The following is a 72,089-nucleotide window of genomic DNA, read 5'->3' as shown; positions in this document are numbered from 1 at the left end:
CATCTTGCTTTTGTTTACAGGCTGTGATTGCACCCCAATCTTCCTTTTTTGTAGTTAATAAACGTGGCAGTACCTGTACTAGTAAACCTGGTAATAGTTTAACTTTATCCCCGAGCCCTGAACCTGCAGCTCGGCCCCTTTCTTCCTCTGCTAATGCTGTCCAGTCTATCTTTTGGTCTCCCACTTCCCACTCTTTTTCTTTCAGTTTTTCATATATGCCAGCAGGCAAAAGCACCTTTAATATCGTCATAATATCAGGAAAGGTGTACTCTCCCATCAGTAACATGTCTTTAATTTCTCGGTGGAAACCCGCTGGGTCTTTGTCATGACTAGGTACTACTTTCTTCATTTCTAATAATTCCATTTTTGATATGGGTGTGTAAACAAATACACGGTGAAACTCATTGTCTTCGCCTTTTATTGGGTGCACTTCCCGTAAAGGATTTTGTCTATCCATGTAGTACGGTGCTCTTTCTCTGGGGGGCAAGGAGAGAGAATCTGGATTTACAAAAAGGACGTACTGCTTACGTGACACTAATATCTCTTTAATTAGCTTGTTACTAGAACCTCTCCATCTGTACGTGAGTAGTTCCGTTAATATATCAGGTAAAGGACCAGGGTCAGCATGTTGGCTCTTATATAATATGAGGAGTTGCTGAATCATATAGATTCCAGCTAAACGTTGTTCATCTGTACTGAGGTTGAGAAACGTGTGTGCTACGGTCTCATCACCGTATTTTTCAGGACTGTCAATCCAGTGAACGGCTGATCTGGCTAATTCTTGCTCATCCATGGAATCGAGGAGGTGGTAACCTCTTCGTTCTCGTAGTATTTTATCTGCGGCTTGAAACGAATGTTCAGGAGATTTCAGATTCATTACAGGCGTCGGATACGTTCTGCTATTATTTGGACATACAGAGTGTATTGGATCAGAAAAACATCTAGTATTTTCACAAGATCTTCCTCTGCCTACATAGGCTATGGTCTCTGACTGTCTTGCGGAATTCCCTGATTCGGACACTTCATCTTGCTCAAACTCGTCTGTTCCCAATCTCTCTTCATGAATACGCTCTATTTCTTTACGTATTTTTCGGCACATGGCTATTATACAATTTTGCTTATCGTGTCTCCCTTCTGATATATTCTGACTCCATCTTGTAAGAATAAGCATTGCATTCGGGTCTACCCCCGGACGATCTTGATTTCTGATTACACAGTTTATGAGGAAACGTAACAGTTCCCCCTGTATCTCTACTTTCTGGAATTCCATAGCTCTGTTAATACATCCTGGATCTCGTCCTGTTTGAACAAAATGATATATGTTATCTAGATGCGTAGTCATCCCTGGTAACCTTGCTAAATACTCTGCGGCTCGCCTGATACGTAATGATGCCAGGACCATTTCGTCCTCTTTACCAACCACTGGGTCATATCTACAATTTACAAGGAGTTCCTTAAGCGTACGTTCATTTACGAATTTAGGTGTACGTGAATGCGCTGACTCTTGAAAAACAAGTTTATTTATTCTGGGTGGTGTAAAGGTACTGCTAGCACCTCCCGTGGCCCCATCTGGGGCGTCGGGTGTGAATGGATTCGTTGAACGTGACACAGCAACTATGGGTGTTGATACCCCTGTAGAGTCGACTGCGGAGACAGATGCGGAAACAGATGTGCTTGCCGATGCTTGTGTCGGAACTTGCTGTTGCACGGGGACAGATACCTGATCCTGACGTTGAACCCCTCCGCCAGACGGTCTATGTGGTGTGGCGTTAGCATACTCGGGAGCTGCATCGTCTAGATATGAGGAAAGAAAAACATCTTCTGCGGTTCTGGGATGCCCCTTTGGATGTACCTTAATTGGAAATAATGGGGGTGGCAAGTCTTTTGGCACCTCCGTAACAGCCTTAGGTAGTCCTTCGGCTAGAAGGGGATACATACCATTCATAAGAGCATTTCTTTGTCTATTCACTTGTTCTGATTTCACTCGGATACCTTCCTTAATTAATAGATTTTCTTGAACTTTATTTGAACTTTCTTTACTCCTCTCTTCTTGTCTACGTGCTTTTTCTGTTCGTCTATGAGATTCTTTACGCCATAACTCAACAGCGTCTTTCTGTGACTGTCTGACCTTTCTTTTCCATAACTCTTCCTCCACTTTCATGATGCACTCTGCATCCCAGGTTCCCGCTATGGGCCACCTTTGACTTTCCGGTAATCCTTTGGTATAATCTACCCATAGATCAAGAAACAATATGGCATCTAAGCCATGTTTATGGTACATGAAATGTCCTGGAGTGTCTCTAGGAGGAATAGGAACTGCTTCTTCAAGCACCCCTTTTCTGGTAGTAATCTGTCTTAACTTCGAGAAGAGCGGCATATTGACAACTGATCTGATACTTACTTTTGAACTTGCTTAATACGAGAAACACAATAATGAACAGTGAACAATGAACAGTCATTCATACCACAATATGCAAGACATTTCTGAATACTTTAAACATTAAACATTAAACATTATAACAATGATCGACAATGATGACAGTCTGCCTAACTAATCACCACGCTGAATTCTTGACAATAACTGAATACTTCGGAATACTTGATATACTGCTAAACAGTACATATACACTGCTAAACAGTGCAGACCGGATTTGTGTACCCAAATCCGTCTTGACCGGCACAACCTATGTGCGCGTCAACACGCCTCCCCGGCGATGGTACTCACCGAGTAGCTCCTTGAAACGGAAGGCCTCAGAGAATGGACAGGACTCGATAACTGCGGACATCGGACCCTCTGGACGTCGGGATTTCGGAAAACCTGGTGGGCCTCTGTATACCTCGGATCTTGCTCTCTCAGCTAGGCTCTGGTCGGGATACTTCGCACTTCTCACCGCCTCGTCTGGGTTGATCGCAGCCTCAGTCGCCCCCGCTTGACCGGAGGGATCTTACAGGAAATCCTGCTGGTACGCGTTTATGGTCCGTCCAGCTGTGGCAGGAGACCGGGCCTGCAACGCACCGCCGGCGCGTGAGATGAGAAAGTGTCCCTGTTCGGGCGCCATTATGTGGTAAATAAAATAAATATTACCGGACTGAATTTCATACGGAATCTTAAAATAAAGTAAAATAGCTCAAAATAACAAGAGGCAGAATCCGTGGTATAAGAGGTTTTCTAATGGGCTTTATTCCATTCAAAATGGCCGACTCGAGTCACGGCCTTCAGGTTCCGTCACCACGAGGGTTCAGGAAGTGAAGTACAATAATTCATTAACAGACATGTATTTTTATAATAAGTACATTACAATGAAACGAATGTAGAAGGCGTAACATTTGATAAGAAAAGTGACAAAACAGTGACATAATCGAAACTAGGCGTATAAGGAATAAAAGAAACATGATTGGTTAGAATTATCAGACATAGGTGGATCTATAAGATAATACTTGGCACAGATGCGCGCGCGGCAGCATGACGTGTAATTGACGTGCAACTAGGGGGTGAAGGGGACTTGACATTTAGCTCTACATGTGGAGACGAGAAGTCTGGGGTCAAGTCAACCTAATCCCAAATCATATCTAACATCCTATGTTTAAAGAACTATGTTATCCACAAGGAAGAGACTCTCGGACAGAATCTATTCTATACTGACTGTGTGCGTGTACAAGCGTCTAAGTGTCCATATGAGATGCGAGGGATAGAAAACTTTCCATGGCAACAGGGCTATGAATCACTTGCAGGAGGACGGAAAGGCTGAGTTCCTTGCTTGTGAGCTAAAGGAAATGTTTACCTAAATCACTGGACAGGAATGCATCGGCTGAAGAGCAAAATAGATAATTCGAAGGTGAAATACAACTTCTTGGCAGACAGGCGAAAACTGGCCGAGGCAGGCACCGTTAGCTGCACAGGGAGTAGGACAAAGTTCATGGATACAGATGCGAGCTCAAGCTGAAGCTGTCAGAGACAGAGAGCAGGGAAAGGCTTTGAGGACAGAATCGGGCCTACTCGCCTGAACTGTAAAAATGGAGTAACTTAGCCATATAAAGTCGGTGGCCTTTCATACTTAGGAACCAAATATCCAGCCCATTGATGGCGGATCTGACAGAGAACATGTTGACGGTAGACACTCATATGTTTGCGTCTTAGAAACTGGAACTGGAGGGAACATACATGTACTTGTAACATGCATATAGAACCGTTGGGGTCCAAGATAGGGGACATAACTGATCGGGAAAATCCACATTTCCACACCAAGCCTCCCATATCTAAGGACAATGTAGATTTTGCATTCGTGCACCTACACAGGTCCTCACTTGCACTCACAAGAGGCCCGTAGGGACATAATTCTCGAAGTGGATATTGCTTCTTAAAGTAAGTGGTCACATATATATATTCTGGTTATAACAGAAGGTAATCAGGTGTCAGCACGACAGCGGTGGATGAGGCAGTCAAGCCGCACTGTGCGAGATGTCGTGGAAAGTCTGAGGCCCTCTAGGGACACTGGGTGAAATCATTTTGCAAAATATATTGGGAAACTTTGAAAAATTGTGTCTGTCTCACAAAAGGCACTGCTAGTGACAATAAAGAAATAGAACGTTTTCCTCCAGAAACATCTTAACGTTTTTGCCGACGATGTTCATCAAAATCAGATTGGAAAACAGGTGGATGTGACACAAAACTAAAAACTTGGGGGCAGATTTACAAGCCCCTTGCGCCACTTTTGCGTCACATTTAACATGGGAAAAGTGACGCAACAGTGGCGCAAGGGGCTTGTAAATCTGCCCCTTGGTAACCAAGGACGCTGACACGATCGACGTCGATATTGTTTTTACCAACACTGAAACAAACTTTTCCTTTCAAAACGGTAACACTTGATCGTTGCACAGAATACAGGAAATTGAGGAAACGTGACAACTCCAGTTACGATATACATGCAGTCCCCACTCAAAATCGGCACCAAAGTGAATTGTGCTTTTATCCAAAATGGGCATCAATGAACGTGCAGCTGAGCAAGCAGTTTAAACCCTATCGTCTGCCTTTTCAAGAGGGAGAAAATGGATTAATGTGTCATCTATGTCATCCAAGCGCAGCGTGAAGAAGTAGCAGAATAACAATCGGATAATTTCTAAGCACACATAAGGATTCCTTTTAAATACATGGGGGCAGATTTACAAGCCCCTTGCGACACTTTTATGCCTCCGTTGCTTCACTTTTGTGACGCAGCGGCGGCGTAAACAATGCGCCACAATGTGACATATTTACAATGCGTCACGTTGTAAAGCCCTGCGTTACATTATACCTGCGTCAGGTATAATGTGTGCAGGGTGGGCGTTCCGTCGCAAGAAAGCCCCGCAAAAGTGACGCAGTGAAATCTACAAGATTTCACTAAGTCACTTTTACGTCCCCGCTGTGTCAAATCCTTACGCCTGCTTGAAGCAGGCGTAAGGAGTGACGCAGCATATTAGGTATAGGGCACCCTTGAGCAGTGCTGGAGTTGCATCACTCATGCGACACAACTCCAGCACTGCGTCACCCTTCGCTGACAGATGCGTCACGCATCTGTCTATCCTTGCACCACGGTGCGCCGCATTGTAAATGCGGCGCATCCATGGTGGCGCAAGGGGTTACTTGAGTCACTTAAAATAACTGGCGCATCCCTGCTAATATGCAGGGATGCGCCAGTTATTGTAAATCCGCCCCACAGACTTCTGCTTATGAAAAGTGTGGCTAAGTGACACTTTAATGCCACAAATTCCAAACCCCAAATGTACTTAACTTCACCTTGCATGTTAAAGTACTCTCCATGAAAGACAGTATTGAACTGATCAAGTCAATCACCATGATATCTCTGTCTGCCACACATTTTGCAAGGCGTCCTCCCTGCATCACCTGCTCTCATCATAGCCAGATTGATCATTAACTCATCAAACTTAACTGGAGAGCAGCCTTCAACACGGTTTCCCACACCACACCACTAACCAGATTGGCTAAATTTGGCTTAAGAAATTCAACCTTATAATAGTTTTGCTCTTTACTTGAGCGTGAGGGTCAAGTTGCCATCTGTTCTCCTTCTCAATCTTCTGACTTCGCCATAAATTGCAGAGTGCCTTTGACTCCTGCATTGCTTAATGTTCAAGTCTCCCCACTAGCTGCCCTTGTAAAATCACATGAATTCCACATAACATCTTAGGCTGATGACTCTCAAATTGTCATCTTCATTACAGAAAACATTTCTTCCATACAAATTATTTTTACACCTTTGTGACTGACGCAGTGCTGTGTCTTGCTTTCCATGTGCTCCATATGTCTTTGAGAGTTTCCCATTTTGTGATTCATTTGATTGTTTGTGCCTGGTTGATTAGGTGATGTGTTAAGTTCTTGGTAGGAATTTGCTTGATACAGATGTTGTTATGTTGTTCTGACTCTGTATGTTTCTGAGGGAGTGTAGTGTGCTCTATGTGGTCTATTCTGATTAACAAAATCTTGTTAATATTTTTGTACAAAAATACCTTGCATTGGCTCCTATGATTAGTTTCATGTGTATCTGAAGGAGGGAGGTGTGTTGTGTCTTACTTTACATGCGCCCTATGTGTCCCTGCTCCATTGGGTGTATGGTGCTCCACTGAATTTTGCTATGTCACTTGGAGTGTTATTATGACTGTTACACCAGCTGAAACCAGAGGCTGAGCAGGGAAGTCCCATGTTCCTGGTGGAGTATCCTGAAATATATACTTGTAACTTACAACTTCAACTGATGTACTTAAGTGTATCCTGATCTGTGTATAAAGAAACTAACTGTTTGTACTGCTGCATCTAGACTGATTACTGCACATAAGGGACTTTGCAACACATAGCCATCTGGATGAGGCCTAACTGACTCAAGTTAAATGGGTACAAATCAGAGAGCCTAGATTATGATAAGCAATCTCCTTTTTGGTCTCCTGCTTGCTGGCCCTCATATCTAGGACCTATTCTGGTGCCTCTCAGATATTTGAATTGCATCATTCATTCATTATTTTTTCTTAGATTTGCTTTTGTGTTTGGATCTTCAATGAAACTATTTCTTCATACCCGGCCAATTCTCATCTCGCCCATCCTGCCCTTGTAGTTGAGCTATATGTTTTAATCTTATTTGAACAAAGAGGCAGAGTTGAGTGAAGCATTCAGCTTCGAACTACATCAGCACAATGTTAGTGGACCGATTGAATATTTAAGCATTTGCTTTAACTACCATTCTGCCGAATGAAGCATTGTATTGCCTACAAAATGTCCCACTCTTATTTAACAAAATCAATGTGTGTGGACATTATGGACTTGGACAGTAGACTGAAATAATTGACAGAAATGAAAACAACGTGTTCATTCTAAGAGATGCAAAGTATGTCAGAACAGACAGTATCTAATGAAGGATCGTGCTAAAATTCTCTCTCCAGAGGCATGACAACCCTTTCTCCTCAGGCGAAAAAATGGGAATTTTCACAACCTTTGGTATGTGTGCAGAGTGGGACAAAATTGGCAGTTTTGTTAGGAGAAGCTTTTTTATGAAGCAAACATATATTTTCAGCCAGCCAAACATGGTTTATAATAACTCAGAAATGATCATGTCCAGTGATGTGTGGGGGAGGGGGTGGCATACCACACCTCTTTGTACAACTTGCCTTCGTGAAAGAACAATGTCACATTTACAGCATTCTTAAAACATGGTTTTATGTCCACCTTACCCATGTAGACTATACAGGATTGCCTGTAAAGGAACTGCTGGAGAAGGTTGGTCATTAAAAAATACAGTGGCTCACTAGAACACACATCATGTTTTTATTGATACTGAGTTGAATGCAAAGATCAAATTTCTGTGATTTATACAGGGAATCTTGACAATATTGCTGGAAATCAATATGGGATGCTGATATTGTTACTGGGGTTTGCTTTAAGAATCTAGTACTAACACAAAATGAAACTATACGATTCAGACACTGAATCATGGGTCATTAGGAAAAAGAATTGCTATTTTGTGAATCATGAGAACCTTGCACTGGTATGGAAAGTTACTATCATAATGTAGAGGCATAAACTCTAATGATTAGTAAGTCTTCATGTAAATGATACGAGTGGTAACTATGAGATAGCTCTATTCTAATGGAGAGGACCATTGTCATTCCCATCTCCTTAAAATGGAAAGAGTCTGTTATAGACACCAACCATTCCTTTTGATGCTCCCATTATGAAGCATAGCAAATGATAAAATTGCAATTTTCATACAGTAAGCCAAAGACTTTGCTGGCCCTAGCACATCATCCTTCCTTGGCTTTATCATTTATTAACACTAATTCTAAGCGTTGTATTTGAGGATATTACTAGGTAAATGCAACAGTGTATTTAGGCCTCACACAACATACACCTAAGTGGACAAAAGCTTCACCTATTATTGTTCTCATAAAACATTGAAATAGTCAACAGGACCTTTAACAAGAAGACACCATTTTGATTAACAGCAGCAATTAATAATTGAACACGAAATACAAAGCAGATTATCTCCACTGATGTGCAAATTTACTTCAAAGACACCCTGCCTGTTTTGGTGCACTCCAATGATCGCACTGGTACATTTATCTATAAAGTAAGAAGTATCAGCAATGAATGCTCAACCATAGTTCTACATTGGAGAAAATATTGCATACAAAATATATGCCTGTACTTAATATATGCATAGAATATTTCTGCAGCACAAACCTAACTAAAAGGCAGTGGAGCACTGTATATGGTTAAAGGTATGCTTAAAGTCAACGGGTAATAGGAAAGGAAGTTAAGTTGTGGACGGTGAATGCATTGTGATGCGTTCTTTAAAGAGGTGAGTCTTCAACTCTTTTCTACATTGAAGCAGCGTTGGGGTGGTCCTGATGGATATGTGAATGTTGTTCCAAATCCTTGATGCACAGATGGAAAAGGCCTGATACCTTGTTTTTTCTTTCTTGACTTCTTAGTCTGTAGTTGATGGTGACCTGGCTGCAGGTATGCCACGAACCACAAAAGATCTTGATCTTGTCTGCAAGTTTGAGTGCTGGTTGTGATGGCTTTGTAAATGAGGCCGCTGGTTTTGAAGAAGTTGCCGACTGGCAATGCGAGCCTAAGGAGTTCCATCAGGGTGGGAGTGATGTGATCATCTTCAGGCCCTGGGTGAGTCATTCTGTGGTGTGTAGGATGCTACTAAGCAGTGCCAGTGTGAAGTCTGGGAGGTCACGGAGTAGGGCACTACCACCATCCAAATGTGAGAGCACAAGGGCTTGAACAGCAGTTCTTAAGTTGCTTTCTGGAGGAACTGGTTTGACAATCTTTAGACGAGAAAATTGGTACCAGGCGATCTTAGTTTTTATTTGGCTGTGTGTTCCTTGAGCAAGAGGGTGGTGTCCAGGGTGAATCCAAGGGGCATTCGGTGGGGGTTGGGGTTCGTAGCTGTCTAGGTTCATGTCATTTCATGTCATGTCACTTTTTGTTCTTTGCAAATAATAGGAATTCGTTGTGGTTGGGTTGAATGTCAGGCACTGGACATCCAGGTCTAGATGATATGGAAGCAATGCTTTAGCTTCGGATGGCTGAAGCAGAGGAGGCTTTCATGCAGAGTTGTGTATCATCGGCATGTTGGTGAATCTTGATGCTGTTATCTGTAAATAGAGCACCCAATGGCCTCAATTCAAAGCTGAAAATGACTGGAGGCAATATGGAACCCTGGGGGACTCTACATGTGATAGGGATCTTTTGTGACCTGGAGGTGCCCATGTGAACAAACTGGCATCAGTTGGAAAGGTAGGAGGTGAATCCCTTTTGCGATTCAAGTGTGCATATGAGAGTGGGATGGTCGACTATTTCAAAGGCAGCTGAGAGATCCAGCAATATAAGGAGGCTGGGGTCATCACAAAATATGAGTCGGTAATGTCAGAGATTACTGACAATGCATTGATTGCACAAACAAAATATATTTTATGGTTATTTAGGCACCTCACAGATCAATGGCAGAAAGAAAAACCCTCTCCTTTTCATCACAGACTCTTGCCAAGAACATTGAGGGCTTTTTCATCAAGAAAATTGCAGGCATAAGAAAGACCTTTTTCACTGTCCCTCAAAAGGACCTAAATGTTCTGATATCCTCAACATTTGCTTTTTAGCAACAATTCTAGACTTTTGAGTAAATATGGTTAACACAACATGAGGTTTCTCTAAGTCCATTCAAGGTTTTTGAATTCTCAGCCAGGACTTCAATTACCAAGCTAACCTTTGGATCATAACAACTGATATATTCCTTTTCATCATAGACAGCTTCCCAATTAACTAAACCATGCCAGTGTTCCTGACAAAATAAGAATTTAATTTTTTTAATCTGACCTCAAATATTCTAGTTATTGAAAAAATAATGCAAATATAGCCTCACGTTACCTATAACCTCAAGTAGAAACGTACTCAATATCACAGTACACGATAATGTTTCTGTTCCAATCAAGGTATCTCTAGTGTCCCTAGTCCTCTCTAAAATTGGCTATGGATATGCCATCTTCACAGGGACGTCGAAAATGTACCTAGCCTCGATAAGATCAGTCCCACCACTGGCTTCCCATTGAAGGAAGATCTATTAACAAGACCGCCTGCATAACACACAAAGCCATCCACACACATACCCCAAACTATCTAGACAACAAACTTATGACAGCTGGAAGGACCAGAACTCTGAGATGCTCCAACTCACTTCTTCTTGTTCCTCTGAAACTGAAAAGGAAAACCACCAAGACTCACTTTTTCTGGTAAATCATCCAGGATATGGAATGCTCTCTTCCGTTGCAACCCCTCATTCTCCTGCTTTAAAAGTGACCTGAAACTCCTTCTTGTCAACTAATACCCTACCACGCACTCCAACCGAACTACGTTCCTATAGCTCACTCTCGCCAAGACTCAACCGTTTGTGACAGTTGGTTACTTGACTGTTTCAGCTGTATAATATGTTAGTCACTTCTTTAATTTAGCCCGTTCTAAACTAATCCACATACTGTAATCACACCTTTCCTGCTTACCAACTCCCTTAATCTCTATTTTAGGATTGCTCTTAAATCTGTGTCGAGCATCATACGCAAACCTACGTTAGTCGATTTCTCATTTTATGCATTCTATGTAAAGCTACGTTATGCTATTTCTTTTTTATGTAAAGCATTCTGATACCTTTGGGTCTAGCTAGTGCTATATAAAACGTATAAATAAATAGATAAATAAATAAGGTATTGAGTCCACTATTATGCATTTCAGAAAAGAATTGAGCTTTGCGCTTAGGACATCTTGTAGCCCACATCCCTCAGAAATGGTTAACGGTTTAATTATAATTAAACATGTGACAGATCAGTACATGCCTCAGCACACAGGTGGACATTCATTCTGATCCTTTAAATGCCTAGCCTTTTTTAACAGGTCAAAGTGGGTAAGCTTACTAGTTTTTTGATCAATTTCATGAAGACCTACAGAGACTGGCCTTCTTGTTCCTCTTGTTCAACATTAAGGGCCCGATTCCGACCTCGCTCGGAAGGGCTCCGAACGGGATCCATAGCGAGCGAGTTCGATTCGTTACCCCAGTTTCCGAACGACTCGTATGTCTGTACGTATGAGCAAGTACGATGTGAATATCGCCTCGCGCTCTGAGCGACTCGTACCCGTCAGCGTAGCCCTCCGGACGACTACAACATGGTTGCACGTGCAGCGCAATGGGTCCGTTTTCCGAGCGCACAAGTACGATGCACACGTCGATCAGCCGGATGAAGCTCCGGCAAGCGTACTTCAGGGGGCTGTAGCAGGCCCCCTTCACCCGGGGCCCTCTGACTCGGTCATGGTGGGGTGCCCATGGGTCCCCCAATCCAAGCATGCACCGTGTGGCGGGCACCATTGAGTGCCCGATACAGGGTGTATGCTTTTCCCCACCCAAGCGTATGGAGTCCGTATGCTTAATGATGCATCGTACTCGCTCGCTAGGCTGCCCGGGGCACGTTTCGTCCAAAAAGCCCTCCGGATCCAAGCCGTACGCAGGGCTTTCCGGATGGGATCGGAATTATGCCCTAAGTGTGCTTGCTTTCTAGTGCTTACAAGAGCATAGATTACCAAATCAGATATATGTCAAAAGCACCCCAGCAACCTTATAATTCATTAGAAGGCAAGGAATAAGTTGGAACTAAATGGAGCTGCAACAGCTGGTCATTTAAATAACCACTGAGGTGATATACAGCAGATGCTTTTAGGCAGCTTGCCCAAGACTAAAAGGATTGTTATAGGCTGCAGCTGCTTCCTTCCAATAATAATTTAGCGTCTGATTCTACTAATGCACCTGTCACAGGACAGTGCAACCTGGGTGTATCATTTGCTCACAAATCACCTTTGATTCTGTTTGAGCGGAGGAGCATCACCCCACTAACCAAAATGCCCCAAAAAAGCCACAGAGATAAAAACAAATGGTAATTAAGTTAATTTATTACCATTTTATTTTTCATCCACCTGTCCCGAACCGAGCATTAGGGCGGGGCCTGCTGAGTGACAGGAGCAGGATGAAGGTGGGCTACCTGAGCAGTTCAAAGTGTACAGGTCCCATTGGCTGGACATTTTGCGATAGCCAGCCAGACATGCGCACTTTGACACCTCTAACCCAGCTGTCTTAAGACAGCTGGGTTAGACCAAGCCCAGGCCACCAGCGCCCTCGGGGACACCGAGAACGTCCATTCCCTCCAATCCTGGCACTGCTCTCATGCTGGTTAACAGCACAAGAGCAGCACCAGGATTGGTTAGGTGAGTTGTTGAAGGTCCCGCGCCAGAGGAAGAGCCGAGAAGAAGAAACCAGACCGGAGCAAAAAGGACATTCGTAAGGTAAGTGCCTATTTATTTCTTTTATTTGTTTAATGTGTGCAGTCACCCACCCACCCACCCACCACCCGTTTGCCCGACCTACCACTAACTAGTACTGCCAACCACGACTGCTTAGATTGCTTAATCAGTCAAGTAGTTGAACAAGAGAACCCATTGGACTACTGTTCTGTGAGTTTGTTGTTCTTTTGTGGCTTCTTAATTTGCTGCATTTGCAGTTGATGTGACAGTGGATCTGGGAGATAGTTTTTCTTCACCCTGTTCTCTGAGTTATTGCTCTATATTGTCTCTTTGCTACAGTGTAGTTTGAAGGGTAGTTCGCTGTTGCCTTTCATGCATTTTCCACAGTTATAAATTGTTCTATACTGGCAGTACGCTTCAATATGAGCCTGCAACTCTGTCATTATAACCTGTTGAAATCATCCTCCTGACAGCCCATTATAAAGGAACTGCTGGTCACTTTCAAAACACTGTTGCTGGCTTTGAGGCTTGTAGTTTTGCACTTAAAAATTACTCAAACGGTCCACTCAGGTAAAAAATCTATCCGAAATGCCACTTGTGGTCAATCAACGTTAAAAAAGTACCAGAATGGTGCCTCTTGTGTTAAAATTTCACTCCAAAATTACATGATGTGGTATAATCTCAGTAATTTCACATAAATTCTGTTACCCAAAATTGCACCAATTATGCTGGTGTAATTAAAATGTTGCCCGAGGCTATTCAAATCACATCATGTGATGCCTTCTCAGTGCTCCAAATCCCTAACACAAGCCACGTTAAAGCAAGGTCCACACTACAAAATAGTAAAATTCAATGGGATCCCATGTCAGGCATGTCCAAACTAGGTCCTAGAGAGTGTAATGCACTTCATGGTTTTTGAATAACCAGATATATTTTTAATGATTCTTATTTAAATATGTGTTTATACATTCATCTCAGGTGTATAACCTACAAATATGCCATGGCTCCGGTGTTCTTGAACATACGTTCTTCATAGATAGATGCATCTGGATGACAGAAACATAATCTCAGAAAGGACATCAAACTTCTTCAACATCACCAACTCAACCTCCTAACATGAAGTGCTTAAATCAATTCCACAGGATCAATACTGGATTCGCCCACCAGGAGCCCCAGAAACACATGCTTTCCAAATTTCCACTGACCCCTTTTTCCATGTTTTTTCCACATTTAGAGGTTGTGGCTCCTCTATTGTGGCTCTGCAGTTGTACATATCACCTTCTTCTTGCCTAGAACTAGCTGCTTGCTGAAACCTGCTGTTTATTCGGTGTAGACTTGAATGTAGGTGGATGGTGTTGGGATCATCTGGAGTCATATATGAATAACAGAGACCCCGTGTTTTACTATGCAGTGGAATGTCTGTATTTTACTACTAGTAAAACACTAGGGGTTTCATTTAGTGGTTACTGAGATGGAACACATAATCCAAAATTGTCAGATGTCCCGTCTGTACATCTTTCCCATTTCCGACCTCATTTAGAGGATGGAAGGCTGTCCAATATTAGAACTGCTGTCTGTTCTGTCAAAAGAAAAACCCTCGAATGTAAGGAGATGCCAGTCAACAGGGCGTGTGCTTGTCTGCCTTATTTAGGTCAGCCTTTCTTATGTCATGATCAGTCCCTTTTTCCCTATAGGTGTCTTCCACTTACACCCTTGCTGTCCTGGAGAAGAATGGAACACAAACGTCCCCCAAAGGCTTAAACTCATGGCAAGCCGAATTACCTAATTAATATTTTCTTGTCTTTATGATTTGCCATTATCAACACTTTCCTTTTTTAGGTTGAGCCTGGGCAGCAGATGAGCTGCTCTGCGAGGCATGCTGTATTCAGGTAGGGACTTAAAGCTCCACCCACTCTCCGCCCATATTTTTCATTGGCTTGTGTCATTGTCCACTGTAAACTGTGTCTGTTCATTGGACAATAGGCTTAGTAGTCATTCCTTAGTACAGCCTTGTCTCATTTTGTAACCTCCCATGGCAGCACCCCCTCTTACATGTGACGTAACTCGGTAGGCTTTAATTACACCCTCCGAGCACTATTTTCTCAAATAGCTTTGTCAGACACTCTCTCGCCTAATGGTTTAAAAAAAATATTTATAGCACAGGTGCCAAAAGCATTTGCAATTCAATAGGTGTCGCATTTACGAGAGTTTAAGGTATTGGCATTGTAAATGACAATGCCTTTTATTTACCTCTTTTAAGAACAACACATAAATAAAAGGCATTGTCATTTACCAGGCCAATAGCTCAAACTCTCGTAAATGCGAGACCTATTGCATTGCAAATGCTTGTTCTACATTGCAAACAGGCACTAGATGGAAAACTATGAGTGTTGTCATGTTTAGATATCCTTAATATTAAATGGTACCTATTCGCTGTCTCCCAACCGCCAATAGCGGACAATATTCTAGGCCTGACGATTGCAGACTACCAGCTAGTAAAGAATAATAACACCTTTTTTCTGTGGGTACTGTGTGCCTGCTCTGTTGAATTACATATATTAAATGTACTTTATTTGCAGATAAGATGGAGACTTCAACCATTTCATGATCTCGTAGCGGGATTTGCAAGTCCTGGCTTGCATTCAAGTTTTATTTTTATTTTCAGCTCGCTGAGGGGAAGTCTTGCACCTACATAGCAATGTGGCTTTTTCTTTTAAAAGATTTGTAGAGGGGAGCACTCTTTTGTAGGACAGTGTAGGGAATATTTTTAATGAAATGCCCTATCTTTGGTAAAGGGTGCAGGACAGTGTTTCTCTTCTCCACATATATGTAATAGACAGACTATTCTACTTATAGAGTGGTTTCTACACAATTCTTAATAATTCGTCTTTTATGTATACGAAGGGGGAGGCAATGAACAGCTGACAGCTCAGATGTAGTAGAAACATACTACTAAGTCTAAAGTGGGTGCCTACATACACATAATAGTCTGTCCTTTGTTTCTAGGAAATGTGGTGGGTGGGGGTGGGGGGGAGGTACTACAGCCAATTGCAAGCAGTGCTCTATGGTACTGTGGCAGCCCCGACAGAACATTTAAAAAAACAGACCCACAAACTCACTCAGTGGAATTTCGTAAAACTTTGAATTAATGAAAATTAAAGTAAATTGGAGTTTCAGCTATCTGTTTGCCTGAGATTTCTCATATTCTATGACAGTTATTCATCTTTAGAAAAATAAACTTAGCCCTAGATTGGAGAATTGTACACTTCAATAAATAGAGCTGTAGTTACCCAACAACCTTCTCAGCATATTTTGATGACATAAATTTAAAATCTAATGATATATGGAATTAAACGGTACAAACACACTGCTCTATAACTATCTAGATACAACATAGAACAACTGATTGAACACAAGGAGATATTGGACTAAAAATGCTTTTGATTTGCTTAAGTGGGCCATAGAGCATGCTTTAACCCTTATGTTAATTCTCTCACTGGTAGATTTGATATGACAAAATAAAAAACGACTAACAATAAAACAAAACATACCATTTCTTGGAGGTCAGCAGAATAATATACCAAAATATATCTACTTTGGAGTCATGAATTACTGTTATCCAGTCTCCTGGAGGGACAACCAAGGGGCATATGCATCAACATTAGCATTTGCGATTCCTTATTAGCGAAAAATAAGGAATCGCTAATAAGGAATAGCAAAAGGCTATGCATGTAGGAATCGCTATTCAAATAGCGATTCCTTAACATTCCTTATTACCGAATCGGTAATACCGAATCGGTAATAAGGAATACCTACCCATTCATTCCTATGGGCTTGGAGGCCCATAGGAATGAATGTAAAGCCATTCTGTATTAGCGATTCGGTATTACCGAATCGCTAATAGCTGGAGCACTTTCAAGGGTGCCAGGGTGTCAAAAGGACACCCTGTTGCACCCCTGAAAATGATATGTGCACATATGTTGCACACACACATGCTCTAAGGGCATATGTGTGCGCAACATGACACTTTGAAAAATGCACAAAAGTGCATTTTTCAAAGTTTTTGCAAATTACCATGCAGTTCATCTTCATGGTAATTTGCTCCCCTTATTAGCGAAATCGCTAATTTTTTAACTTTGATGCATTGCATTTAAGGAATCTCACTTTGGGATTCCTTAAATGCAATCGCTATTTAAGGAATCGGTATTTAAGGAATCCCTATTTAAAGAATCGCTATTTAAGGATTCCTTAAATACCGATTTCTGCTTTTGGGTTGATGCATTGGGATTGGGTATTTTTTACTTAATACCGGGAGCTAATAAGGAATCGGTATTTTACCGACTGGATTTTGGCTTGATGCATAAGGGTGCAAGACACGTAGTCTTTGCACTTCTCAGGAAATAAAGGGGAACGTCCTTCTCCTGGACCACTCTGGGGCATAGCGATCAGGCCTCTGTGGATTACCCTTTATACAAGATATAAGGTAAAGTAACTTAATAGTGTTATGCATGGCTCTCTCAGCAGGTCCTCTCAGAGCATTGTTACTACAGTTTTTCATTTGTGAAACAAGTGCTGGTAAACAAACCACTGCTTAGAAGCCCGAAACCGGAGCTCTTAAATGTTGGTGCGCCGAATACTACGGTTGCATACCGTGGCATGAAGCAAAATGATGGGGTTCCCTGCAGAATGTAATGTTGTGCCCCTGAGTCTCCCATTTCTTACAGAAATACATTGGCCTTGGGCTAAATTGAGGCCCCTTGAAGATTGAGGTGCCCCTTGAAGGTTTGAGTGCCCCCCTGCTCTGCAGTGGCTGCAGGGGCCTGTGTCACACCCCTGGCTGTGTAGTTTTACACCCACCTCATGCCTCTTTTATCCACCACCAGACAGTACCTGTACCTTTATCTCACTCTTGCAGGTTCCTGCTTTCTCCCTGACGGTTTCCCATTTTTTTCTCTTCCTCCTTCTTTGCCCTTTGTGTATTTGTTCCTCTCCTGCTCTCAGAAAATGTCTGATGAGGAGAAATAAGTGCCGGTCCCCAGAAAATTAGTGTCGTTGGCCTCCACCGGCAACCACCAGCTCAAATCAAGTAAGGATTGAAGGTAAGAAATCCGGACTGATCAGAGGGATCCTTAATCAGGTTATGCTGGGCCTCTATTTGTTCCCGTTCTGAGAATAAGATTCTGTAACAGGCCATCTCTTTCCAACCTGGAACTACTGGAGGTTGCTGTAGCTACACTGGAAATGAGATCTAATGTTTGGGTGAGTTGGCCCAAGAGACTAATGGTTGTGGGTTGAAGCCTTTGGTCATGAGGCGCAATTAAGAAAAAAGTTCCCATGTCTCCGTGTAAGTCATGTTTTAGTGGCACACTGACCTACTAAAATGGAAAACATGACAAAATCCAATGACAGGTTTGAAAAAAATCCAAAACAAAACATGTTCAATTCTGTCAAATCCTGTGTCTTCAGTCTAACAGCCTTTAGTAATGCTGCCTTTTAAAATGTGTTCATTATTTTTTGTTGGTAAGGGTCAAAAATTGTGAATAAGATATCACTCCATTCAAATTGTCAGGCGTCAATTTGCTGAAGTGAACCCGGGCGCTCAACTTGCCAATCAGCTTCCAGAACTACCAAGAAAATATAATAGAAAATGTGTGCAGACAGTATGTGTCAGAAAGGGGTGGAAGAGGCATTCAGCCAGAGCAAGCTGAGCAGTCAGTGGAATGGAGACTGTCACCTTACAGTGTGCTTTGTTTTTCAAATTTGTTTTCTGATTGCTTACCATGTGTCTCGATATTTTCTTTTGGGATGAGAAATGCAGCATGATGCACTAGTTATGCAGTGGGTGGTTTATCACTGGATTGCTTATGTTGGAAATGTGACTGTAAACTTACTTATTATTGGGTTTTATGTTTTATTGACGTACATATAAAATGTGGATGGTCATAGAGAACTAAAGCACTGCATGTGAAAGAAATAAGGAAGTTGTCGTTTTCACACCTTTTTAAAACATCAGAAAAGTGCAAACATGGCACATTTTCCAAGGGGTGATCAAAGACGTGGCTAAAAGTCACAGGATAGCCTGATAACCAAATCTGGTAATTGCGCCTTTTAAAAATGTTTACAGTCATTTACCATACAATAGCGTTCTGCATAGCTTATGTTCAGGTTCCTATTGAAAACTGGGTTCTTCCAAGGCAAAAGGCATGTCAAAGGCAGAAATAGGATTCCAGTGGATTTTAGATCCACTACAGCCGGAAAAACAATATTCGCGCCACATCTCTGCTACTTGCTTTAATGTGGCGTTGAAAAGGGATAACATTTGAACTGTAACACCCATTAAGATATAGCGTTAAGTTAATTTAAAATAAAAAGGAGGCTTAATTTGAAGACCATAATTATTCTGGAAATCCCAGTAAACTGACTGTTGAGTGTCTTTATGAACTATGAGGCGTATTCTACAGTTTAGAGACTCTTCCACCCAGGGAAGGCTCCTCCATGTGTGCGAAAGATCGTCGCCCCATTGCTTTCTCGCGGTGCAAGAAGCAGAAACATAAAATGGTATTATAAATACCATTTTATGTTTCTGCTTCTCGCACTGTGAGAAAGCAGAAGTGCTTAGTTGGGGGCTGGCGGGTGGGCGGTCCTGCTCTAGGGAAGGGGAGGAGTGGCTTGGCCCCTGCTGAGGGTGCTAACCGTTTGGTCGGCCCTCTGGGGCCGACCAAACCAGTCATGCACACTCTGCCTTATATCCATGTAGGCTGCATGCAGCCAACATGGAGAAAATAGCCTCCCCATAGACGCCTGGCTGGTCGGCATCCTGACTAATCACAACCCTGGTATTGCAGCATTGTGATTTGCTTAGGGGAGGGAGGCTTCCTACTTCCTGCTTCCAGGAATGAGTCGCAGGTAGGGGGGCGGGGAGTCACATGGGGCAGGGAGTCGCGCGGGGAGGGGGGAAGGTTTAATTTAAAATTAAAATACAAAATAAAAAAACATTAACTTACTTTCGCTGGCCCGGTCCCGCGTCGTGTCTGCTCCTCTATTGGAAGCAGGAAGCCTCCCTCTTCTCCCCTAAGCCAATCACAACGCTGCAATGACAGCGTTGTATTTGGTCGGGACGCCGACCAGCCAGGCGTCTATGGGGAGGACATTTTCTCCATGTAGGCTGCCTGCAGCCTACATGGAGAAAAGGCAGAGTGTGCATGACTGGTTTGGTCGGCCCCAGAGGGCCGACCAAACAGTCAGCGCCCTCAGCAGTAGCCAAGACACTCCTTCTCTGCCCTAGAGCAGGACCGCCCACCTGACCGCCCCCAACCAAACACTTCTGCTTTCTCGCAGTGCGAGAAGCAGAAACATAAAATGGTATTTATAATACCATTTTATGTTTCTGCTTCTCGCACTGCGAGAAAGCAGTGGGGCGACGCTCCTCCACTGCCCCTGAATAAAATGCTCAAATCATGTTCTGTACTCACCTGTAAACCATCGTCTTTGAGGCAGTGTTACCACTTTCACTGTCTCGCTTTTCATTTGCACTGTAAACGTCACCGTAAGTACCTTGTGTACAGAGCTCTCTAGCTTTGTTGTTTAGGGTTCCCCATATAAATCACGTGCATGCATACCAGTAGTGGCTCATGGAGGGAGTGCTGCGGGGCGGTGGTGGGGCCCCTCCCCACCGCCCGCAGCACTCCCTCCAGGAGCCGTTACTGATGCATACATAACCACGACATGCATTTAATAAAAACTTTCAATAATTCCGCGTACTTTTACACTTTAGCTAGTGCATGTGGCTATTTGAGCACAGATGTGGAGTTTCACAAATAGTAGAGCGTAACAGATTTTTTAAGATTCGCTATTACCAAAATGTCACTCTTGTCGCCGTCGGTGCTGTTTTGGCGTCACAGTTATCCCTTATAAAGGTCTGCTGTTGCTCAGTAAAATAGCATTATCTATGAACCCAAACTTGTTGCTCTTGACAAACCATTTGTGAGTGAGTACAAACATGGGCCACAGCATCGCTCTGGCACACGAGTGTGTGACCGAGAATAGAAATAAACAAGCAATGGCAAAGGCATTATAACTGGCGTTAATGTGTAAAGCAGACAACCAGCATTTGTGCATGCATACATTGGCATATTAAAGACAGAGCTATTGCCAATGCTTTTTATCAGAGTATATGAACCGCCCCAGTAGTCAAACTGCAAATCCTGACTAAAACGTTTTTTTAAAAACCTGCATCAGCGAAAGAAACTAAGTGGAATCTGATATAATTCAGTGTAGATTTGAGATATAAAATAGTTCTTTATGCATTTAATGCAAGCAGGAGGTGGAATGATACACAAAAACAGCCCATAGAATGATACAAGTGAGAAAAACGAATCTGGGGAAGACCACACCCATCGTATCTATAGTTGAAAGAATTGGTAACCATCAGTTTTGCAGAATTCTGGACTGTCAAGAGAGATGTAAAAATCAATAATGTGGACCGGAATTTCTTGGTGGTGGTTGTGCCTATGAAGCCTCTCAAGTTCCTTGGAAAAAGGCTGCAAGTATGTTTGAAACCACTCAGGCCACTTGCCAACACACAGCTCATAAATGCAATTTTGCCATTTTCACTCAATGTACTGTTAATGAAACACTATAAATGTGGTTTCACATATACATAAATCTTCAACTACGCTATCCAAACAGCTTAACCTCGGACAGAAATACTTGCTAAGAGCCTGTAGGTGTGTAAACACGTACACAGATCGGGATAATGAGTTGTGGGAACTCTATCTCCCTTATTAATTGCCTTGTTTGATAAAGTCTACCCTCTGGTAAATTTAGACGGTGGAAACCTGCTGGAGTTTACCAAGTGTAAAATGACCCATAATTATAAGCCCCAAAATCCTCATGCTATTCTCCATTATTGGTGAAAACTTGGTAAAGGCGCTTGAAACATAGTCGTCAAAGAGGAGGCACACGCATGGAGCTAAGTAGCGTGCTCCTTATTAGGACATCATCCACCAAAACTGCTCCATCTGTGAGTTCCGGAAACCTCCTGTAGAGAAGCTATTGGATTCCAGAAGAACAGCATGAGGTAAGGGAACAAACAGTGCACAAAATACCACTTATCTTCTCCTTTGCAAAACAATAAAGCAAACCACCTGGCAAATAAGGTAAGTTTGAAACACTAGTCACCCCACCCCAGAACACTCATAAAATATATGCTATATAACTCTTATTGTAAGAAAGTGGGTCTCTAGTTGGAAAAAGGTTTGCACCCTGTCCAAGTAGGGACCACAATCCTGGTCTAGGTAAGTCAGATACACACGTGTATTGCTTAGAACAAAGACTGCTTTGCAGTGAAAGGTAGATGGATAAATAAATGAACGCGGCAAAGTGCAGCGTCTGTTTTGTTTTCTGTGTTGCCTCTTGGCACATTCAACCGCTGTGGCGGTGGGGCCCAAGAGGGTGCCAGCACAAATAGAGCTGGGTGCCTTTTAGTCCCCCGTCTACTGATGCTACTGATAGCATGTGGCTTGATGATATGGCATTTTTACGTTACATGTGTGGCAAGATGGGTATGATTTCATGACTGTTATCCATGCCAATTAATAGGATTGTTGAAATTGTTGTTCAGCAATACATAAGTCATGCACTCGCATCCTAAGTAACCCTCTTACCGAAACGGTATCCTGGCTGGCCAATGTTCATACTTCGTTTTGTGCTTCTTTTGGCAAAGAACCCATGAGAAACTCTCCCAGATAACCTGTACACAGAAACAACTCTTTCACTAGCATTCCTACCATATACAATATGAAACAGAGGCACGCTTAACGAGTAGGCTTAGCAGAGCGTCAGAGGTGGGGTGGGACTGTGAGTATTACAAATAAATGCACTGAACACAAAGATGCACCACGCTGCTCATGTACTGTAAACTGGAAAATGATTTTCCCTCAGCATTGTGATGGAGTAATACTACATCTAGACAAAGTGGAATGGCATAATGAGTCCAAGTCAGGGTGCACCTTGTGTGTGGTTTGTGGAGTCTGATTTATGTAACCAATTGCACATGTATAGCAGTGTGCTGTTAGGCCTATGTGCATGCACCTTGAAGTACATACTTGTTAATTTAAAAAACAGCTGCTGCCCTGGATTTTCAACCTATACATATGATTCCTGTGATACATAAAGTTCAGTTAATTTGACTCTCCATATACTGTGTTAAACATGTACAGACACGACGTTCTGCCTTTTAGTGCCATCCTCATTTCTAGTGTCACCCTCATTTTCCAGAGAGTGGGTGAGGGACTGGTTGGTCTTCCTTTGTTTATGCTCCTTGTCCCCCCCCTTCAACATGCATTTCTATGTTAATAGACACCTAGTGACACATTGACATGTAGAAATGGTACAGTAACAGATTTCTGATCATAAAGCAGTGTTTTATCCGATTTGTTTAGGTGTCGGAAACAACACTTGAAACTGCTAAAGGTTTGTTCAACAAAAGTCCATTTAGTATGATGTTCCCATGATGTACCACTATTACCATCTGCCAGTTTAGTTCTCCCGGATTCTTCATAATTGACTATTCGGTTTTTGAACTTTTACTGTGAGCGATTGTTATGTTATGTTACTGGGTATTTGTAAACCGCATGGCTACTCTAAAGAGTGTCCCGGCGCTAAAAGACCCTTTTAACACAGCACTGACTGCACCCGCCTTTACAGCTCCGTTTGGGTTGGAAAAGCCAAGTTTTAAGACTTCTCCTAAAGCTGAGGAGATCCTGTGTCTGTCTCATAGAAGACAGTAGGCTGTTCCATAGTTTGGTGGCCTCTACTTGAAAGGAGCGACCCCCCATGCGAGAACGATTGAACTTCGGCATGATCGACAGTTGGAGGGTTGAAGACCTCAAGGTTCGGGATGGGGCATAGTGCTGAATTTTGTTGCTAATGTAAGGGGGCCCTATGTTGTGAAAGGCCTTTAAGGCCAGCACCAGGGCTTTAAAGTCAACCCTTTTCCGCACCGGAAGCAGGGACTTTAAGTGAGGAGTCATATGTGTCCTGGGTCCGACCATAAGGACGGCCCTAGCCGCCGCGTTTTGTACCACCTGCAGGCGTCCTAATAAATAATCAGGGAGGCCGAGGCATAAAACGTTAGCATAGTCCAGCCTTGACGTGACCAGGGCTTGAACCACTCTTTTTCCTTGCTCAACTGAGAGCAGGGGGAGGAAGGTCCTCATCATTTTCAGAAGGCCAAAACAAGTGGCAGCCACAGTTTGCACTTGGGACTTCATGGACATATCAGCATCCAGTTTAATTCCAAGGTTTTTTACGGTGATGACTGGACTTAGTGGAGGGGACAAGTTTGGGGCCACCATTTGCGTCAATCCTTTCCCGCGTTATGACCAAAAAAGATGATTTTAGATTTATCTGTGTTGCAAAGCAGATAAGTTTGGCGAAACCAGGCAAACACCTTTGACAGGCAAGTATTTAGTTCGCTACCTCTCATCGTGTGGCCCTTCTTGCAGGTAAATAGTAACTGCGTATCGTCAGCGTAGGATATTATTTGAACCCTGTATTCTTCAGCCAGGCTAGCCAGAGGAGCCATAAATATGTTGAACAGAATTGGGCTCAAAATAGAGCCCTGTGGGACTCCTACTTTCAACAGGGCGATAGGGACAGAGAAGGGGGGACCAAACTGTTTGCTGGCGGCCTTCGAGGAAGGAGGAAAACCATCTAAGAACCGTGCCACCAATGCCACAGTCCTGGGGCCCGATTCACAGAACTAACTTAAGACAAAATCCTAAACTTACTACTTTTGGTATTCACAGAAGTTAGGATTTTGTCTTAAGTTTGTCTTAAGACAAACTTAAGACAGACTTAAGACAATCTTAGGACAGACTTAAGACAGTCTTAAGACAGACTTAAGACAAACTTAAGACAGACTTAAGACAGACTTAAGTTAGGATTTTGTCTTAAGTTTGTCTTAAGTCTGTCTTAAGTCTGTCTTAAGTCGGTCTTAAGTTTGTCTTAAGTTTGTCTAAAGACTGTCTTAAGTCTGTCTTAAGACTGTCTTAAGTCTGTCTTAAGTTTGTCTTAAGACAAACTTAAGACAAAATCCTAACTTCTGTGAATACCAAAAGTAGTACGTTTAGGATTTTGTCTTAAGTTAGTTCTGTGAATCGCCCCCAAGGAGTCTGTGCAGAAGTAAATCATGGGGCATGGTATCGAAAGCCGCCGAAAGGTCAAAAAGTATTAGTACCACTTTCCCACCTCTGTCCAGGGTTGTTTTAATAGTATCTGAGACTTCCAACAAGGCTGTCTCAGTACTAAAGTTGGCTGTAAACCCTGACTGTCTCGGATGCAGTACATGAGTTGTTTCCACAAAGTCTGTATCCACAGCATTTACATACTTCTCCAATGCCTTGGAGAAGAAAGATAGCAATGATATTGGTCTATAGTTGCTTACCACAGCGGGGTCTGCTGAAAGTTTTTTTAGGAGTGGGAGAATTTTTCCATGCTTCCAGTTTTCAGGCATTAGTCAAAACCCCGATTCACCGCAGGATTATCCACCTCTGCAATAGATGGCATCACTTTTGCAGGGCAAGTGTCTGAGGGTGAACCTGATTTCAATGCTTTCATCATTTTCAAAGAACTGGCCAGAGGCATGGGGGGGAACTCCCAAAGGGACCCATCGGATTTGGAAAAGGCAGGGGGGCAGATCTGTGGCTCCAAACGAATCCTGAATGATTTTGATTTTATTAAACAAATATTGTGCAAATGATTGCATTGGGGGAGGGAAAGTCCTTCACAATCTTAAACAGTTCCCTGCTGCTGTTCCCAGTTTGTTCAATTTTTGAAGAGAAGAAACATTTTTTTCCTTCACGAACTTTGGAATAGTAGTTTTATTTACAGGATCAGAGTTCTTTCTCCAAAGTTTCTCTAAACGTTTACAGGCGCTTTTACTTTTTCTTAGAGCCTTCGTAAACCATGGAGCACAGGCTCTACATGCCTTGGCTGCTTGTATTTTAGGCGGGGTTAATTGCATAGACCATTCCTGGAGCCAGCCCTCTAGTGAGAATACATCTCTCTCTAAAATACCCTTAAAGGGAATCGGATGCTGACTGAGTACAGTGGCGACGGTCTCTGGCATAATTTGGTTAAATCGCCTAAAACTGCTGGCCCGCGGCTTACAATAAGACTGAGGCTTTTCAGGTTCCTCTGCCTATTTTAAAGGTCAGCAGAAAATGGTCCGACCAGATTAAGGGAAGAGGCGTGTCTATTTCTATCTTAGTTGTGAAGAATATCTGGTCCAAGAGGTATTCTTTTTCATGAGGGGGGAGCCGGACCTTGGGTATCAAATTAAGAATGCTTAAGGATTCATATAACTTCACGCATTCTGAGTTGGCTAATTGATCCATGTGTATGTTAAAATCCCCAAAAACCAAACAATGTCTGTATTTAGCCGCAATTGCGGAAATAACATAGCCAAAAGATTCCAAAAACCGTCCAGCCGGGCGCGGCGGTCGATGGATCACTACTCTGGCAATCGACTGATGAGCCGTCATAGTCAAATGAAAGCCGAGGCCTTCGGCCCTCTCAAGCTCTGCAATGGGTAGTGGTTTACAGGAAAAAAGAGTTTTTATATATGATGGCCACCAATTGGACTGAGTGCTTACGGAAAGTTCCTACCTTTTAAGATAAGGCCACTGCTGCACAGCTGAATAAGAGCAGTACCACGGGTACCCATGTGTATGGGCTGCGTGTTTGAGACTACTGTCTTGGCATATGTACACAGGTAGACTTTTGCAGAATGGACTCTTCAGAGATTAGTACTGACCTGGGGTAGAACTTATACTGTGAGTGGGTTTTCAAAATGTAGGTCTGTATTGCTTTATAAAGAGCAGTGTTGTTTACACAGTATTACACATTATAGGCAAATTCTGCTCTAAAGTACAGTTTCGCGCCACTTAGGCCCACAGGGTCCAGTTAGATATCAATGTGGGAGTAATATCAGAGTTGGGCTAGGGGTGCTTGCTGTTAGAACTGTCAGCTTAGGGTGGTCTTCCCCCAAACATTTTGCCTCTCCTACATTTTGCTGAACCTATTATTGTTTGCCTTAGGGAGTTTACCACTGCTAACCAGTGCTAAAGTGCTTGTGATCTGCCCCTAAAGCATGTTAGTTTGGCTTATAGCCAATTTTCATATCTAATTTACATGTAAGCCCCTAGTAAAGTGGTACTACATGCACCCAGGCCCATAAATTAAATACTACTAGTGGGCCTGCTGCACTGATTTTGCCACCCACTTAAGAAACCCTTTAAACATGTCTCAGGCCCACCATTGCAGTCTGTGTGTGGGCAGTTTTAAATTGTAATGCGGACATGGCAAAGGAAACCTTCCTTTTTAATACATATAAGTCACCCCAAGGTAGGCCTTGGACAGCCCCAAGGGCAGGGTGGCATGTATTTAAAAATAGAACATGTATGTTTAAGTTTTAAATGTCTTAGTAGTGAAAAACTCTTACATTCTATTTCACTACTGCAAGGTCTATCTCTCCCATAGGATAACATTGGAGTTGCCTTATTACATTTTATAAGTGCAATTTCCAAATAGGAAGAGATTACCATTTCATGGTTTGATTCTTTGCAATTGGGGTGAAAAAAGCCCTATTTAGTGGTGAAGTCGGGTTTTTGATCAGAATCTTAAAAATGACCCTTTTAGAAAGTTCAATCAACAAAAAAATGCCGATACTGATTATACTTCTGCACGTATTTGTTTTCTTTTGTGACCACTTTATTTAATAACAGTGATCACCATTTATTTTTTCTATTCTTTAGTCAAAACCATTTTTAAAATTTTTGGTTAAAATTGCAGTACACAAAACCAAAGCATGGTCATAACCCAATAATAGATGCCATTACATTCCACCCACCACACATCAAAACAAGCATTACATTCAATAACGATACATGACACCACATCAAGTACAACAACCACTGAAGCAGTTCTGAATTTGGGTGCCCACATGGAAGTGCTATATTTTATACATTAAATCAAGTATTATAAACTCCTAATTGATGCACCAATCAACCAAATTGTGCCAAGCTGATTGTAACTGTACAAGACTTGAATCGCACCTAGCTGTAGGTACCGGCAGCAAATATTTGTGCACACATTGGTTGATAGCTTGTCAACACATTTAGAAAGTTGCCATTTTTCTTGCCTTAGGCCTTTTGTGCCTGAAGCTTGGCATGGGTCACATGACTATGTGTAACTGACAATTAGACTTTGTGAATTCCTCTCAGACAGTCACATAATAGAGGGAATAGGTGTGCCTGAGTGGGCCAGGTTGAGGGGTTGGAGCTGAGTACAGTCCCACTAACACCTGAATAGCCTGTGCTCTGACTTCACAGAAAGGGCCTAATGACCGTGCATTGTCACTTCAGCCAGCTTGGAGCCAGGGCAGGAGATACAGGAAATTCCATGCACTTCAAAGTCACTGTCTAGAACCTTCTCCCACCTCCCAGAACCAGCACACCAGGGTATAAAAGAAGGACCTCGGACACCAACTCTTCAGTACACTTCTGCATCTGTGGATACTCTGCTAGGAGGAAGGAGTACTGTGCTGCTACAAGTACAGCTACTTTAAAGGAACTGCTATGCTGACCGGCTGACTACTGCCTGGGGAAGAACTGAACTTGCAACTTCGTCTTGAACCCAGGACCCCAGAGTGACTCCAAGGGCTAATCTACTGGCCTCTTGATCTAAGCCTAAGGCATATAAATGGCTACCCAGCCACAGGGACATCTTAAGGATTTTGGGGGCCCTGGGCCAAACATATTTTTGGGGCCCCTGTTCAGAACAGCTTTGAATTTATGATCCAATTTAAGCCCCTGTTTCCCATGCCGTTTCCGCTTCCTCAGCTGCGTTAGCGATCCAGTCCGCATCATAGGAATTAGCATATATATTCCCCATGTAAACGGACGCGCGCAGCTGACAGCGGTAGAATCTGTGTTTCCTGCCCTGCTACTAGGTTTTCAATACATTTAAAATTGTTTATGTGTGGCTGAATTACTCTGTGCTTTTTAACAATTTCTCCGACCCACGCACACTTGCATTTCACTTGATTCTGCTTGCCTACACCACCTTAGCTGCTCCGATTCGCATCTCGCTTTTCCTCCAGTCCTGGTCCGCCACGGCTGATACGCTGATTGTGCGGAGGGCTGGGGCTACTATCGGGCTCCTCACTTCCGCCCACGCAGTTTCCGCTTCCTCAGCTGCGTTAGCGATTCAGTTTGCATCATAGGCATTAGCCTATATATTGCCATGTAAACGGAGGCGCACAGCTGACAGCGGTAGGATTTAGTGTTTCCTGCCCTGCTACTAGGTTTTCAATACTTTTTAAATTGTATATGTGTGGCTGAATTACTCTGTGCTTTTTAACAATTTCTCCTACCTACACGCAATTGCACTGTACTTGATTCTGCTTGCCTACACCTCCTTAGCTGCTCTGATTGGAATCTCGCTTTTCCTCCAGTCCTGGTCCGCCGCTGCTGATATGCTGATTGTGTGAAGGGCTGGGGCTACTATCGGGCTCCTCATTTCAGCCCACGCAGTTTCCGCTTCCTGAGCTGCGTTAGCGATCCAGTTTGCATCATAGGCATTAGCCTATATATTCCCGATGCAAATGGACGCGCGCAGCGGGCACACGGAAGGCACGCCAAACGCAAGCCCCTCTGTACCCATCAGCATACCGGAGGCGTCCGGCACCGGCCATGCTGCCCAGTTCCCCTCCAGTGAGTTTCTTCCAATATTTTGCAATAAGGAAAAACTGCTTCGCCTTAGGCGGCTACCATTATGTCAGTGTACAGCTGCTGATCCGAGCTTGGAGGTAGACTTTCGATGCAATAAGTGCAACTGGTCTCTCCTCCAGCCCAGGAAACTCGCACCCAAGATCCTCCCACGCAACAATAAGTGTAAAAACAATAAGAAAACAGAGGACTTAAAGGCCACCCTTTTAAATTGTCGCTCTATGCAAAAGCATGAACCACACATTTATGACCTACTTTTATATGAACAGCCTGATCTTTTATTTCTCACTGACACCTGGCTGTCTGAAGCCTCCAACCCCACTATCACCTCGGCCATCCCTACGGGTTATAAAATTCTTAGGAGGGACAAACCGAGTAGGAAGGGGGACGGTGTCGCCATAATTGACAATCAAAAACTAGACTGCTCTCCCATACCCATGGAAAACATCGAGGGCACAGAGTCCTTAGGCTTCCACTGTACCTTATCCCCCCATCATAGCATAGCTGTTTTTCTGATTTACAGACCTCCCGGTGCAATTGGAAATTTTGTTACTACGCTGAATACAGCCACCACCTCCCTGGTCTTAAAATACAATAACTGCCTTATTCTGGGAGATTTCAATATACATATGGACAATGGAAAAGACCCTCCTTGTTGGAGACGCTGCAGGCCTGCAACATGTTTCTATCTATTTCTTCTGCCACCCGTGAGACGGGCCATACCCTAGACCAAATCTTTCCCAACTTTGACATATCAGTAAGCCTACCTCTTCCCATTAACTGGTCTGATCACCTCCTATTAAAATGTGTCATTCCCAACTTTGCCACAGCCCCTCGGGTTAACGCAGGGCAGAGGGTCTCTAATTACAAGACGCTCCATAAAATATCCATCTAGATGTTAGCAGACGCCCTCGGTCGTTCCTCACTGGAGCTGTCTGTCTGCCCAAACTCGGATGCCTCTCAATAGATTCCTGGCTCGGAACCAACATTGTGCAGCGGAACCGGTCGTTTCCCGCTCCTCAAAGAGGTCGGCCCTACCAGCTTAATGGTTTAACGATTCCCTCAGATCTAGCAAAAGAAATTGTAGAAAAATGGTACAGAAATGGCCTAAATCCTATCTACTTGAGGACAGGAAGGTGTATAAAAACACCTTAAAAGCTTATTACATTCTCATGAAGGCAGCCAAGAAAAACTTCTTTCAAACCAAGATAGAAAATGCCCAAAATAAAAGTAAGGATATCTTTATCATAGTTAAATCCTTTACCTCCCCGAAAGCCAGCACAAAGGAAGGGCCATGCACGGAAGAATGGTCTAAGCAAATAGCTCAATTCTCCCACAAACAGATCTCCGTGATCCCACAAGCCTTCACTAACATCTCATAGGAAGAACTGCCCTTTTACCTTAGCTCTAATAGCAAATTTCACCTCTTGGATGCTTCATATTTACTAGCTTTCTGTGAGTTTCAGCTTTAAGAGTCACTGACCCTTCTCCAAAGCATTAAGTCCGGCTCACCTACCGACCCATGTCCAGCGAATATCCTGAACCTATTAGCTCCCATCATAAACCTCACAGTAAACCAGCTCTTTAATGCTTCCCTCTCCTCAGGCAACATGCCGAAATTATGGAAGAATGCTAAGATTCTTCCACTGATAAAAAAGGCTAACGCCAAACCGATGGACCCTGCCAACTACAGGCCTATCTCCCTTCTTCCGGCCCTCTCCAAAGTATTAGAGAAGCATGTAAACAAGGCCCTCCAAAAACACATTGAAGATGGGAAGCTCCTTCATGAGTCCCAATCCTGTTTTAGGGCTAACTACAGTACGGAGTCCGCTCTGCTGGAAGTGACTGAATTTTACAAGGGTAAGCTGGACCAGGGAGGCAAGGCTGTTCTCATACTGCTCGATCTGTCGGCGGCCTTCGATACGGTTCCACATGAGAGGCTCCTGGAGAGACTTGCTAACATCGGCCTGGGGGGGCCGCATTAACATGGATGTCATCCTTCTTGGCAAATAGATCTCAGGACATCTGGCTCCCCCCTTTCTCATCCCCAGTTCCATCCATGAATGTCCCTCAAGGCTCCATTCTCAGTCCTACCCTTATTAATATATATCTATCCCCCCTTGCATTTCCGGTAGAGGAAGAGGGCGCCAAAATTGTTTCCTGATTTTTACATGTGAAAAAGGAACCGACTTTGACGGGGCAATGATTAGTTCTTGCCTCACAAAGGTTTTAAACTGGCTTAAGACAATCAGCTGAAGTGCAATCCTGACAAAACTGAAGTTGTTTTCTTTGGTAATCCAGAAATGCCTGACTGGAGCTCTTGGTGGCCAAAAGATTTGCCGCCCCCACCAGCAGAAAAGAAGAAAGTCAAAAACGTAGGAATTGTCATAGACAAGACACTATCCATGCGCTTTCAAATCCAAAATCTAACTGGCGCTTGCTTTGGCATACTCCGGATGCAAAAAAAATACCTGCCACTGTTACCGCTTGAGAACAGAAAGCTCGTGGTGCAGGCTCTGGTGACATCAAAGCTTGACTGTGTCAACAGCTTGTACCTCGGTCTTCCCAAATCCCTTATCCAGCGCCTACAAGTGGTACCAAACGCGGCGGCCAGAGCCATCCTGAAACCTAAACCCAGATCTAGTATGACTCCTATTGTTAAGTCTCTACACTGGCTGCGCATAAAAGAACGGATCGACTTCAAAGCGATGACCATCTTCTTTAAAGCTTTTCATGGAGCCGTTTACCTAAATAAGCGCGTTTATCGCTACACAACATCTAGACCCATAAGATCTTCCAATGACCAACTTGGCCATTGTGCCTAAAATATGCCATGCCCGCACTGGAGGCAAATGCCTTGGCTTCCTAGGCGCAAAATTGTGGAATAGACTCTCTGAGTCTCTGAACCTAACCACAGACCTACTCTCTTTCAGGAAGAACTTGCTTGCTTTTTAATAACTGATGGGTCTTTTACGCATGTTTTCCTACCGCTGTCACGCGCCAGGAGACTCTAGTCTGAGTAGCTGCATGCTTTATTAAATACACTATTTCATTTCATTTCATTAGGTCCCTGACAGTGCAAAGGAACACTCGTCCAAATTCTAAGGGCCTTATTTATGAGGCCTTGCTTCACTTTTATGCCGTCGGTGTGTCACCTTTTGTGACGCACCGGCAGCGTAAAAAATGTGCCATGTTGTGCCCTATTTACAAAGTGACGCATCTAGGCAGATGCTTTATTTTATAAACCCCTGCACCACATTACACCTGCACCAGGTATAATGTATGCAGGGTGGGTGTGCCCCCGCAAAAAGCCTCGTAGAAGTGGCGCATTGAAATCTACGAGAACTCAGTGTGCCACTTCTAGGACGCCATTGCATCAATATCTTACACCTGCCTCCCAGCAGGGTAAGACTGATGCAGACCCTTTCACATGGGGCTTGCCCCATGTGAAAGGACACATTGCTGGAGTTGCGTCTATTTACAGACACAGCCCAGCAATGCATCACTTTTGCACCTACAGATACATCAGAAATACTGACGTATCTGTAACTCCTGCGACATGATGCATCATGTCGCAAGGAGGGCGCACTAAGAAGTGACGCATCCCTGTTTTCACACAGCGATGCATCACTTCTCATAAATAAGGCCCTAAATGTGTTTACATCTAATATTCAGGGATAGATAGTTATGTGTGTTTTCAATATTGTAACCCAGCAGCAGCTCACCAATATTACTGCAAATAATCTCTGTGAAGCCCTCCCATTTCTTATATGTTAGGCCTTGTTTTGATCTAAAAGAAACTTTTTTTAATGTACATTGCATGAAACATAAACACAACATTTCTCTGCAAAATAGCTGTACTAGACTCACACATCAGGTACATAAAAAATAAATTAAAGGAAAACAGTATTTAAAGCAATCCGTTTAAGAAATATTCAAGGTCATTAGGGCAAAACTCTGGAGAACGGAGCTAACTCTGTCAGGGGGCCCCCTGAAAGGCTGGGGCCCTGGGCCAGAGCCCACTTTGCCCATGCATTAAAACGTCTCTGCCCAGCCAGCTCCTGGACCCAGCTGCACGGAGTTCCGGAGCCCCCAGGTGGTGCCTCTCAGGTCCTGAACCCTTGTTGTGGGTCTATACTGTTTAAATCAAGCTTTATATGGGCCTGTTTGCACCAAAACCGTACCGTTCACACTGAAATTCAGCACAAACCGCCACAAGCCTGCCTCTTCTCACAGCAAGCATCAATCACCCGCGGAGGACCACCAATGTAGAGCACCAGCCAACCTGTCTGCAACCCCCATAAACCATGCACCTCGTACCCCCTCATACCAAGCTGACCACTGCCCACGATGCTCTCCTGGTAACCTGCGACCCTCTCCAACATGAACGGGGCTCTTGGCATAAAACTTGAGAAGGTAAACCTTCAGCTGGACTAATCTGGGACTGTATCCGACCCGCGCTCCATCACTGTAGCCTGAGATTTTGACTTTGACCCGGTACAGCACGACCAGCCGTGATTGGCACTTTATGCTTTTGGGCACTATACTGCAGTTTATTCTTTAAAAATGAATAACTCTGGTTCTACTGAATGGATTTTTGTTGTTTTTGGTCTTATTTTATTTAATAAATTCAAATAAATTGTTCCAACCTAGTGTGGGATCTTATTGTGTGGTGTTTTCACTGTTTTACTGTTTGAAGTGTTGCACAAATACTTTACACAATGCCTCTCAGTTAAGCCTGACTGCTCTGTGCCAAGCTACAAGGGGTTGAGCACAGGTTAATTTGGGTTTTGCTTGTGCCTTACTCTGACTAGGATTGTGGTTGCTGTTGTCAGCAGTGAAACTGGTGACCCTAAAGATCCCCCTATGAAATTTGACAGGTCAACTTGTAGGCACACACTTACGCCTCCCACCTCACTCAGCTGAGGGGCTGCCCCCAGTTGCTGAGTCCATACCTGGAAAACCAGGACTTCTAAAGTGCCTCAGAGCCACATCCCAAGGCAAATACAGCTGAAGTGCACTATGAAGGAACCAGCAAAGGCATAGCCTGTGCAACCTGTCCTTCCGATATCTCAGAGTGACAATTCCTAACAGACATGTCTAGCACCAAACAAAATGCTCACAGTTTTCTCTCTCTGGATTAGGCACCACCTGGTTGTGTCACTGCAAACATGCCTGCCTCCCCCAGTGCTTCCTTCTTATGGGCATACATCCCAAAACTGTTACACCTAACGTGCACCTGCCAGGACTCTGCTGGGCAGAGTCCTCTGTAGCATGCCCTTCCAACACCTCAAATCGACAGCCCGGACTAAAGTGTCTAGCACTAATCCAGACTAATGCATTTGGTCCCTCCTTCAGGAGCAGGGCCCACATGGCAACCTGGTTTTGCCAAGGTGGTATCAGCCACCTCCTACATCACCAAGCTGAGGGATTGCCCCCACCAGTCAAACCAATGCCTTGCAAGCCAGAACTTCTCTTGGGTCCTAAGGGATGCATCTGAAGTGACACAGGCAGGAGTATGCTGAGGCAAAGTCCTCTGCAGTTTCTCCTTTCAACAGCTCAGCTTGGCAATTCCTGACTTATGCTCAGGATCCTCTCCATTCGCAGCAGGCACCACCCGGACACATGGTTGGGTCACGATGGGCTTACCCGCCACTGGCAAACCCTTTATCCACAGTGCCCCCACCCCTTGTCCATTGGGTCTGACCCCAAAGGATCCACCTTATGGGACACCAGGCTAGGCATCGCCACAGACTCTACCTCAAGATCTGGCAAAACAGTCTCTAGGATGACATCATTCACTGTACTCGGGCAGTCACCTACCCTACACTGACATCTTAGTGTCCATCACTAACCCATCCCTGGATTCTAGGGAGTCCACTACCCTCTCTCAGATCTCCTCAGGATTAGTCTCTAGTCACCAGAGGAAGCTAAGGCACTCGACCTCTTCAAAGACTACTGCTATACCTGAAACTTCTGGAACTAATCACTTTCAGGGCCACCCACCATCATAGGCCATCCTTGGACAGCTCCCATCCCCAAAAGATTACCTGTGGGGATGTCAGGACCTATAATTCTTTCCCGCATTCCCCACTGTTGAATTTTTTTTAGGGAGTACCCCACCCTTTTGACTGGAACCCCTAAGGGTGCCACTAACTTCTGTGTACTCTCCTGCCCCACCCTAGTCAGTGGCTTTTAGCTTGCACAAATGGCTGAAAATATCTCTGCAAAAGGAATGACTCAATATGGGCTCCCTCACATGAAATCTGCTTTGCTCATGACAAGCACAATAATTTCCTGGAGGCCTCCAATCACCTGTATTAGACCTGGCATCCTTAGGGAGATCTTCCACCATACATTTTGCCTTTTACCTTCAGTTGTCGCTAATTCTTTAATGGCCTTAGGACTCTGAGCACTTGACTACTGCTAACCAGTGATTAAGTGCATGTGCTTCTCCCCTAAACATGATGACATTGGTGTATACTGAATTGGTGTATTTGATTTACTAGTAAGTCCCTTGTAAAGTGGTACAACATATACAGTGGGCCTGTAAGTCAAATGCTATTAGTGGGCCTGCAGCACTGATTGTGCCACCCACACAAATAGCCTTTCAAACCTGTCTGAGGCCTGCCATTGCAGGGTCTGTGTGCAGTTTACTGCCACTTCCTCTTGGCATTTAAAACTACTTGCCAAGTCGTAAACTCCACTTTTATTGCATATAAGTCACCACTACATCGGGTCCTAAGTAACCCTAAGGGCAGGGTGCCATGTAATTAAAAGATAGGACATGTGTGTTTACTCTTTACATGTCCTGGTAGTGACAAACCCCCACATTTGTTTTTCACTACTGTGAGGCCAACCCCTCTCATAGGCTAGCATTGGGAATTCCTTAATAGACTTTAAAGCTGTAATTCCTGATCAGAGAGCGGTAGGTTTTTCATGTTATATATGTTTGAAATGGTAATGATAAATACTCCTTACTGGTGAAGTTGGATTTCATTTAACAGTACTGTTTTAGAAGTGCCACTTTTAGAAACTGAACATTTCTGTACACTTACTGCTCTGTGTGCCTGATAGCCTGCCTCCAATACTCATCAAGTGTGGGTGACAGCTACATGTTGTGCATGCCATCTAGACAGCCACAATACAGGAAAGATAGGTGTGTCTCAGTACCCATATACATACATCTGCATTCTGATTGCTTTGCCTGGGTGGGATGGAAGAGAGGGCTAACACTTCACTTGAATAGGTAGCGTCCTGTCCCCACACAAAGAACTGATTTCTTGAAAACAGCGTCTGGGAAAAGCAAACCCTATTGGCTTAGGAGAAGGCTTAATTAATTCCCTCCATAAGCCACCCTCAACTAAATTCATGGGATACCCAGAGCTGTGCAGGAGTATGAATAGTGGTAGCTAGCTGTGACTTACTACTCCGCCTTGATGCTGTTTTTGATTTGAAAATACTGTTTATATTTGTTAATTGTCTTTGTATTTCCTATGTTGAGAAATGTTATCAGTTTGTGTTGTCCGTAATGTTTGCCATGAATTTAATGTTGTTGCATTTTCGGAATAACTCAGAAAAATAGTGAAATAAATCACAAGAGCCTATGAATTAATTCCATTTGGCCCTTCTCTTGATTAAACTTTAAACATTAGCTACTGGATACTCTCAAGTATATAACTTTTAGAAAGTGAACCTATCTCTACATTTACTGCTCTGTGTGCCTGATAGCCTGCCTCCAATACTCATCAGGGGTGGGTGACAGCTACATGTTGTGCATGCCCTCTAGACAGCCACAACACAGGAAAGATAGGTGTGTCTGAGTACCCATATCCATACATCTGCATTCTGATTGCTTTGGGATGGAAGAGAGGGCTAACACTGCACTTGAATAGGCAGTGTCCTATCTTCACACAAAGAACTGATTTCTAGCGGGTGGCGGGAAACTCCGCTCTGCTGGTGGAGTTCACAGAGTTTTTGTCGCTCTGCACTCCACTTTGAGGGTGGTGTTTGGCAAAAACTCTCCATAAGCTGCTTAGTGGAGTTTACCGGTACCCACCAGCCACCACTAGCATCTGACCTACCATGTATACGTCAGTAGGGAATAAGCCACAGTACGGAGCCCTGTCTGGAGAGGAGTTGTGCTCATTCATTTGCAATTCTCGGTGTATGATGCCTTTATTTTTCAGTGGGTCTCTGTCTAATACGCGTCAACCCTTGTTCCGAGATCCTGTGCTGTCGTTCTGGACGGGGGTCTGATTTTTTGCTCACTTGGCGTGTCTTGCTCCTTATGTAATTATTGCGTTTCAAATCAGAGCTTTTTTAAGTGTGGACGGACACCTGAAATTCTTACCTTAAGCTCAGCCATTTAGAATTTTAAAGCAGGAAACCTGGCCCATTACAGGTAGCAACATATTGCAGTTTATCAGCAACATGAGGTCGTCACTTTGGATGACATGAATCTGTTTAGGACATTCGGATCCTTCGTTGTGCAGTATTTCATGTGTGGTACACATAATGTAAACATATTACAGGCTAGAGCACACACATATTGTAGGCATCCACATTGCGGCACACAACATATGTTTTAGGTTAGTGAGTCTGATTTTCTGTTCCCATTAGGCGTGCACAATAAAATCTCAAATAAATATTTTATTCTCTTAATTCATTTTTAAGTTGTGCTCTTTACAAAAGCAGACTGAGAATCGCAACAGATTAATATCTTCTGCAACGAAAAGACCCTTGGTCAAATCAGTTGTTTCTCCAAGTCATTTATAAATGACCTTAAATAAAGAATGACTTATAGACAGATGTTTCTTATACAGAGTACCCACCGCACATTAAAGGAACATTATTCATACGGAAGCCTCTCCACCCTTGGGTATTATCAGCAGATCATGTTTTTAAGCACCATAATGCACAGGGGTGGGCATTTGGAGCAACTCTGCCCGCATGCGGAACTCTGTGGAATTCCATAGAGTGTTTATGCAACTCAGCAGAATTCCACTTAGTGCAACTTTGTGAGCCCCGCCCACCCCTACTGATTTCCCCCCACAGATAGCCTGACAGACAGGACTGGGTTGAAAGGGATACTTGTGCACTTAAGAAAGCTGCTTTGAAGTCACTCCCACATCAAAGACACTTTTGGGTATAAGTACTGGGTCTCTGACCCTCTAAAGTCAGACATTACTGGACTTGTAAATAAGATCTTCCAGAAGAACTGCTGTGCTGCTTTAAGGACTCAACTGGATTGCTGATCTGGAAGGCCTGCTTTTCTGTTTGCTGCCCTGCTGCTTGATGTGCTCTGTCTCTGCTGAAGGAGAACTGGACTCCGCCTTCACTCCAAGTGATCTTCAAGAGCTTGTTGGCTTGCCTCCTGTTGCTCGAGACTCAGGGATATCAAAGTTTCTACCCCTGCTCCTGTGCCTGGCTCCCTGTAAGTGGCCCAGATACTTGCAACATATTTTGATTCATCTTCTGTGTCCATGTAGCAGAACCGGTGCAGCGACCCGGTTGCTGGACAAAAATCAGCGTATCGCCTTGGAACCAGCACTTTGCCTCCAGGAATCGATGCATCGGACAGTGTAAAGCTGGCTCTACAGCTTGGTGGGATCAACGCATCCTCTCGACTGCATGGCAGAATCCGGCGCATCGCTCGACACCTCTCAACTCCAGCACCCGTCTTCGGAACTGACGCATCGTCTTCACTGCGTGGAGAAGATCAACGCATCCTGCGCATGCGGTACCCAACATCAATGCAGCTCATTGTTTGCACCCAGGAAAGGTACTTTCTTCATCAGGGCCTGCGTGAGTCCTATAGCTGGCTGGGGCTCCATCGCAGTCTTCCCAAACTTAGACTTTGCCCCGGGCTAGTGCAACCTAAAGTAACCTTTTTTGTGTTATTGCTTCTAAGAGCTTTACTGCAATATCTCAACTTCTATACATTGAATTTTTGTCGTTTTGGTCTTGCTTTGTTTATAATATAATAAACTATTTTTACAAACCTGTGTGAAGTCTTTTTGTGGTGTATTTTTTGTGATACTAAGTACATGTGTTGGACAAATACTTTGTACATTGCCAAAACACTCTAATGGAAACACCTGTGAAAGCCCACCAGGCTTTTTACCATCGCAAACTGCAAACTTTGAACATTAAACACACAATACATTATTCATGAATGTATTCACATGGATTTTGTGTGCTGGGCTTTCCTCTTCCCACATCTTGACTTCACACAACCAAACCTTTGAACCCCTCCTAGAGATTTTCACGCTGTTATCTGTGCATTAATGCATGGGTAGTGTGTGCCAAATCTGAACTTTTCAAATGTTATCAGTGCATTCTGGAACTGTACACTATTGATCCCACTGCTGCCACCAATGTAAGAAATAGTTGCAAAGGATGTGAGTCCTTCACAAGGACTACATCCGCAACTGTCTTTTTACTTTGAACAATTACTCCTCTATTGACTCTCTGAGAGTAGAGAAGCAGAGCAATCCAAGCCATACTCAAAGGAGGTGATGTGGGCTAGTAACCCCAGTTCACTGGTACGCAATAAATCATTGTCCAGTCAGTGCATTTTTCTTTTAAAAGAAAAACTAGGTTTTATTACACACAGACTACTAAATACTATGTATTAAATTACAAATTTGTACATCAGGTAGATGGAAATGCATTTTGTAACACTCTGATATGACATTACACCCCCATTGGGTCCCACCCTATAACCACAAAACCCCCCACCTTTACCAGATGCAGCTTAACAATATAAGGTATCTCATTATACATAAATTAGGCCTAAAGGGTTTATTATGGTAACAACACATCCAGTTGGGGCACCACAATAAATAGGGATGCAAGTTTTTCTCTCTTGAGGGGGATTATGGGGCACTCCAGGCCTGTTACAATGAATAACTAATGAGTGGGGAAACCCACTCTACATTTGCGGCCCTGCAGCATAGCATTTTTTTATTTGCTTGGTACCCCTGTCATACCCGGTAGGCCCACAAGTAGGCCCTGGACAGCATTGTTCTTAAGGTGCCCCATGAGAGCCTGTCATAGTTCTCTGTGCTCCCTCAGGTTGAATGCAGCATCTTCTCTCAGCTCCTGTGGGAGTCACAAAGTTTCGCCTGCCTGCACTGTGGACATGGAGATCGTAGGAAGGTGTGCCCACCCCGCTTAGACATGGGAACAAGGGGCAGGCAACACACCCACCCTGGTTTTTCCTTGTGGTCCTGAGGGATGGGGACCTTGCCCGCTACTTAATGCGCCAGCCCCTGAGGAAAAAGGGGCTCCAGGGGCACAAAGAAAGCTCAGGAAGGTGGCCTTTTGCGTATCCTGTCCCCCATTTAATATTAACTTGAGAATTGTAGCAACCCCCAGGGGCTTGACCTTCCCCGGGAGAAATCTTTGATATTGCCAGGAAGTGCCATGCACTTTGATTTCTTCCTCTTTTTTTTCTTCAGCAGACAGAATTCTCAGGCACCTGTCTCCAGCCCAGATGGGCCAATTTTTAAAACATTGGCTTGTTTTGCTCCTGGTAGTCAGCCCTAGACACCAGGAGCATTTAAGTTAGGCCTCCTGGCCTCTATAGCATTTTAAGTGGGATCTGTTCTCTATCTGACTCTTGGTGCTCCTCTCCAACTGGTGGGGCCTCTTGTGATCTCCCTCCACAGCCAGACAGGGAAACACACTATTAGCTGCACTCCCAAGGTCTAAGAGCTTACTGGCTTCTCAAAGGCCTCCAGCGTGTCAGTGAAATCAAGGCTCAGCCCACAGTGGGCCCAGGTGAAAGCACCTCTGGCCCTGGAGAAACCCATCCTAGTCCTGGGTTTCTTCTGGAGTCAAAGTTCCAAAGTCCATCCTTGCAGGACATCAGGTCGCTTCTCCAGTTAACATCCTTGTGCATTTGTCGCTCTAAGGCTCAGTGTCTTCTAAACTATCTATCCCTTGTGCAGGGGCATTTAAATTTAGGTGGAAAGGTCTAGAAGCCAAGAACCCATGGCCAGTCCTAGAATGTCACATCATTTCTCCACCCATGTCCCAACCCTCCTGCACAGTATTTTGGGACAATCCAATATGGTGATTTCAAGTTGTCTGTGGAAAGAGCTCCCCTGAGAGCCTCAGCTCCACCGCTACCTGACATAGCTGCCTGACCCTTCCCACCAAAACTTCAAAGGCGAGCCCCTCTCCGGATGTCTGGTCCTCCTTCTTTGTTCCAGTGGATCTGGCAACTCCGAAACCAGGTTAATTAACAGAAGCAAATTTCCTCTGCATCCTTTCTTTTCCCCGGAACTGGGTCAAGCACTGTTAATTTCACTAGGATGTTAGGAGGCCTTTCATCTCTCTGGGCGGGAGCGCAGTAATTAACTTGGCCCAGAAGGGGGGCAAAGACCTGGAATCTGATTCTGAGCTGAGCCAGAAAAATATGATCTACCTTAAAGTGCCATAATAAGTGTAGATACGATGTTAAGGATTGAAAATGTACACTAGGCATTGAATGTTTATCCCCAGATTTGTACTTTGCTGGACCCTGTCGTCCTAAGTGGAGTGAAACTGTACTTTAGGGCAGATTTTGCCTATAATATGTATTATCGTATAAGCTCCATAGATCTTCAGTAAATACTGCAAACTTACACAATGAATGTCCATTGACATTATAAGGCCTTTTCCAGGTCAGTACCAATCCATGAAGAGTCCTTTCTGTAACAGGTTACCTATGCACAGATATTGAGCTGCGCAAGACTGTAATCTCACATGCGCAGCCAGCACATATGTGCACATGTTCAAGTGTAATCACCCATAGCCTCTTATCTTAGCTTCGCTGCTCTGCAGCAAACTTATCTTAAAAGGCAGACACTGGTGGTTCGCACTCTCATTCCAATTAACATGTATTTACCATAAAACTCTGGTGGAGAGACTTACTCACAATAAAAGTCTGAAACTGGGTAGTCAAATGTAATAAATCCAAAGGACTAAACGGGCATAACCCTATTTGCTACGGAAACACTTTCCTTACAAACTTCCTTTATAAAATAAATTTTTAAACTTAAAATGGATATATCGGTACTCTTTCCCAAGGATTTATGTAAGTGCATGGCAGTATTCGAAAATCTGCAACAAAACAGTCAGTAATACAATACATTTAGGGGGATATTCTCAACAACGTGTGATACTCATCGCAAAATTAGCTTAACGCAACTTTGCATATCACAGTCTATCGCAGGAAAACAACGCCGTGTTAACATAATATTCTCAACCCGGCAGCACCATGCGATAGTCCCACGATAACTCGTCAAATGACCTTGTTAAAATCAACGCGACGCCGCAAAAATGCAAAACACGAACGTGAAAAAAGTTGCGATGAGGCCAATCGCGATACCAAAATCTGTGATAACCAGCGACAGGCCTTCAATTCCCACGCATCATGTGGGAAAATGCACTATAAAAGCAGAACAAGAAAAACACACCAAAAACAAAATAAACTACATAGCAACATGGATGCACCCGGACCGAGTGCCCAGGTCAACGCGAACCCCACAAGCCCCACAGACCACCAGCAAGGAACCTCGGGGTCGAGGAAGGCCAAGGAGAAGAGGAAGACAACCGGATTGTCGTCACGGAGGTGACAGAACACTAACAACAACTGACCGTCACCTCCACTGTGTCATTGGCAACACAGACGGAAAAATGGCATTCCATCATGAATGCAGTCGGAGTGTCGAGGAGGCCAAGATGCACTGGCATGATGTGAAAAGCCATACCAAGCAGAAACCCGCTGCCAACAGGAAGGCAGCAATGGCTAATGGAGGTGGGAGTCCTGCGCCACAGGAGGAGCTGGAGCAAATCGTAGCCACAGTCATCAGTGTGGAGACGGTGCAAGGAGTCAGGAGTCCGGACACTGCTCGACATGACCTGACACAACATCAACAGGGTGAGTAACGAACAGGGACTGGGGTGACGGGGGATGACGGGCACAATGGCACACATGCACAACGACGTGTAGCACACCGCACACCCACAATGACCCTGGGTCATGTCCCTGATTCCCGTGGCACACTGCAGCACACATACAAACATCAAGTAGGCCCCCATCCACCATGTGCCCAAAGGGGTCCCACCCCACACATCACCACACCAATTCCACAACACACACATGTACCAGTGTGAAACACAACAAAGATGCGTATTTGTGAACCACACTGACAATGCAAGTGACACTACATAACGAGCAGCATGGCTGGAGTACAATCACCATGACATTGTTCACGCCACTAGACTGAGGTGGCTGAGTGTGGACTACATCCGTAAAGGAGCAGGTCACACTCTGACACATCCACTTGCACAAACAACCACTGACGTCAACAATACATCTGCAGACAAACAATTCACAAGAGTACAAAAACTGTCCAAGAGCACAAATGACCCAAGTCGCCAACATCACAGCACCTTAAAAGCACAAAAGTCAAAGGCACACCGCCTCCAAGGGATAAGGGGCAGAAAAATTACAGCTGCAGGGGCGACTCTCCCACAATGCAGCACACACACATAGCAATGACAGCACATTCACATGGAGGACAATGTGGTACACAGTGCAACACTTACACTGCAGAACAGAGGACACAACTGGGTCTGCTTTTGCGTAGAAAATGGGCAATAACATCCACATAGCAGACAACTGTGAGATGAAAATGTACGAGTACAACCTCACCTATGTCATATAGTCCAAATGTCCACTGTCCCGCATCAAATAGTCCGCTCCTCCCAAACAGTCACAATGTACATTGTCATGCAGTCTGTATGTAAACTTGAACAATGCATCAACATACATACCAACACAATGTCAACAAGCATCTCCCCTTCACATTGCAGAGGGACAAACAACACCTCCAGCAGAGCAGACCAGACAACTCTACAGTGATGCTGAAGAGGACCTCCACACTTTCGACACCAACGCCCTACAACAGTTCATGGACATCTTAGGCAATCGACCTCCAGGAGCAGGGCAGCCCTGCTGCATTGAGGATACTCCACCCCCTGCACAGACCACACAGCTGGATGCACCCACCACCACAGCTGGGTCCCAGCAGCCCACCGAAGCACACATCGCATTCCAAGGCCAGGTGTCAGACTGCCAGAAGGGGGTGACCGAACAGGTGCGGTGGGGTTCTACCTCATGGAAGCCGAACTAGATTACATACGTGGGTGTCTAAGCCCAATCAGGGACCACCTACACTCCCCAACGGAGACCCACACTGCGACAGAGACACATGCCTTTGCAAATTTCCAGTACTGAACAACACCCAGAGCCACGGGATAATCATCCACACCCCCACGCTGGACTGGCGTGTACCGGCCCAGTTCACTCCTCTTACATATTGAGTGGGGGACGACAAAGCTACATGTGCATGGTCTCACCCGCTGCCTGTGGTGACATGGCTGCGTCCACTGTACACGGCACAATGTACTGTTGTAGGGCCCGGGCCCTAATGCATACACCATGAGAACACGGACACACTCAGATAGTTCGTATAACTGGCTACGGGCACGTGCGCTCAACACCTTTATTGCCAGGGTCACTTGTACAGTGACTCCTGTGCTGGATGTGTGTGGGGTGAGTGTAAGCCAGTCTCTGGTGCTGGCAACAACTTGAACAGTGATCACAGCATAACAGAAACAACTGTGAAGCATCATGGTGGTAGCCGGAGAAAGTACAGTGTTCACCCAATATGCAACCAGAATGGTCCATGAGTTGTGGTGCACTGAGTTAGTGGCACCTGAAGAGCAGGGTATCAAGCTGATGATGGCATCCACGACAGGTGTGAGCAACTCTGATGGTCTGGCAGTAAGACACTTCCGACTCTGGTACCTATTGTTTAGAGTTGGTCCAGGCGGTGGTGGCGTGTGCATCCTGCTGTGATGCGACGTCCAGCAGGTCAGGACTGAATTTAATGTGTGAGCCCAGGTGGACCGCAGTTGAGGCCAGAGGCAGCGGACAGCCCAGGGCCACAGACACATGGCCTTGATGACCCCCAGTCCATCGACCCAGAGGCCATCCAATATGCTATCAGACAGGGTCCATGATTTGAGCTGCACAGACTTAGTGGCCCCCGATGCACTGCAGTCGGCACAGGCTCACGGCCACGGGACAGTGACTTGTGGTGCACTGAGATAGGGCCACGCGAGCTGAGCGGGTCCTCGTCGATGTCGAAGGCGAATGTAGCGGAGGGTTGCGCAGGACAGTGGAAGGTGTCCTGCAGGGCATGATGCAGAGGGCAGAAGCCGGCTGGAAGTGGCAAATGGAGGAGTGGAATGCTACAGCCTCGTTTTTGCCACAAAGTCAGTATCACCGACATGATGATGAAGACAACCCCTAGTCCATAGACTCAGTCACCACCAAAGTTCAACCAGAAAGTGTCCATGGATGTCGGGGAAGAGACTTAGTGGCACCATAGCTGAAAGGGGATGCAGTCTGCGATGAGGCCAGTACAATGATATCAAATCTGCCATAAATAAATCAAGACTGAGTTCCCAATGTGTGACCTACTTGAACGCAGTGTAGGCCAAGGCAGCAGTCAGCAGTGGCCCACAGCCACGTGTCGTTGGCTCACGATGCACAGAGTTAGTGATGCCAGAGCAGTTGTTGGCAGTGTTCGATGACCTCCATAATGATGATCCTTTTTTCCTCCAGACCCAAACGCGTCTTTCTCTTACACCTTTTCTTGCGTGCAATGATATGAACTCTGCCATTGAGAAATCAAGGCTCAGTTTCAAATGTGTGACCTACTTGACCGTAGTGTAGGCCGGAGGCAGCGGTAGAGTACGTCAACGAGAAAGGAATACAGCGGGCCTGTGTCGCGGAGGCCGTAATGGTCTGAGGAGGCTGCCAAGGTTGCGGGCCTCAGGCTTGGATCTTGTGCCGGCACGTGGTGAGCCCTCTTTGACACACACCGGTGTCGGCAGAGCAGTGAGGCCTGGCTGCGCAGGGGCGGGCAAGACGGGTTTGAGGACCAGAAGCCTGGGGTGCAGCAGGCGTACAGGATCACAGGCAACACCGCTCATGGCGACGGCCTCGTGGGAGTCGCCACCCTGGCAGACACGTTGGGCATTCCGGAAGAGAACCGTGCCCAGAGCTATGTGCTTTTAATTCACACCCTTACGCTGGCTGGGTGTACGCCGGGCCAGCCCACTCCTCACATGCTTACAGGGGGGCGTCACAGGCTACATTTCCACGATCTTCCCCACTGGCTGGCATGACATGGTTGCATCCACTATACTCCAAATACCAGCAGTGCATGTAGACATGGATATGTCTGTGATCTGCATATTGCAGTCTGTCCAGCACATCTCCGCCACACTTGGCATTGTGTACATTCTCATTCATGGGTCACTTGCCTCCTTCTCACTAGGGGTGGGCGGAATTTGCGGAATTAACCTTCGCAAATTATCGCGAGAATGTTTAAAATTATCGCAAACAAGCAGAAATATCGCAAAGATGCGGAAGTTTTTTTCCGGCATGTTCGCGAGATTTTCTGCATGGTTGCGGGTCGCCAACTTACCCATGTGGTTGCTTGCGGGCGCGGCCATCTTGTTTTGAGTTGTTCTCGCGGTGCATGATCGCGAGAAGAAAGACGTGATCGCGCGACGCATGACGTCACTGCGGGCGCGAACTGTCGCGAGACAGCGCAAATGGCTAAAAACAATACAACATCTCATGGAGAACGCGACCGGATCAAGAAAACTTGTCGGCTAACGCAGGGATTCAGGTAAGGCGATCGCGCGCGCGCGAGAATGTATCATTTTACAGCGCGAGCAAGAAACAAATTATCGCCAAGCTGCGGAAACCGGAATTTTTGACATTTTCGCGCTCTCCGCGGAACGCAAAAATGTCAAATTATCGCAATTTCCGCGAACGGAACGAAATTTTTGCCCAGGCCTACTTCTCACATGCCTGGTTCCCACCTCTCCCCATATTCTGCTATTGTGTGGCTGAGGTGCCATGCCGTTTATGGCTCATGTACATGGCTAGCCCAGGTTGCCACAGTAAGCTGTGTTGTTGTGTCTGGTGGGTGGGCATGTTGTTTGGCATGTTGTATGTGATTTTGTAACATGTGCATTGCCAGAGTTGTGAGTTGCATAATTGTGGAGTTGAGGTGTGTGGTGTGTTCATTTGGTACTTACCAACGAGCAATGCATTCCCATAGGTGCCATCCTCGAAGCGCTAGTTGATGATGGACTGTTGGAAGATGTAGGAATCATGCACACTGCCTGGGTAGTTGGCGATGACATTGGTGAAGAGTCCCCGGTGGTCCACTATTGCCTGCACATTGATGGAATGCTTGTGCTTTCTGTTGTGGTAACTGTGTGCAGTGACGGCAGGGAGCACAAGTAGGACATGTGTGCAGTCGATTGCCCCAACACGTGCGGGAATCCAGCTATGGCGTATAGTCCTTGCTTGGTCTCCAGCTGTTCCTGCGCATTATGGGGGACGTATAGGTACTGGGGTACCAAGCTGATGATGGCATCCAGGACAGGTGTGAGAAACTTGGATGGGGCTGGCTGTGAGACTCCTGTGACTCTGGCAGGTGTTGGTTGGGAGGTAACAGGGGCCAACAGGTGCAGCACAACCAGCAGCTTTGTCTGCGGTGGGATATTGGTTGTCCGCTGTGTTGGTACCATCAGCCTGTGGGCATTGATGGTCAGGATGCGGAGGATGGTTGTCCTTTTGAGCCTTTAGTGGGCAATGACATTGTCTGGTGTTAGGTCTGTGAGACTGGTGTGTTTTGTGAAGGTCCGCTGTCTTTGTCTGCGCTGCCTTTGTGATGGTCCGGGGTGTGGCAGGGGGGAACCGGGTGGTGGTGGTCCTCGGGGTGGTGGCGGTGGGTATTGTGGCCCTGTTGGGGCTCTGAGCTGCATGGTCAGGGGCTCCATGGCATCTGTTGGTCTTCAGGTGAGCTGTGGGCTGGGCTCCCTTTTCTGGTGCAGGTTGTCGTCCGACTTTGCACCAGGTCAGAGCAGGTGTTAATATTCTGCTGCTAACGCACCTTATCGCCTGTTTTGTGGTCTTATCGCCGATCTGGCTGGTCGTTTAGAATGTTGAGGTGTGGTGTTGTCACTGCTTTTTGCTCGGGAACGCCTACTCTGCATCTCATTAGCGATAGTTGCCGGGGTCATCTGTGGCGATGATTTTTGCGGATGCTATCGCAGGTAAACTGGTGGTATCGGCTGTTGACATACATCCATTGCATGTGGCTAGTAGGATAAGTAAAGACACATTGGTCAATTGTAGGATAATGTATATTCATTTTTAGATGGGTGGATATAAAAGTTATGTTTCTTTGTGTGAGAAGGAGTCAGAGAGGGGGTGGTTGAAGCGTTCATCGGTTTGGTGGCTGTCCTCACCCATGGGGAGGAGTGGGGTCATCCACAGCTCTTTCAATGCAATGCTGGGTCCACTGGGGTAATGTTTGTTGTTGCGGAGTGGGAGCTGGCGGCTTTGGGGTTGGAGCAGGTGGTTTGTTGTCATTGTTAATTGAAGGGATGGACCATACAGGTTGCAGTCGTTCCCCAGTTAACTGAGGCATTAGTGCTGGCCCTCCAGACTGATGCAAGTACTAAGGGTGGGCGGAATTTGCAAAAGTGCCTTTCGCAAAATATCGCGAAACGGCAAAAAATCTCCGCGATCACGTGAATTTTCGCGTGATCGCGGAGATTTTGTGTTGATTAATGCGTTATTGCATTTGACCTTCAACTCGGGCACCTGCTTTATTTATATATATTATTATAAATGCTATAAGTGCTTCCTGTTGGGGTTTAATTTTTGTGATAGGAGCATCGTGCCAGAATGAATCCTGCCCTGCATATTTATCCAAGAAGATGCCACCGTTTTGTGCAATACCTCTACTCAACTGGAGTACTTTCTACTGACTAATCAGTAAGTGCTACCTCATTGGGTAAATGTATAGTGCTTTTCCTACACTACAGCTGCGTAAAGGGCCAGAAGAGTTATCTCCAGCAACCATGTGTGTCTGTAACTTTGCCACCGCGCCGATGGGTCCCTCGAGTGAGCTGTCCATCTTAGTGGGGAAAGGGCGGGAAGATGTTGCACACCGCCAGTGTGTGGGGCGGGGCTCCTTCTATGCAGTTCACATGCCTCATGTTTATAAAGGGTCAGAGACCGACCAGAGCAGCAGATGAGGAGACAGAACCTCCTGGTGTCAGGAACAACACGGGGATTGCGCTCGAGAAACTCATGGAGTCACAGACCTCCATCAAGGATTACAGCAAATTGTTGACGGTAGATATGGGGAGAAAGCACACCTGCCTAGCCTCCACCGTGCTCACGAATCTTTTGTGCTGATTAATGCATTACTGAAAGTGACCTTCAACTCGGGCACCTGCTTTATTTATATCTGTAAGACTTACAGATATATTATAAATAAAGCAAGTGCCCGAGTTGAAGGTCAAATAGTGTGCTTCCTGTTGGAGCATCGTGCCAGAATGAATCCTGCCCTGCATATTTCTTCAAGAAGATGCCACCATTTTGTGCAATACCTCTATTCAACTGCGGGTACTGGGCGACAATTTCCGTTCCCTCGCGGATCGCTGAAGTTTCGACATTTTCGCATTCCGCGCGGAACGCGAAAATTGCGAATTTTCGCAACTTCCGCGAGCGGAACGGAAATTGTCGCCCACCCTTAGCAAGCACCTGTGGAATATGGTTTTTGCCTTTGCATGGCTAAGGCATTTTGCCTTGCATCCTCCACACTCACCAAACTAAGATGTTCCTGGTGCAGCATTGCCATGGTTTAGAGAGACAGGACATAGGTCGGCCTCTCAATCAACCTAGGTACCTGTTTCAGGTAAGTTTGGATAGTGCACAGGGACTCCCATATTTGACAAATAACCCCCTGCACAGAGGTATGTTGCTTGCATAATGGAAATTCCAAGCCCTGGCTGACGCTTTCAATCTATAAACTTGTCTAGGAGGAAGAATGCTGACTGGCCTTGAGGTCTTCTCCTCTTCCTTGATCTATGGAGAGAGCAGACATGACAGCTTAGAGGAGGATAGAATTTCCTTGGGGATGTAGCTTCAAGGGGAAATATGGGATGGAACACCCTTTATATTATTATTTAGTCAGGTCTTTTAGCCTGGCAATAACAAAAAAAGGTCAGCCAAGAAAATAGTTGTCAAGTACATTATGCAACAAACACCATGCAAAAATATCTTAAACTTGCTTCAATTTTTAGAAACGGGTATTTCTTTAACATACAGAAGCTTTTCACCTTGGTACTTCAGATTATATCACTGCATTGAGCGGCATTTATTAAAGTGATAATTTTAAAACAGGAACTTTGAAATATTAATGCCTACTACCACCCTTACAACAATGCCACGTGAAATCAGAGGCAAAACACGAAAGTGGCAGGACAGTGTTAAGAGGAAAATGGTGTGTGAGATATGCAGGTGATTTTGGAATGATGTGGGAAGAAAAAAGGAGTCAGTTTGTAACAGACTAGGTGACGGCAGAAGGAAATGGTGTGAAGGAAAACAGGAGTGATAGAGACAATCTGAAGAACACTTCCTCTTCCACTGATCTTAGCAATGTTTAATTCAGTCTCAAATTTTCAGAACCTAAACATTTCCAATTCTAAGCATTTCCAGCAAAATTGTTGTTGCTACTCACTTATTTGATACTGCTAAAAAACATTGGTAAAGTAAATAGGTCTGGCTTGTTTTTTGTGCAAATGTCTATTGCTGTGTTATGTGTCTTGATGCACCCAAATACTAATCAGGTGGCATGCTTTGAAAGCATAGGCTTTTAGTTTTCCACACCCTTAATTACGTTGGTGATGGCTCCTGCAAAAGGATTCCTAGTTACATTTCTTTGCCCATGTCCCTTTAAAGACTCCTCACTTTTTCATCCCTCTTAAAGCACTGGCCACGTGGATGTCCAGATTTACGAAGTGTGATCAAATCAAACCAAGTAAATCCAGATGTCATTTTACTCGAAAATTGTAATTGTACTGAGTGGTTTATTGAAATGTTGTAAATCTGCTCTGCACAACTCATAATGAGGGCCTTTGTAGTCAGCGCCAGAAGCGAAGTCCTAGAAGAAGGTGGTGGACAGTTGACCGTAGATTCAGATGGTGGTTTAAGAAAATTGTAACTGCTGACGTGGAACCAAAGGCCAAATAATTGAAGCAGGTTGGTCTCACTGGTGCTCTGGAGCAGTGGAGATTTTTTGCTGATAATTTTCTACATCCCAAAGGAGAATGGGACTTTGTTGTTTTTTCAGAAGTGCGAGATCTTTGCGTGGGACGAAGCTGAAATTCAATCCAACACTAGGGCACTGCTGGGCAAATGCTTTTTTCATTGGGTTCTGTTGACGCTCCGGAGGAAAAGGTTTTAAAAGTGCCCAGACTTTGATCTGCCACATGAACACAATTGAAAGGAGCTAGAACCTCAGGGGAAGGCACTTACAGACATTCAGTGTCAGTCAAAGGAAAATAGCAAAGACCAGCCCAGGTCCAGTTGCCAGTGGTCAGCCATGCACTTCTGGAAAAAGCTCTCTTGCAGCATGCTGTGTCTCTGTAGCCACACATGAGGTCAGCCAACTGACCTTTGGAATCCACTTCTTTGTCCTGGGTACAGGAGGGAGCGGTTCCAGTCTTTCAGTGCTCCTCTCAGTTCACAGACAGCAGGTCCAGCGTTCTTTTGATCTTCCATAGGTACAGAAAGTGTTCTGAGGCGGGTGAAGTCGGATGTCACCTTTAGGGGTGGCACTAGATAATGGGTCTGGGTGGCTCCTCAGCACTTCCTAACAAAGGGGATAAATGTTCCCAGGCCCCGGCTTACCTAATTTTTCAGTAGTTCCTGTTTGCCTTTCTGCAGTAAGGCAAACAGGCCCAAAATGCAATCTGTCAGGCAATTCCAAGATGGACAAAGTCTTCAACCTATCTAAACTTGGCCTCTTGAGAGTTGGAGGTGTGTGAGGGAGTGTACAATGGAAGTAACCAGTGTTCTCCCACATCTAACACTAAAATTCAATTTGAAGCAGGATCTGGACCCACAACAAAAAATGAGACAGACATTCTTGTAAGACAAAGCAGGGTACTTCAGCAACCAGACAGGTGACACACAAAAATTGTGACCTAGTCCTGTTTGATCCATTGTAAGAGCACAACATGTTTCCATGTGCCTCAGACAGACCTTTCAGTGAGGATGTGACACTGTTGTGCCAACCGAAGGGCAGCAACCCACACCCTGAATGTCCAGCTGAGCTTAGAGGAGTCATCCTTGTCCATTCAGGCCTTTCAATCAAAGTGGTCCATTGTGTGGGTCCTGGAAGCAATTCCATTTCCTTAATGCTTATTAGAAATCTGACTTCACCATTGAAATTGATTTTTAATAACTATTAAAAATAGTGGTTTAATTATTTATCTGGCTGGTCCCAGACCTAACATAGCAGTATTAATATTTAATAAGTACTCTGTATAGGATAGCCTGGCCTGCCACAGCAAACATAGCTTTTGGATCCTTGTCACTATGGGGAAATAGTAACATAAATGTTTTACATATGTCACTTTTAAATACCATGCATCCTACCTTGATGGCTACAAGGCCTCCATAGGAGAGACTTATTAATATTTCAAAAGGAGGTCTTTGGCTGGGGTTATTTAGACAGATTGCAATGCAGGTGTTATATGGCAAGAGTCAGTAATGGTAGTTGTGAAGACATGGTCTGTAGGCTCATTCTGTGGATGACACAATGGGTGCTGCAGTCTAGGCCCTGTGTAGATTTTCGACACCATATACTAGGGACATTTAGGCAAGATAAATGTGTCAGCTAGGAATAAGGCAATTTAATCATATTTAAAGTGGGTCTACAGTCACTTGAACCTTGTTTAGCATGGGCAAAGTGTACAGAGTCCAAAACCCAGCAAAAAGAGGATCCAGAAAAAGGCAACGAAATATGGGGTGACCATTAAGAGAAGGTGGATTTTCTACAGGCAGATAACACAGGACTTCAACAAAAAATATAAAAAGGTTCAGCTGAGCACATTAGATGTCTGTATTAGCAAAACAAGTATACATATATATATAAAGATAAAGCATACCAGGGTTGAAGTATGAAAAACCAAGACATAAATGACTCCAATGTTCAGTAGTAACACAGATATCAGTATGGCATAATTGTGTGTGAATGGAATGCATTTACACATACACCCTGGTTGCTGCCCTGCTGCAGTAGATGGTGCTGCTTCTACCGCTCTTGCTACCAATGCACTTCAAATTGGAACTGTATTGAATAAAATAGTGACTTAATACAATATGAATCATGATGAGAATGTAAAGTGGGTTAATATGTGTGTGAGAGAGAAATGTGCGGTGTGACTCTCTGTAGGGGAGGGGACAGTGACATGAATATGCAGTATAAGTACATTGGTGAAATAGAGGTGAACAGTTTCTTACTTGGCCTAATGATGGGATTTATGGGAACAGGCAGGCGAAATAGGAGGTCCAGGTCCATTATATAAATAATACGTTTGTAAGGAAATGCCCTTTTTGGCTTAATCACCCCCATTGCTTTGGACTGATACTGCTTGGTTTTTTAACTTTGTGCACTGGGGCTCTGCTACCCAGGCCCCAATGAATGTGCTCCTCCCCTAAAACATGTCTAATGTGGCAATACTCCTTATTGCCACATTTAACTTACCTATAAGTCCCTAGCATATGGTACAAAGTGTAGTCAGAGCCTGCACGTTAAAAGTCATTAGTAAACTGCAACACATATTGTGCCACCATTAAAGTGACAATGCAATCCTTGACTGCAGGCCTGCCACCAGTATCCTGGATCTGCAGTTTTAAACTGAAAATTTTACCTATAGAAATAGCCCCTTTTGACTTGCCTAAATCATACTTTTAAGTTGGCCTTAAGCGCTCATAGGGCAGGGTGCATGATGTGTAAAATTAGGACATGTAAAAGTTTAATGTAAACCTTCCTTAGAGTGAACAGACCTCAAAAGCTGATTTCACTGTAGCAGGAGTTACTTCTTGGACTTTTAAAAATATTTATAACAATTCAACTTCATCAGTAAAGTTGGATTTGTAACAAATAATTTACAAGAAGTACTTTTACAAACTTATATTTATCCTGTCTAAAGCCACTCTAAGTTAATTTGCCTGAGCTCCCAACAGTCACCCAGGAGATGAATAGCTCATTGATTAGGTTTGAAGTGACGCCCAGTACAGAGAAAAAGGGAGAGAAGTTAACCTTCCTCAGACAGGATGGGGATCACAGAGATATTTAACTTTACATTATGCATTCCCTGTGACTGGCAGATGTAGCTCACACCTGGGCCTGCCTCCTCCATTGTCCTTCTAGCCATCCAGGAACCACCCCCAGTGGGAGAGGGGTATTTGTTGTGCTATGTCTACGACTTTTAACTGTTTTGGTATTTCTAAATGCTTTACACATTTTCTTAAGTTATGCCTGTCTGCTTTGTAGCATAGCTGTCAGGGGTTGAGCTCTGGTTTAAATTACTGAAACCTTAAACTGGACCTAATTTTTTTTTCATTATTGCTTCTGGTAGACTACCATCCTCCTCATCTAATAATCCACTTTCTCATAACGTTCATCAAGGGGTGTGAGACGGATGTGATTCAGTTCACCTCCAGAAAAATCGGTTGTCAGCTGAATCATGGCAAATTTCTCCTTCGCCTGTTTCCTTTTGTCCTGCCACTTCTTCTTAAATCAATCATGGTGCATACCTCCTTCATGTATTGATAGAGCCTGTCACCTCTTGCCACATGGCACTTTACTACACTCCATTGAGGGTGTATGGAGGAAGACCATATTTTGCTGTTGTGTTCTACAACTAGGTTAACTACAAGTTATGTCTCCTCCTCACTGAATTCCTTCTTCCTCTTCAGTGTGGTGGTCTGTATCCAGGATTCTGGATCGGTTTCTTGGTCACCGTAAGTTCACACAGTCAGAGAGGAAGAGAGAGGGCAGAGCCCAGCGGATGGGCTAAATGTAGGTGTTCACAGTGTCATTATTTGTCAATTGTTTGTGATCGGGGTCAGGATAATGCTTGCTTTTTATACTGTCCAGACTGAGTTTTCCATAGCGGTGGTGGAACGCTTGCTACAGGGATCTCCACTATACGTGTAGATCATAAATCCAGTTGTAAAGTTATTTGTAATAAGTAAAGATTTCTGGCAGGAAATGGTGAATACCATGTGTGTTGAGATCTCTGGCCAAGTGTAGGCAAATATCGATGTGCCTGGAGATCTCCACATGTAGATTTCCTATTGTGAATCGGGCCCTATATTTCGTTTTATTCCGAGTGAATGGTACTGCTGAGTAGGTAGGGGAAGAGCTTTCTATTTACAAGCAGTTCAACTTTGAAATAAGTTACCTGTAGAAATGCATATGCAATCAAATTACTTGTAATTTAGACATGCAGTAAAAACCTAAGTCTACCAGCACCAATATTATACCGCAAGTCATTTCTAATACAGGTGTCACAACTCCAAAAGGCTCATGTGTTAAAGTTAATTTACTAATCCTATAAGTAAGCAAACACATATTATTCTTAAGTCCTCCAATAAATAACTAAAGTTTTTTTTTAAGAAAGTAATTTTTGTTTTTAAAAAAGTGGTTACATTTAATGTATTCCTACTCACCTCTAATATTGTTCGGGGTGACTAGGACCGTGTTAAGTAGACACAAAACAGCAAGGCTCAACTGGTAAGTTCCGAGTTTATTCCTCTTTGGCATGTGGTACACGCTACCCAACAGCAAATGCCACAAATCAAATGCTGATCTCCTTAGCCTTTTGTGGCATGTTATGTAGAACAGTCGAGGAGGAAAACAGACCCAGTAGCCCGGTATATGTGTTTTTTCCTGATTTAGTTCCAAAATTAAAGTCTGCTAGCCACGGTATGGTGGGAAGGATCACTGCACCTTTCATGCAGGTCGCAAAAATACTTATTTCTTATGATTAATCAGCAATAAATACCCCAGAGCCTGGAGACGTTTAAAACTAAGTTGGCCATACAGGTGCAGTAAAGCTTCAATTAGTTAATCAATCTGCAGCAAGGTGAGATTATTAGTTAATTGCATTTATTAAGAACGTCCTCCTCGTTTATAAGAAGTATAGCAATCTGTGGCAAACGTAGTTTGGATTTTACTTTTTTGGAGCCCTTTTAACATTTTTTTTTTTACTAAATATGAAACTGACATTATTCCGGATGAATACATTAGAATGTGCTTATTAAAATTTCATAATTGTGGTTTTGAACGGTTTTCTGTTCTCATTTCTGAACATTGCATTTTTTTACATTTTGATAGGTTTGCTGAATGAATGGCCTGGCCTCACTAAACTGATGAAGTAAAATCCAGGCCCATTTTCCGAATGTACAACAAATATGCTAATAATCTGCATTCAAGCTCTTTGTAAGTACATTCTCCTCATACATTTTAATTCTGGATATCTTGAAAATATCACCGTGTTTTACTACGCGGTGAGTCCACGAATCCATCTCCATGGATAATACACTTACACATATATGAGACGGTGGATGTGCAGGGCAGGTATTAGGTGGAGGACGCGTTTTCATGTAAATGTAATTTGTTTTGCAAACCGTATGCTTCATGAAATTTGTGCTTGTCAGTTTTCCCGGTAAGTGGAAGGGTATATTTTCACGTGTCCTTCCAACATGAGCTTGCACCGTCTTCACTCATGAACATGGTCGTAAAATATTCTATGTGCTACTATTTTGTCATTCGTGTGATTTAGTGTTCATCATATGGAGAACTCTGCAGAGAAGCAAACGCCTGGCTTGGAATGTTTTGACTAATAGAACAGAAGCATTCTACCGGTAGTTGTCGCCTCACAATTCCATAAGGACACACTGACACGTGTGTGGGAAATTCATGGATTATAAAACCGCTTCCTTTATCTATCAAGATCCAACAATACAGGAAAACATGACCAGATGTCAGCACTTGTGTTCTTATAAGAAGGAATATGCGGCAAGGGTCGGCCGGTCGGACTGGGACAGGAAATAGTCGTTGGCACCAAAATAAAATGGTCCTATTAGTGAATTAAAAAAACTAAAAAATGGGCCCCTGTTTGCAAAATGGGACAGATTTGAATTTCTAAAGAGACACTGTTTAAGTGGTTTGCACTGTATGGAAGAGTACATGGATTTGAGCTTGCTGCAGGCAATTGTTTTTCATGTAGGGAAAATCAACAGTAAAAACTAGCCTAGCAGACCATAAAACATACTCACAAATAGCTAAGAAAACAAGCATTTGCAATGCAATAGGTCTCGCAATTGTGAGAGTTAGAGCTATTTAACCCAGTGCATTGCAAATGTTTTTGTTTTTTTAAGCAGATGAGTGGGTGGAACGTGGAAGCAACACGAGAGAGGGTGGTGGGTAACAGCAATATGGGGAGGTAACAGCAGCATGAGAGGGGGCGCAAAACCCAACAGGGGTTGGAGGGGTGGAGGGGCCACTTTTGGGGAAAGCAATGAAGAGAAATACACTAGTAAGTGAATGAGTGAGAAGTACTTGGGTAAAACAACGCAGACTGCGTGGAGTGCTTGACACAAAAGAAACAAATGAATTATTAATTAAATGGGTTACAACAAGGTTATTAACACCTTGAGTGCCCCGCCCTTTCCACGCCCTGTGCCGGGCGTTTCATTAGTGGGCGGGGCTCATGACGAGATAGTCTCGTCATGGGCACAGCACAACCGCGGCCCATGACGAGACCATCTCGTCATGGGCACTCAAGGGGTTAAACACGAGAGAGGGTGGTGGGTAACAGCAATATGGGGAGGTAACAGCAACATGAGAGGGGGCGCAAAACCCAACAGGGGTTGGATTGCTGGAGGGGCCACTTTTGGGGAAAGCAATGAAGAGAAATACACCAGTAAGTGAATGAGTGAGAAGTACTTGGGTAACACAACACAGACTGCGTGGAGTGCTTGACACAAAGGAAACAAATGAATTATTAATGAAATGGGTTACAACAAGGTTATTAAACTGCATTGGGCTCTTCAGCTAACGGTGGCATTACCATTTATGCATTTATGGCAGTGAAGGTCCGCTGTATTCATATGCACAGATTTTCCCACAAAGTCTGGGTGTACTGCTGCAGCACGTGTTAATATTCGGGAGCCCCAGAATGAACTGTTTATGGGAGTGACAAAAGAATATGAGGGGCTCAAAGCTAACATCATGGAGGCCTAGGTTTTGGAATTTCCGGACCTCGCAAGCTCGTACCCCTCTGTTGGCCACCGGAGATGCCTGGCCTGCGGTCAAAAAGTCTTCTTGGCTCTCCAGATCATGGGCAGAGAGCTGCCACTTCCTTTTCCATCCAAAAAAGGGGAAGAAAAAAACCACACATCCCCAGCCCTCAGATATTAAAAAAGGGTGAAGCACACGTTTTCAAATAAGAGGTGGCCGGCAGCCATTGGCTGCTTGCTCACACGACAAGAAAGGTGCGCAGCCATTGTGAAAGTATAAGCAGGTGCCGTGCTGAAACATTAAGCACGGCGCCTGGGGACAGGACGGGGTGACGGGCTGCGAGCCACGGGCACTATTGTTAAAGGTTTGCACCTGTGTTATAGATAAAGCGCGGCACATGCTCTATTTTTGAAGATAAAGAACGGTGTGTGTTTTGAAGTAAAAAAAATGTTTTAGCTACACGAGGGCTCCTCGCATCATGCTGCCTCTTTTGCAAGTTGGAAGTGTAAAACTTAAGGCATGCCCGTTGGTATAAAAACAAGGTTTTGAAAAAACGAGAGCTTACTGACAACAAGCACGGAATTGAAACCAGTGGTGCGCATGCACCACAGAGGAGCAGGGGCAAGGGAGTGCGGCAGCAAAGCGAACGCGTGCTAATTATAAACACGTTTATAATTAAAACCAGATGCCGCTGCTGCGCGTAACAGACACCAATAGGCCATGGGCGGTTACATTTCTAAAGGAAGCTGGGACATGCACCCGCCTTTCACCAATTGCTTGCTGTCTTTTTTAAAAAGACGCACGCAAAAGCCAATTGCAGCCGACGTGTGGTCAGCTTTCAGAAGCACCTACATGAAGTCTTGATGCGCGAGCAGTGCTGCGCACTGCTACGCTAGGCGCAAGACCTAAAAATGCCCACTCACTGACCTGTGAGGACAGCTCACGGAGCACTGCCTTACTGCCCTATCGGTAGGGCCACTAATATTATGCATTATAGATTTGCCTCATTTGCCACATAATCCATCTTTTGCTAAATAATCTTCAGAATGTAACAAAAAAAACATGTGTTACTAGCTCAAACAGTTCAAAAGTTTCAAAGAACAAATCTGCATGTGTTGCCACGCAGTGAAAGGGCCTTTGCCAAGATTACTTGTTCATCTTTCTGTTGCTTATCCCTATATTTGGATGGTAACTGGTACTAATGAAGTGCAACCAGTGCTTAAACAGTGTTAACAAGTGCAAAAAGAACAAAATATTGAAGTAATACTACCACAAAATGTGGTGCATTATGCCACATAATTTGCTTTTTCTTGACCCATAATTTATTCAACCCTGCCACATAATTTGGCCTACCCCTGCCTCATACTTCCAGTGGGCCTGCATATAGGCCAGTCCGACACAGACACAACTGCAAAATGCTAGCTTTGAAGTCCCCTATATAAAGTTCACAGGATAGCGAAGTATGCTGAGTTCCTGAAGAGAACCCTTTAGGAACCTTACAGGCTGCCGCAGACTGAAATCTCAACAGTGCCAATTTAGTGGGTTATCTTCATGAAGCCATTGTAATATTTATCAAACAGGTCGCTGCTCGCTTTTAACAACAGGCTGCCATTCAGTGGTGCTAATTTCCAACTTCTGTTTCAAGAGTAATATGTTTCTAATGGAGTAATTCATCACTGCATTCCAATCCTATTTACATCCTATTTGTTTTTTGTTCAGTCACCTACGTTGATTATAATATTTAGCTCGCCTTTGACATTCCAAGACAGCTTCACAATATAACTGAGGCCACGTCATTTAGTTCTACAATTTGTTTTCTAAATACAGAAATTCTTCACTTTGACATTCTAGACTATTTTGTTCCTGTGTGGCCAAATATTGATGGTGCAAATTTTGTCATGGACCTGCCACTTCCAAGTGATGGTGAAAACAATCTGGAACGAATCTCCAGAATTCTGATTGCAAATCTGAACATACATTCAAGGTTAGTGAAAATGCAAATCTGAATAGTAACTCAGGATTAGTAATGGGGCCAAACTGACTATTCAATTGGCATAAATTAATCATGGAGCACTTATAACTGTACAGGAAGGACCGCGGAGTGGTGTTGAAAAACGAGTAAAAAAAAAAAAAAAAAAAATAATTGAAATGAACTCTTGGAACTCCAGTGGACATATGTTTTGTAACTTGACTAGATGTTCACTTGGGTTATTTATAAATCAAGTTCACTAGTGTAGAGGCAAACAAGCAACTTATAGCCCTGGGTGAACTATTTCAAATGAAATTAAATCACTTTATTTTCAGGTGATTTAGATACCCCTGAATGCAGTACTTTTTAAAGAGTTTTGGTTGCCCAGTTCATTGGAGAATGGCAGGAGGGCAATACAGGCAAAAAGCATAGCTTGTGCTTTCTGGCACCGGGCATATCACAGTCTGTTTACTAGGAACATAGAAACAGAATACCATCTACTTCGAAATGACTATAGCCCCTGGCGGTTCATTGTTGTTTACTATAGTTGTATTACTATAATACTAGTAAACACACTATAGGGACAAATAGTGGTATATTTACTGTGCCCCTTGGACTAAGACTATACCAAGCAGATATCCTGCTACAGCGGTATCAAGTCAGCAGCAGATGGTAATCTATTTACCATATCTTTAGGAAACAGACTGTTTGTTAACAGATCTTGCAGACAAATGTCCACTCTTTTAAACAGATTTTGTATTCAAAAAGAAAAGTTAAATTTACTGTGCAGTTGACTCCCAGACCTGATGGTTTATCTGTTTAGTATGAATATAGAAAACAGAATGCCTTCTAAAGTATCAGATGGCAAACTATTTATTATGCACACAACAAACTAAGAGTTCCTGCAAACTGAGTTGTGGAAGTTGGGAGCTAATTGATATTTGCATGGTAAGCAGGACTAGTTGAACAGGTTTGTCGAAAAATAAAAATGGCGAAACCTCCTCTAATTTTTAATCAGCCTAAAGACATAAATTTGATTGAAACATCATCAAAATCTGCCGCTTGCGTGGAGCTGAGAAAAGAGTGGATTTTTTTTGCCTAAACACAGACAAAGTGGCCCAGGGATCCTCAGGCTCTCACAATATCTTATTTAAATATCTAGATTTCTGCCTTTAGTCAGCCAGGGAGAGTACCTGAGAAAACAAGAGTATGTAGAATTTGGGTCCCAACTAGGAACCCCGCCTTGTAAGAATCAGCAAAGGAAAGCTCTCCCTTCAGCAGTTTAAGTGATTAGTATATGTAACACCTAAGATGCCTGAAAATGCATGAAATTATTTCTGGCTTGAATGGCAATGAAATATTGGACTAGCCATTCCTTGCTAATAACTGCAATATAATGGGCATGGACTATGCCTGCATTCAGAGCCACCTGCCTAAATACAAGTTAATTAAGATTGGTGGTCGCCATGAATGTGTTCCAAATTGATATGAAGAATTCTTAGAAAGCTACAAATGTCAGGCAACAGGGTCATTGAATAGCAAAGCTCAGATTTGGATTCAGCCAGATCCCTTCCATTATTTCATTAGCATATGTTGCATCAAATATATTTCATCCAAAGAGAATCTTCAAATTTGCACTCTTAGACTAAGAATCGCGCCAAAATGTTGTTCTTGACAGAAGAGACCTTTTTGATTAAAAATACTTTCTTAAAAGGAAAAGGAGAATACCCATATTATTTGCTATTGGAATGTGCCAGCTTTGCCATAGTAGCAATGATTGCATACCTCTTGACCCTAGGCAAAGTAGACCACGTTTTTTAGTTCTCAGTTTGGATTCCTTGGCAGATTTCCAGAGCTTCCTTGTGTCCTGGAGCCAAAACACAAGTCCGCAGGCACACATGGGAGGCCTCACAGGTCAGTCAACAGGACCATTTGTTCTGCAATATCTCAGCAGTGTTGTCACAGTAGCTAGTTCAGTGTTGACCCATTTGCACAAATCTGATCTTTTCAATTTGGCCGTTGAAAGATTGACATTCCTACACATCACTGATGAGTTCAATCAAATTAACATTAAGGAGAGAACTAATGGGAATCCTATCAGCATGAGATTTTACACCACCGCAAACTGTCCACCAGAAGAGTTGGGGTCATTTGTTTTGATTATGATCAACACTTTGGGGCCGATTTTGATGTTGGTGGCACGGACAACGACAGGCTGTCAGTGGCAGTCCTACCAACAGACAGCTCTTCATTCCGACCACTGTATTATGATGCAGGCGGTGGGACCAAAAGCATCAGAGGGAAAGACCGGTGCCTCCGACAGTGTCTATAATCCTGTCGGGGTGGTTGTCAGAATCCTAACCCTTGAATGGGTCCTCTGCCTGTTGGTGGCAGTCCCACCGACATCAAAATGTGCCCCTTACTGTTTCTGTTTGCAATGCAGAAGGGCCTTTCAATTTGATTTAGGTTATTGATTGCATAACCGAGTGCCTTCATTTTGATTTCCCGATTAACGACAATGACCTCTTTGGTCTGGAAATCTGGCTTGTCCTGCTGAGACATCGCTGACCTCATCTAGTGCTACCAGGTAACAACAACTCCTCCTCTGATACAGCTTGCTGTCTTGCCTCACCCACCATCGTTGACCGTATCTAGTGCTCCCCGGTAACAAATCCTCCTCTGATGCAGCCTGCTTCCCTGCCCTACTGAACTCTACCCTCTCCTGAATTTTCCTCTGAGTTGCTTCTAAATCCTATGGTAAGTTGTGACCAGGCCTAATCCAACTCATGTATCTTAACTACGCTCCATTGCGGTCAGCTTTGACTTTTGACTTTGCCCCGTTCTCGCTTGACCACATATCAACGTTTGGAGCTTTGGTCTTTTAGATGCTGTTTTTTACAAAAAATGTTAACTCCAGTTCTACTGATTGGATTCAACCAGATCCACACCAACCCGAACACCACCCTCAGAGGCACCCTGATCTACCGACCCCCTGGACCACGCACACAATTCAGCGAGGACATCGCCGACTTCGTCAGCCCGCATGCCCTCCCCTCCGCCGACTACATCCTCCTGGGAGACCTCAACTTCCATCTGGAGAACAACAACGACCGCAACACCAGCACCCTGCTCGACAACCTCGCCAACCTGGGACTCAAGCAACTGGTGTCCACCCCCACCCACCTCGCCGGACACACACTCGACGCAGTCTTCTCATCCAGCACAGACATAGACTTCAGCCACGCCACAGAGCTTCAATGGACGGACCACAGCTGCGTCCACTTCACCTTCAAGAGAACGACGACCCACCAACACCAGCAACAGGCAGCCCGCAGAAGCTGGAACAAGATCACAGCAGACCAGCTCGCCACCTCCCTGAACCAGCACCCTCCTGCCAGCTCAGCGAACCCCAGCCAAGCCGCCGACAACCTCACGAAGTGGATTAGCAACTGCGCGGACGAACTCGCCCCACTGAGGACCCCGCCTAGCAGACCCGGCAGCAAGAAGGCCCCATGGTTCACCGACGAACTCAAGAGCTCCAAGAAGAACTGCCGAGCCCTCGAGAAAGTCTGGAGAAGGGAACCGACACCAGACAACAGGACCTCCTTCAAACTTGCCACCCGGAAACACCACCAGCTGATCCGCGCCGCCAAGAAAACAGCATTCAAAGACCGGTTGGACAACAACGCACACAACTGCAAGGAACTCTTCAACATCGTGAAAGAGCTTTCCAACCCCAGCGCAGGAAACAACGACATCACCCCATCGCAAGACCTCTGCAACTCCCTCGCTTCATACTTCCACAACAAGATCGCGGACATACATAACAGCTTCAACAACCAACCAACGCACACCATGACCGAACAACCACCCCCCACCACCACCCTCCACGCCTGGACCCCGATCAGCACCGAAGACACCATCCGCACGATGAACTCCATCCACTCCGGATCACCGACCGACCCCTGCCCTCACCACGTCTTCAACAAGGCCGACGCTGTCATCGCACCCCACCTGCGAGACATCATCAACACTTCCTTCGACACCACCATCTTCCCTGAGAGCTGGAAGCACGCCGAACTCAGCGCCCTACTAAAGAAACCTACAGCGGACCCCACCGACCTCAAGAATTACCGCCCCATCTCGCTCCTCCCGTTTCCAGCCAAAGTCATCGAGAAGACCGTCAACAAGCAGATGGCCGCCTTCCTCGAGACAAACGGATCCCTCGACCCCTCACAGTCCGGCTTCCGAGCCAATCACAGCACCGAGACCGCCCTCATCGCCGCCACCGATGACATCCGAGCCCTGATGGACAATGGAGAAACAGCGGCCCTCATCCTCCTAGACCTCTCTGCGGCATTCGACACGGTCTGCCACCGCACCCTAGTACGGCGCCTCAGCAACATCGGAATCCAGGACAAGGCGCTGGACTGGATCATCTCCTTCCTCGACGGAAGAACACAGAGAGTCCGCCTACCACCGTACAAGTCAGAGGCCTCCGAAGTCACCTGCGGCGTCCCTCAAGGATCATCTCTGAGCCCCACCCTCTTCAACGTCTACATGAGCCCCCTCGCGGCCATCGTACGCAAACACAACCTCAGCATAATCTCCTACGCCGACGACACCCAACTGATCCTCTCCCTGACCAACGACCCCGCCGCCGCCAGATCCAACCTGCACGAAGGGATGAAAGAGGTAGCCGAGTGGATGACGACCAGCCGCCTGAAACTGAACTCGGACAAGACGGAGGTCCTCATCCTGGGCTCCTCACCCTCCGCCTGGGACGACTCCTGGTGGCCTCCCGCCCTGGGCACCGCACCCAAACCGACAGACCATGCACGCAACCTGGGCTTCCTCCTGGACTCCTCCCTCTCCATGACCAGGCAAGTCAACAACGTCTCCTCGGCGTGCTTCAACATCCTACGCATGCTACGGAAGATCTTCTGGTGGATCCCCACCGAGACCAGGAAGACCGTCACCCAGGCCCTCGTCACCAGCCGACTGGACTACGGCAACGCCCTCTACGCCGGTACCACCGCCAAGCTCCAGAAGAGACTCCAGCGGATCCAGAACGCCTCAGCCAGACTCATCCTCAACATCCCACGAACCAGCCACATCTCCGGACATCTGAGAGACCTTCACTGGCTCCCCGTCAACAAAAGAATCACCTTCCGCCTCCTCACCCACGCACACAAAGCCCTACACGACCAAGGCCCGAGCTACCTCAACAGCCGAGTCAACTTCCACGCTCCCAAACGCCACCTCCGATCAGCCAACCACGCCCTCGCCGCCGTCCCCCGCATCCGAAGAGCGACTACAGGAGGAAGGTCCTTCTCCTACCTGGCCGCCAAGACCTGGAACTCCCTCCCGACCGACCTGCGCCTGACCCAAGACCACCTCTCCTTCAGGAAGAAGCTGAAGACCTGGCTGTTCGAGCAGTAGCGGCACCCCCCCCTCCCCCCCCCCCCCCAAGCGCCTTGAGACCCTACGGGTATGTAGCGCGCTTTACAAGTGTCACTGATTGATTGATTGAATTTTTTATTTTTGTCATTTTATGCATTACATTTTCGTCTATTATTCTAAATTGGTATAGGATTTTTCTTGTGTTATGTCTTCACTTTATTACTGTTAGTGTGCTGTATAAATACTTAACACAGTGGCTGTAAGTTAAGCGTGACTGCTTTTGTGCCAAGCTACCAGAAGGTTAAGTGCAGGTTAATTTAGTGACTTTTGTGGTTCACCCTGACACGGATTGGGGTTGATGCTTGAGAAGGGTGATGCTTGAGAAGGGTTTTCACCCTCCTCAACCAATTACCCCGTTTCTTACAATACCCCATTTCCTTGATGACAGCTAAAGATGAAAAGCAAACCAGTTAATTTTATGACTGATCCTAATTCACTCAAACATCCCACCCACACTCAAAAAAACTTGGACTTCATTAGATCACATGGCATGACATACAGGGAACAAGTATTAAGACATTAGAAGTGAGTGAAAGATGGTATGCAAGAGACAACAGTGCTACATTTGCCTAGCTAGATTTACAACCATAGATGTTGCAAAGATATTGGATCCTTATTCGATTGAGCTTTTATACCTGACTAGTATTGACACAACTTGCAGAAAACCTTTGTTCCGGGTAAAGGTGTGCATCACTATTTGGGATTGGGTCATCCATTTGTAATATTTTCCCTAACCTATTTCTTAATTGGTTTCTCATTCTTGAAGATGTTATAGGTCTGTAAATAGTCAAATGTTGGAGAATGAGGTGTCTCCCGACCACACTGTGTCTCCAAGGATGCACACCTACTCACCACCTTCTGAACACCCTCAAACCAATTCTCAAAACCTGCTGAAGTGTATATGTAACTGCCAAGTGGAATCTGATAATGGTTCTAGGATATGCCATTTTGTAAGAAAGTCCCTCTCCAGAAAGCTGTCCAAATTATATCCAAATAGTTAGCTATAGCCAACGCAGAAAATATGCTGCCGAGATAAGCATGGCCCAAAGTAAAAGACCCGAACACTGGCTGCATCAGGGTTTTTTTTACTTTGGGCCCTGCTTATCTCTGCAGCATATTTTCTGCATTGGCTATAGCTAACTATTTTGATATAATCTGAACAGAATTCTGGAGAGGGACTTTCTCTGTCAGTGCTCAATGCTGATTCTATTACTACGTCTATCGCATATACTCGTATGAAGTATTGGAATAATTGACCTCCTATACTGCATCTTATCAGGAGGTCTAAATACTGGAATGCATTAAGATAACAGCCCTGACGAAGTCGGGAGGATACATCCCCTCAAACGACGAAACACATGTTGGCTAAGGCTAAAAGAAGAGGATCAAATAAAATACAACACCAGAAGACAAGGAGTTTACCCTATGTGTTTTATATACTCTGACTGTTCTTGTACTACACTGTAATTGATTTGAATAGTGTGTGCTTCATACCTTAAAACTGTATTCACCAATCTTTGATTGGTATTAGGGGAGTAGGGTGTACCTTCCCAGAATTGACTGCACCACTGGACTTACACCCAGTTTCCTATATTCTTATGTAATTACTATATGAGCGCCTCATACCTTTCTGCACCCAATCCTGAAAAGTTTGTTCATTGCAGGGGATGAGTTTACATTGTTTTATGAATTGAAATCACCAATGAATAAAATTTGAGCTGAAATTGGAATGCAGGGGTCAAAGGTTGTGGGATACCTTGTGTTTTTGCATACCTCAAGGAGGCGGGTCCCCTGGGGTGGATGCATTCTGGGCCTCGATAGTAGTTACACTGGTGCTGAGGACCCTGATGATGCTCACGCGGCTCCAGAGCCGGGTTTGCATAATGGCGGTATCAATAACCCTGCTCAAAATAAATGAGGGCGAGGGGAGCGCAGATAATGAGATTCTGCTTCAATCAGGGGACAGGAGAGCGTTCATTAAGGAGCGACTCGCGCGCTGCCTGTTAACTCGCTACATGGAGACTTTTCCAGAAAACACTCTCCGAATGTCCCCGTCCTGCTTTGTAAGAAGCGCCTGACAGAAAAAAATGTCACTTATTACGACGCTGAGGTTTACTGTTCAAGTGATTAACTGGGAGCCGTTTGCATGATAAAATGCCGGGAAATAATTTGCTTTTAGCATGAACCCAGAGTGTAGATCTCATTACGCAGAAATGGCGCGTATTAGTTGAAGTAAATTAACATTCAAACGTTTTCCAGAGTGGCTGCTAATCACACGCTGTTAATTACTGTCATTACTGTGGGCTGCTGAGGAGGCTAACCAAGGAATCATTCTCATGATCTTGGTGTTTGAAAGTGATCTTCTCCGATAAAGGAGCATGTCAGACACACAGAAATTGCAAATTGCCGAATTTGCTGACACGGGTAAAAAACCCGCTGACTATAAGTAGCCGCCCAGTGATGGATGCATTCTTGACACAGCCTCAGTGTTTGGTCTTAGGAAATAATGAGTATCAATGTCCTAGCTAGGGAAAATGCAAAGATGAGGGAGCCCTTTGTATGCTTAATTAAAGAAACTGGTAGCAGAACTCGTTCACAGATAAGTGGCTGTACATAATAATCATGAATTTATGTAAGGGCCTGCTATGCTACTGTAGATTGCTGTGGTGCCAATTAGGTCTTTGCAAAACTGTACTGCTAAAAGCGATACATACCATAAATAAATATTGCATCTAATTTCCATATTAGACTTTCTAATTACACACCATTTAAAATGTGCGACTTCCTGTAATGCTAAATAAGGAATGGTTTCCTTTCCTCACAGTACAACAGAATAGCCCCATTTCTAATTTTTCTCATAATTTGTAGTTTGTTTTGGCTTAGTTACTATTTTGCTAAGCAGTAATATGTTGTCTTTTAAAAAAAACCTTGCTCGTAAGTGGTTCTCTGGAGTATCTAACTCGGCTGCTCCATGGTTCATCACAACTGCAGGCATGCATTGTAATTAGCTTGCATTATGCGCCATAACAAGGGTGGGAGCGCTGCAGCTCTGTTTATGTGGAGTAAGGATAAAAGTGATGACTTCTATTTTAGTGCAAGCCCAGCAAAATGTATATCTATTCACCTCTGAATAATTATCCATAAAACGAAAATCCATGGGAATCCATAGGAATGCCTTGGCTCACAGCGCCGACTATAATGATAATAACACTCCGTATGATAAGCACCTTCTTGGAAAATCTTTAGCTGGAGCAATTAGAGCATATCTGAAATCAATGTGATGTAAAATCCACTTCCTCACAAGCCGCATTGTTTATTCTCTGTAGACATCTTTCTGTTCAGGAAAGAGGCAAAGGTTTAATAGTTATTTATTTTCTTTAGTAGTTAGGCGTGTGCACCTAATTCTTTGAGAAGGGACACCACCTTCTGGTCTAAGAAATTTTTCTCACAGGCAGTCAAAATAGAGACCTCTTTTTCAATGTGCCATTGAGGCTCCCAATTCCAGCCAACACCAACACAAGAGGACCATTTAATGTAGCCACACAAAAACGAATGAGATTGCGGATTACTGACCAAAAATGGGATTGTTAAATTTAAAATAAATTAACATAACTCTCTACCATAGGCAGTAGCCTGTTAGAAAGTTAAATAATTCATATTACTTTTACACAAACCAATGCCACTCATTGTTTGGATCAGGAGACACCATAGGAGTTACAAAGTCGCCACGAAATGGACTTCAACTTACTTACATATAGTGCCTAATTTTAGGTGATGGTTGCTGATGGGGGCAATCGACATTCATTTTTGGGGACCAGCACTTATTTTTCCTCATCAGACATTTACCTAGCCCAAGAGAGGGAAAAACATAAAGGAGAAAGAAGGAGGAAAAAACGACTGAAAAAACGTCACAAAGGGACAAAGGAGGAAACTGCAAAGTAAGATAAAATCGAAGGGAGTGTCTGGTATTGGATTACAGATATATGAGGTGTTTTCAGGATTATGAAGCCTTGGTATTTGGTGCACCAACATTTAATAGCACCAGCCACAAGCTTCTGAGCAGAGCTTTCGCACCGCACTCATTTTCCTACAAATTAAGCACTGCTCATCTATCTTAGCTTTTTATCCTATCCTCCACCAGTGGGACAGACCCATCCAAAAGACAGTGAAAGAAGACGAGAAACTGTGAAGCGCTGCACAGCCAAATATCCATGTTAACATATTTTAAGGGATGTCTTCACTAAATGATGCGTATTCTTGTAGAAAGTATGTTGATAGCCCATGCAGGAGTCTACACATCTGTAATTAGATCATGTCTCAAAAAGTCAATAGATGGAACCTTAGCTTCAGTGGAACATGCACTATTCTGCAGAAGAGAGGGGCGTGTGGAAAAAAAGTTGCAGCGCTAGATTCATGATGTGATAGTCCTGTAGAGGCTGTCAGGGTCGGACTGGAGTATAAGGCAGTCAGGCAATGCTTGATGGTCTGTTAGGTCAGTGTTTGGACCTGTTTTGGGGATGTTCGTGGGCTGGTTTAAAGTCTGCTGGGCCGGTTTTACAGTTGATTTCCCTTGTATTAAAGCAAACATTGCCTCAGATAGCTCAAATCAATGCAGTCTTTCATACCTTAAGAAACATATTATACAGCGATTTTTTACAAGTTAAAAACTAGCACAATTTGCAAATATGGGCCACATTTGTACTATCTAATTCGCCATTGGGGCCACTTTTCTTTTGGTGGCTTGGCCTATCCTGTCCCCGTCCGACCCTCGAGGCTGTCTTCGGTGCCATTTTCTTAGTCTGTCAAACACCAGGTAGCACGGTGAAAGAAAGAAGTGGAAGTGTTGGAAGCTTTTTAAGTAAGCTTGACAAGTAGCTTGGAAGTCGAACTTCAGTATTATAGAATATACTAGGCTGAGAAATAATGCAGTCATGGAAAAAAGGTCAAAAGTAAGATGTCTTCACTCAAGTTAAAAAAAGTGAAAAACTCTAAAATAAGGTATGGATGAGTTAAGATATGCAAACATCTTGCAACTCTCTGAGATAACTTCCATTTCAGGAAATTACGCAAGATTCACCTATTTTAAAGATAGCCCTCATCATCTGTTGTCCTGGTCTCGTGCCGAGATACCCCTCCTGGGGTGATTTGAGCGCATAATAAATTAAATAACATAATAACAAAACAAAAATAATAAGATGCACAATTAGTTATAGCGGTAAGAGTTGATGTATTCAAGAGAGAAGTCCACTTTTATATGGGACAATTTGGTTTAAGGGTTACATTTAAATCTTCCTCTGGCATGGTCCTCCTTGCAAGTAGAAAATGAAGACAGGAATCGAGAAGGGAACACTTAAAAGCTCATTGGAGGTAGAAAAGTACACATTTGGGCTGCTCTCCAATGCACCTATTTATTTATTTGTTATCCTTATATATTGTACATGAAGACTGTGTCACTTCAAACAATAAACAATAGCATACATAATGTTGGAATTGGTATGTAGCAAGCCCAGAACAAGGTCAAAACAAGGGTGAATAGCAGTACGTGATAGAAGCTGAGCTATTCTTAAGAGCACTAAACTGTTGATTAGTTTAGGAATTTTACATGAAGAAGGTCTCAATAGAGATAACCATGCACTTGTCCCTGACTGATGTTGCATTAGGTGTTCTGTCAAGGACATTGTCTGTGCATCAAGTGCCTTATCAATGTCATTGTATGAATGACTTGACTCTTTCACAGGTTCTTGGAAAGATAAGGACAGACAACA

This window comes from Triturus cristatus, chromosome 3_1 (genome assembly GCF_964204655.1).
Source record: "Triturus cristatus chromosome 3_1, aTriCri1.1, whole genome shotgun sequence".
NCBI lineage: Eukaryota > Metazoa > Chordata > Amphibia > Caudata > Salamandridae > Triturus > Triturus cristatus.
This window is presented reverse-complemented; position numbering follows the sequence as displayed.